The sequence below is a fragment of the Ornithorhynchus anatinus genome, chromosome 17 (assembly GCF_004115215.2).
Source record: "Ornithorhynchus anatinus isolate Pmale09 chromosome 17, mOrnAna1.pri.v4, whole genome shotgun sequence".
Classification (NCBI taxonomy): domain Eukaryota; kingdom Metazoa; phylum Chordata; class Mammalia; order Monotremata; family Ornithorhynchidae; genus Ornithorhynchus; species Ornithorhynchus anatinus.
Window position 1 is genome coordinate 19,617,701 of NC_041744.1, and position 70,991 is coordinate 19,688,691.

At 51.4% G+C, this 70,991-nt stretch overlaps 1 protein-coding gene and 1 long non-coding RNA gene across 4 annotated transcripts in view; both read left to right on the forward strand.

Annotated features, from left to right (window-relative positions):
• The first annotated feature begins 576 nt into the window (after positions 1–576).
• On the forward strand, positions 577–50,520 carry LOC114817964. Its single transcript, XR_003765793.2, has 2 exons — positions 577–723; positions 49,627–50,520. It is a non-coding gene; the product is annotated as an uncharacterized LOC114817964 (long non-coding RNA).
• Positions 50,521–61,966: 11,446 nt separating this feature from the next.
• C17H21orf91 (chromosome 17 C21orf91 homolog) overlaps positions 61,967–70,991 on the forward strand; it is a 21,736-nt gene continuing 12,711 nt past the window's right edge. Inside the window, exons 1-2 of one of the 3 annotated variants that reach the window (XM_029082578.2) lie at positions 61,967–62,111; positions 68,944–69,074. In XM_029082578.2, coding sequence (XP_028938411.1) covers positions 68,951–69,074 — 124 coding nt within the window. In that variant the 5' untranslated portion in view covers positions 61,967–62,111; positions 68,944–68,950. Of the gene's footprint in view, positions 62,112–63,917; positions 64,014–64,289; positions 64,392–68,943; positions 69,075–70,991 lie in introns of those variants that run through there. The other 2 variants (XM_029082579.2, XM_029082577.2) reach the window with 2 other exon arrangements.

Below are 70,991 nucleotides of genomic sequence, written 5' to 3' on the forward strand. Positions count from 1 at the left end.
GCAGCGAGGGGGGAGAGAGAAGGGCAGGAGCAGCAGCGAGGGGGGAGAGAGAAGGGCAGGAGCAGCAGCGAGGGGGGAGAGAGAAGGGCAGGAGCAGCAGCGAGGGGGGAGAGAGAAGGGCAGGAGCAGCAGCGAGGGGGGAGAGAGAAGGGCAGGAGCAGCAGCGAGGGGGGCGAGAGAAGGGCAGGAGCAGCAGCGAGGGGGGCGAGAGAAGGGCAGGAGCAGCAGCGAGGGGGGAGAGAGAAGGGCAGGAGCAGCAGCGAGGGGGGAGAGAGAAGGGCAGGAGCAGCAGCGAGGGGGGAGAGAGAAGGGCAGGAGCAGCAGCGAGGGAAGGGCGGGGTGGGGGAGAGAGAAGGGCAGAAGCAGCAGAGGGAGAATGGCTTGCCAGGCATGTGTCTAGAGGGTCCTCAGGTCTGCAGTTGTCAAAGGTGACCTGAGCCACACTGGGAATCTTTGAGGTCTCACTAGCACCAGTAGCCTCAGGGGGAGAGAATGGGGAGGGGGAAAAATCCCTATTCTTGCATGCAAGAATCCCTGCTCCCCTGCTGGACACGATCTCATAAACTTTTAGGCCTCGGGGAAGAATGAGGGGCTAGAAGCCCACTGTCCACTGACTTCATGCTCGAATCCTCGAGGCCAGCGATCAGATCCTCCGCGGTCTCCACGGACCCTCTGCCCGGCACCAGGCCGTGCCAGATATCGTGTTGCGACGACGAGAACCGGGTGAGTCTGTGGTACTGTTGGCGGTGCCCTGAATCTTCCTAAATGGTGGCCTTCTCTTTGCAGATGGGCTCACAGACTTCCATTTCACCCTGAAATGCGGGTTCGACTTGTTTCGCGGCAGACTCCCGAAGGTGTTTGAATGTCCTGGCACTAGTCTGTGCATGTGTATAGAAGAACATCACTCTCGGTTTTTACCAGTTTGCCGGATCTTTTTCTAAGGTCATTCTTCCCATCGGTGTGGTATTCGGGATGCCGACTTCCTCCCTGCGTTTCACCTTAAATCTCCGAAAGAAACCTTAAGCGCGTTCCAAGAAAAGAGATTTTTTTTGAAAAAAGATGGTGTCATTTAAAGCCCTCGGTTGTGGGCTGGATTGTTTTCTACCTGCCAGATTTTAGGAAGAAGCAGGGTAGTGGAATTCATCGAGTCTCGAGGGGGGAATGTTTTCTTAGAAGAAGTAATGGGATGTATCGAATGCCTACTGTGCGCAGAGCACTGTACCAGACGCTTGGGAGAGGAGAACATCAAAAGTCATCTGTGTTTCCACTCTTTGTAGTAGGGTGATTTTTTTTTTTTGTTTGTCTTCCGTTTAAATCTGGGCTTTCAAAGAGAGGAAAATAAGGTGTCGATATGATATACCCTCTTGAGTTTGCTTACCAAATGCCGTAGCTGCATGTTGTTGAAGAATGCGTACTGTAATAGGCGGGCAGGGAAGATGTTTTAATTTCACTTCAGCCGGTGTGTCGTTTGAAAATGAAACCGGGTCCATTTGAACGTTGTGGATGGGCTTATATAACTCGATTAAAATAACGCGATGCGCGGGAACAATCAGAGACCGGAGTTAAATTTTAATTGAAAGCTCCCTTCGGTGGAGTCTAATTTGAATATGCTTTAAGGGGAGAGATTTAGGATAGAACCGTTGGGGCAGATGACACTGTGTAATTCCTACCTCGGCGGATGTTTATCGGGACGACAGAAGGTGATCGTTTGAGTGGCTGCCGGACGGCCTTTCTGGGGGAGTTCTCCATCCTCGCTCGTGGTCATTTGGGTGGCGGGATTGGGCTGTTGGAGTCGGTGTGATATCGCCATCTGTTTCCTCACAGGCGGCGTGGCCTAGTTACGATTACCGTTAAACGCTCACTATGCGTCCAGTGCAGTAGCGGGTTAGAGTCAAGAAAATCAGGTTGGATACGGCCCCTGTCCCACACGGGGCTCAAGATTATAAGCGGAGTGACTCTAGACTGTAAACTCGTTGTGGGCGTGGAGTGTGGTACTGTCCTCAAGTGCTTAGCGCAGTGTTCTGCACAGGGGAAGAGCTCAAGTACGATCGATTCACTTTAGTGTACAAAAATGAAGGACGCCTGCTTCCATTTCGCCACCTCCTGAACCACTGAGTTGCTCATGCTTGAAAACGGGTAACTGAGTGTTCCATATTCGCATTTTTCCCGATGCCCTTCCCCCGTCAATGTTGGAAGAGAAGTGCTGACAGTGAGTGATGGGCTCTCTGTGGGGAAGGCAGACAGAGGGAATGTTTACTGCCTATTTGGAATGAGACAGGATATTATTCCTCCTGGGCGGAGATGGAGGCCTCCCCTTACCTCTTATTGAAGGCGAAACGATACCCAATTAAGATTCGCTTCTCCTGTTGGATGGAAGATATACTGCCTAATACCTTGGACGCACAAAAGAGGCCGTTAAGGTACGACTCCCCAGTCGGCTTAACTTATTTTGGGGGGCGGAGGGGGTTCCTCTGGAAATCACCGTTGCCCACCTCTCTGCTGGTTCGTGAAAGAGCCGTTGGCATCTCGCAAAACACCGGCACTGGAATGAATAAATTGTATGTATTGAGCTCTCACCGTGTATAACACGATACAAAGTTCTTGGAAGAATACAGCATAACAATGAGCTTGTGGTCTGGTGGGAGACCGACATTAATGTAAATAAATTATAGTGCCTGGCACAAGTATATTAAATAGCGTAATTATTAATATGGAGGGTTTTGATGTTGTCCAGGTTAGATCAGGTTTCTGGTTCTAGCTGTTACCCTGCTTTGGGAACAAGGGATCAGGAGCAGGGTCTTGATCCTAAAGATCTGGAACTTGAATTTCTCCATTAATGGTGCTTACTACGTGCAGACCACTGTACTGAACACTTGGGGAAAGTACCATACAAGAGAACTCGATTCTTGCCCACCGAGCGCATACGGTCCATAGCAGGAGAGAGACACTAAAGTGGATTTAGGGGTGGGGGAAATTCATTCTGCTCCTTGGAAAATTCCAATGCCCATTGAGAGAAGCTCATTTTTGTTTGTGTTAAGAACTTTCTACCTCTCTTGTAGGCCATTTTGATGGGGAAGTGATTCTTGTGACTAGTATTCAGCCTGTTTTCATCCTCTGGCTCAGAAAATTTCTATCCATCGAGAGAGTTCTGTGCAGAGCGTGATACTGCCGTCCTTGACCGCTGGGCAACTTTGGGTTAGTCGCTTAATGTCTCCGAACCTAGTTTCCTCATCTGTAAAATGGGGATTCAATACCTGTTCTCCCCCCTACATGAACTGTCGGTAGCCTACCTGATGTTGTATCTACTGAGGAGTTACATACAGTGCTTGGCTCCTAGTAAGCATACATTCGATTGTATTTATTGAGTGCTTACTCTGTGCAGAACAATGTATTAAGCACTTGGAAGAGTACAATGTGACAGACAAGCATTTAACAAGTACTATTATTATTATTATTATAGAATTAGTAGACATGGCTCTCTGCCCTCAAGGAGCTTGCGGTGGAACAGGGAAAGCAACAGTAAAATCAATTATAGGCGGGAGAAATAGAGTATACAAGCAGGTCCCTAAGTGCTTTCTCTGGTGGCAGAAACCCTTTGGTATAAAAGAAAAAGATTACTCGTGTTAAGGTTGAGTTAATAGCAACATGGAGCAGAGTTAATAGATTTTCTGCGGTTGAGTTAGTGTAATAATGCAGTTTTTTTTAAGCATCGCCACATTCTGAGGCCTGGGACTGGCTGCTCTAGAGCTCTGGGTGGGGAAATCATCCGGTCATTCAAGGTTTCTCATTTCATTATTTTAGAACACTTGAAATAAATTGGGGGCTAAGAGGTATTGGCCCAAATGGATTGGGATGGAGTTAATAACACTAATAATTGGGGTATTTGGTAAGTGCTTGCTGTACTAAGCACTGCGGGTGGGGGTGGGAGGACATACAAGCAAATTGGGTTGTTTTAATCCCCATTTTACTGATGAAGCAGCTGAAGCTCAGAGGTGAAGTGACTTGCCCAAGATCACACGGTAGACAAATGTCAGAGCTGGGATTAGAACCCATGACTTTCTGATTCCCAGGCCAGGGCTCTATCCTCTAGACCACGCAGCTTCTCTTGAGAGTCAAGGTGGTGGGTCTATCTCCCCCTCTCAAAGTCAAAGGTTTTATTTATTGCAGAAGCAGAGACGCTGGAGAAGCAGCGTGGGCCTGGGAGTCCGAAGGACCTGGGTTCTAATTCCGCCTCTGCCCCTTGTCTGCTGTGACCTTGAGGAAGTCACGTCACTTCTCTGGGCCTCAGTTCCCTCATCTGTCATGGATGAAGAGTGTGAGCCCCCCGTGGGACAACCCGATTACCTTGTATCTACTCTAGTGCTCAGAACAGTGCTTGGCACACAGTCAACACTTGAAGGACCATAGTTGGTACTAGAGCCTTGGTTCAAATCCTGAAATCCTCCATCCTCCCGCCATTTCTAAAGCCTCGGTGAGAAATAGAGGGGTCAGTTGAAGAGAATTCATGTATCTCAGGGTTCCTATTCAGGATCGGGGAATGAATGAGGTGAGGAAACTGAGACCCAGCGAGGTCTAGTGGAAAGAGCTCAGGCCCAGACTCAGAGGACCTGGGTTCTATTCTTGGCTCGGCCACCGGCCGGCTGTGTGACCTTGGGCGAATCACTTTAGGTCTCCAGACCTCATCTTCCTCATCTATAAAATGGGGATCCTCTACCTAGTCTCCCTCCCTTTTGGACTGCGAGCCCTATGTCAGGCAGTCATGTTTGTCGGGCACTTAATTCCAAGAGCACTGTACTGAGCACTTGGGAGTAGAATAACAGACACATTTCCTGCCCACATTGAGTTTCCATTTTAGAGGGGAAGACAGACATTAATAGGAATAAATGGCATATACAGACAAGTGCTGTGGGACTGGGAGGGGGATGAATAAAGGGAACAAGGCAGGGTGAAGCAGAGGGGAGTGGGAGAAGAGGAAAGGAGGGTTTAGGGAAGGCCTCTGGGAGGAGATGCCTTCAATAAGGGTGTGAAAGACTGAGAGAGTTTAATTGGCCTGGAATGCCTTTCTTCCTCCTGACAGGCAGAACGCGGGCGAGAGGTCGGCAGCGGGACAGACGAGATCAAGGTATAGCGAGGTTGGCGTTAGAGTGAAAGGTGCAACCCAAGTGTGGGACAGAGACTGTATCTGACCAGATGAGCTTGTAGCTACCCCAGGACTTAGTGCGTGGCACCTAAGCGCTTAAAAAAACACTATCATTGTCATGCGAGCGAGGAACGGCCTCGATATTGGCTGGGAGACCCTCTGAGCGAAAGCCAAACTGGGCCAGAGTCTCACTCAACTTCTTCTCGCTCTTTTGAACCCCAAGTGGCCCCAACGTTTAATTGCCCACCACTTTCGAAGCAGCCCGCTTAACCTAGTACATGCTGGGCGGTTAGAGCCGGACTCGAACGTTAAATGCGGAGCACTAAATCGAGGCCCCGACTCCAGAACTCAATCACGGCCCGTAAATGTATTAGCATTTTAGGTTTTCTCTCCACCAGGAAATGACTTAATCCATTTATTTTCATTGTCTTGCCTGCAGGCCGTCTCTCTCTCTCGGTCCGAAATGACTTCTGACAGCCCCTGGGATTCTCGTTTTAGTGACCAGGATTACATCTGTTTCCCTGTATCCATTAGGCCACTGTCCTACAAATTGTACAACACGCTCAACCCTCCTGCCTCCCCAAATCTGACAGACTTTGATTCGTTCGATCGTATTTATGGAGCACTTACTGTGTGCAAAGCACTGTACGGAGCTCTTGGGAGAGTATGATATAACACTAGACAAGTTACTGCCCACAGTGAGCTCAGTCTAGAGAGGGAGATGGACGTTAATATGAATAAATAGATTATAGATATGTGCTGTGGGGATGGAAGGATGAATGAAGGAGCAAGTTATTGGTGCAGAAGAGTGAGGGGAAGGCTTCTTAGAGGAGATGTGCCGTCAGCTCGGCTCTTCCCAAAATCCCATCTCCTACAAAACCTCCCAACTTAATTCCCATCTGCCGATTCCTGTTAGCCCAGAAGCTACCTTGTGTTGTCTCGTGCTGTCGGGTTGTGTCCGACCCACGGCGATGCCACGGACACGTCTCTCACAGAACACCCCACCTCCATCTGCAGTCGCTTCGGTAGTGGATCCGTAGAGTTTTCGCGGTAAAAGTACGGAAGAGGTTTACCATTACCTCCTTCCACGCGGTAAGCCTGCGTTTCCACCCTCGACTCTATCCCGTGCCGCTGCTGCCCAGTACGGGTGAGTTTTGACTCGTAGCAGACGGCCTTCGGCTCGCTAGCCACAGCCAAAGCTAGGAATGGAATGGATATGTCTCTGTTTGACTCTCCCTCCCATAGTCGAGTCTGCTAGAGGACTGGAAACTCTCCAGGTGCGACCCTGAGAGGAGAGAAGCTACCTTTAGCTCTTGCATGTTTTACTTTTGCTAATAATGATAATAGTGGATTTTGTTAAGCATTTACTACGCGCTAAGCAGATAAGAGCTCAAGCCCAGGGAAGTTTTACAGGTTCTCAGCTGACACTAGTTTTTTCAAGAGTGCCAAAAATGGAAGATCTAGAATGGAATCGGACTGATTTTTAGGAACCTTTGAGGGCAGGGATCCGATGTGCCAATTCTGTTAGTCTCTCCCAAGCGGGAGCTCGATATTCTTCCATAAAACCTGTGAGAGAAGTTGTCGTGAACTGCAGTAAACTCTTGAAGAGATCTAAAGAAGTCTAGAATTTCCAGACGCCTGAACCACAGAGAGCCCTAGGGGGAAATGTAATTAAATGTAACCCTAGCCCAAAAGACCTCTCACTTCCTTTTAATTGTCTGTTTCATTTGCTGACCTGAAGCTCCCATCCTTCATGCGGGTCTCAAATATATAATGAACTCTATTAATGACTAAAGGGTTTCATTAACTAGATGCCGCTCGAGTTTCCCCGCCGTCATCAGATCGGAGGGGCAAGTTCTGTCCCTTGGAAACGACCTGTGGGAGGAAAAAGCCGGACGGCCATAAAAAAAATCTCCGTCCAGTTGCTTTGAACGGAAGATATGCTGGGGCAATGGAGTGTTTTTTTTGAATCTCCTCCTCTGCAATATCGTTGCAGGATTAGATCAATCTTAAGCTTCATTAGCTAGCCCGAGGAGCCGCTATCGATCTGTTTTTGTTTTGTTGCCTGGTCTCCTATTCCAGGATTCTCTTGTTTTATGCCCCACCACTTAGCATAGTGCTTGGCACAGAGTAAGTGCTTAAAAGCATGATTATTTTTGTATTTTGGAGATGTGGTGGGCAGCTGACTGGCTATTCTAGGTTGACCCATTGGTATTAATGGATGGTCAGTGAATCCATCAATGGCATCTACTGAGCTCCTACTGTACGGAGAGCACCGGATTAAGCAGTTGGGAAGGGGTAGAAGAATGGACCCAATCCTTCCCCCTCAGGGTGCCTATAATCTAGGCCGGGAAACAGATGCTAAAACAAACTACAGACTGAAGGAAGGAATAGATTATATAAACGTGCTCAGGCATGTTGGGAGTTCTTAAATCCCATCATCATTATTATTATTATTAAGTGCTTACTATGTGCCAAGCATTGTTCTATTTGCTGGGGTAGATAGCAGTTAATCAGGTTGGAAACGGTCCCTGTCCCATATGGGGCTCAGTCTTAATCCCCATTTTACAGATGAGGTAACAGAGGCCCAGTGAAGTGACTTGCCCAAGGTCACAGCAGACAAGAGGTGGAAATGGAATTAAAAACCCCCTCTGACTCCCAGACTGCTTGATCCGCTAGGCCCCGCTGCTCCAACTTCCCCATCCGTAGACACACCCCTAGATGGAGGTGATCTGGATGACAGAGGAAGGAAAATACCATTTGGCTGTGAAACCTGGAGCCATTTCGTGCAAGCTGACTCGGCCGGGCAACGGTTCTAGGTGGAAGTAGAAAATTAGATTTCTGCATCCTGAGGAGTCTAGATGGGGTTGATATTTGTCTGAAAATATTCAGCCCAGGCAGCTGTCGTTATAGATGGAATAGATTTCTCGCTCCGTAAAATCAGGGTTTTGGCCTGGGTGACTTTTTTCCAGGAATATGAGGAGCCGCGAAAGAGAGAGGATGAGGACCCCGTGGACCGTAAGCTCGTTACGGGCGGGGAAGTTGCCTGCTGACTCGGGTATTATGTACTCTCCCGAGCACTTAGCGCAGTGCTCTGGCCCAAGTAAGCACTCGGTAAATACCTTTTTGAGGGATTGATCCCCAGATGTTGTCAGTGAGCCTCTGTCAACTCGGCTCTGGGATCTGATGAGAGATTGGTTTATCTTTTGGACCTAGTTGAAGAAGACGGGCATTCCGAGGTCAATCCATCTCGTGAAGGGAGGTCACTGGTCGGGAGGATGGGCTAGAGTAGATTGGGGTTCGTGATGTTGCTCCTGTCCCGGGTTGATGGGAGAGTCTCCAGGCTCGTGGTGCCCCCAAAATTCTTCTAGTTACCCTATTTTTCGGTGGTTTCTTTTAACCCGTGATCCACCAGATGCCTGAGTGACACTAAAGAGTCAGGGTGGGAGGGGAAGGAAGATGGGGAATATATTCCCTCAGATCAGCTCTCCTCTCTCTCTCTCTCTCTCAAACTCCCTTGCTGGTGAGAGGCTGTCACAGGCACTTGCAGTTATTTCCACATTTCCCTTGATGCCATAATGATACTTGAAAGCACAATAGGTTAGCCAAGACAATTTGGGGACTTGACCATCCTCTGTGTTTGTTAAAGCCATTACCCACCTGCTAGCCAATGGAGTCTCCTCAAAGGTCTTAAACCAAAAAGGAGTTCTGGGACCCATTTCCCTCAGGAAGAGGACTTGGACAGAAAGATTTAGCTTCACCCTCCATGATGCGTCGTTACCATGAAAACTGTACAAGATGTGTTTTGTGTTTTTGTGTGTGGTTTCTTCCCTTTCCATCTAGGCATTGGAAATCTGGTTGTAAAAGCCTGTTTTCCACCATTTTTCAAAAAGGTTATTAGAATCAATTATATTTACCTAATGATTATTGTGGGAATTAAGTGCTCGCTATGTGCCGGCCACTGTACTAAGGAAGGGATGGGATGGATACAAGAAAATCGGGTTGTTTAGGCTCTCTCCCTTATGGCGCTCTGTCTCAATCCCCGTTTTACAGATGAGGTAACTGAGGCACAGAGAAGTGAAGTGACTTCTCCAAGGTCTCATAACTGCAATTAGAACCCATGACCTTCTGATGCCCGGGCTCTATCCACTAGGCCACGGTGCTTTGAAAAGTCTGTGGCGTTCCTTCCTGCCCAAACCGAACCCAAGTCAAGTTTCACAGAGAAGAGAGGGAAAGATTGAACTGACGAGAGAACGTTTGTTTGATGATAACCTGCACGATCATGTTTTTTTTGTCCGCCTGGCCATTAAATGCAGATGTGCTGAAGTACGTTGCTTTTTCAATTTCAGTTTCACACGGTATTTTCAGCAAATGGCCCGAACGAAGGCAAAGATCCTGCCTCCTCTTCTAAATGGCTCCACTTTCCCCAAATGGATCCATATTGATTTTTTCTTTTCTTTTTTTTTTTTTTTTTTGTGAGCGCATCTCTCAAATAATGTGTTTCTGTCAGCCGAACTTGCCAATCACCACTTCCACTTAATTGCTACCCCAGACTGGGTTGCAGGAAAGTGAAAGGGAACTTGCCCAGTTGTAGAAGAAATAAGAAAAAGGAAAGCTCTAAATATTCTTCTTTGAGCTTGGCACACCGCTAAATTTTCAACAGATGAAACCAGTGTAAGAATCGAGGTTGACGTGACTGCTTTTCCTTGGTCCCGCTTGCTTCGGAGTTGCCAGTTTTGGGGGCGGTCACTGTGTTGGCTCACTAATTTTACTATGGTGCACTGTTTTTCTAAGCACTGGAGTAGATACGACTCAATCAGGTCGGACGCAGACTTGGGAGTCGCAGTCTAAGTAGGAGGGAGTCCACGTTAACCAGAAGCGGTGTGGCCGGCAGAAAGAGTCCGGGCCCGGGGGTCAGAGGGCATGGGTTCTAATCCCGGCTCCACCACTTGTCTGCTGTGTGACCTTGGTCAAGTCACTTGTCTGCCTCAGTTCCCTCAACTGTACAATAGGGATTCAACAACTGCTCGCCCTCGTCCACGGCCCGTGAGCCCGATGTGAGACGGGGATGGCGTCTGACCCGTTAGGCTCGCGTCTGTTGCAGGGCTCGGAACGTAATGGGCGCTTAGGAAATAGCCTAATAATCACAGTGCCATGAGGAGGGGGTGTTGAGGTCTTGTTGTTTTTTCCCTCCAGGATCAAGTCGGCACATCCCAGGATGTGAGGGAGTTGTTGTCCGAAGATGGGAAGGGGAAAGGAAGGGCAGGGCGACTATTGGCACGGGATTGGTCCCTTGCTGGAATTCAACCATCTTGATCCTACTCAGAATCCCCCGGAGGCAGTCCCGGAGGTGATTGCGAAAATAGCATCGTGGAAGGCCGCGGGTGGGGGAGATGGTATGTGTTGCCAGATCCTTCCATCTCTCCCTCACCATCCGCCCCCCAGCTAACCCGCTTAGAGAGGCAGTGAGTCCTAGCGGGTAGAGCACCGTCCTGGGAGTCAGAAAGGCGGGGCTTTAATGCCACCTCCACCACTTGATGGGGCGACCTCGGGCAAGTCCCTTAGCTTCTCTGGGCCTCGGTTACTCCTGGAATCTCTTTGAGAGCAGGGAGGGTTTCCGCTAATTAGATCGCACTCTTCCAAGAGCTTAGCACGGGGCTCTGCACCTAGTAGGTGCCTAATAAATACCATCGACTGGAGAGCATATTTTAAGCCGAACCAGAAAAGCAGGAAGGTCTAGTGGAAAGAGCCTGGGACCTGGGTTCTAGTTTCCCCGCTCCACTTGTTTGTGGCATGACCTCAGGCAAGTCCTCCATGCCTCCCTGACCTCACTTGTAAAATGGGGATTAAGACTGTGAGTCCCATGTGGGACGGGGACTGTGTCCAACCTGATTATTGAGTGCTGGTGTAAAAAATTCAAGTCCCTGGCACATCATAAATAGCGGGGGGGTTTGTGTGTGTGTGGTTTTTTTTAAAAAAAAAAAGCATTGGCGTAGTTAACTAAGCCAGATACTGTCACCTTTACTCCCCAGGATCCCAGTCTAAGCCGTAGGGAAAACAAGTATCGAAACCCCGGTGAACAAGTGGGGAAACTGAGGTGCAGAGAAGTTAAGTAACTTACCTGAGATCACCCAGCAGGAAAGTCTCTAGACTGTAGGTTCGTTATGGGCAGGAAATGTGACCGCTAACCTAGTTGTGTCAGAGAATGCGTGTGGTCATTGTTATACTGTCCTCTCCCAAGCGCTTAATACGGGGCTCTGCGCACAGTAAATGCTCAATAAATTGCGATGGACGGATTCGCTAATTCTGTTGCACTGTCCTCTCTCAAGTGCTTAGTACAGTGCTCTGCACAGCGTGGGTGCCCAATAAATATCACTGACGGATGGAAGGATGTCGGGGCTTCTCCCGAGCCGATGGCCTGTCTTCTCTGCCCCGAGATACACCTTGGTATGACTGACTGACTTAGAACACACAGATCAGGGAAGAAATGCCTGTTTTGGTCTTGTTAGTTCCCGAAACTTTGCCTTGGGATATTTTTGGTGTCTAAACAGTCTCTCAAATTTCCCAGTGCAGACATTCAAGAACTCCAACAGGACCTAAAATTGTCTTGGTTTTCCCTTTGCTCTGATGCTTTGGATTAGTTATCAAATTGGATTACTCTGAAGAAAATGTTTGGGCAGTCATCTGTCTCCTACTGAAACTTCCCCATGTGTGTTTCGACTCCTGTTCCATGACACCCTTGACCTTTTGCGGAAGGCACAGCCGGCCACAGTAAAGCGGAGGGGGAAAAGAGAAAATCAGGTTAGGTTAAGGAACTGTAAAAAGTTCTCGTGGCTATTATTGGACCGGGTAAACTAATTGAAAAGGCTCGAGTAATTAGCAGGCCTGAATCTGGTCTCGATTCCCGAGCGGTGACATAAACCGAAAGGAGAGGCTGATGGGCAAATTGAATATCCTAGGCGGAGGAGGAGAAAGATGGGGCGGGAAGGCCGGCTTTACGGGCTGAGCCGCGGAGGTTTCGGATGGGCGGGGTGGGAGACTCCACCTTCCGGAAGGATGGGTGAGCACGGCTCCCTGCCTCCCACCCTGTCCAGAACAAAAGCTCTTCGAATTAAGTTCCTCCACAGAGAAAAGCCAATATTGGTTAAGCCGATAACTCTTCCTGTCACTTCTCGGCCCGCTATCCGTCTCCCTGTGCCCTCCTCTCTCTCCCTCACTCCTCTGTCCCATCTTCTCCCTCTATTCCCTCCTCTCTCTTCCTATCTTTTGCATTCATTCAGTCCTATTTATTGAGCGCTTACTGTGTGCAGAGCACTGCCCTAAAGCGCTTGGAAACTACGATTCGGCAACAGATAGACATAACCCCTACCAACATCGGGTTTACAGTCTAGGAGACAGACAACAAAACAAGTAGACATCAGGAGCATCAAAATAGATATAGAATTATAGATATATCCACATCATTAATAAGAGTAATAAATATCTTTTTCCCTCCCTCCCTTCCTTCCCCTCACCCCATCCTTCTCTACTCAGTGGGAGTTATTGAGCACTTACCAAATGCAGAGCACTGTACTAAGCACTTGGGAGAATACAACAATAAAAACATTCCCTGCCCACAACAGCTTTCAGTCTAGAAGGGAAGATGGATGTTACTATATATAAATTACAGATGTACTCAAGTGCCCTTTTGGGCTCTTTCTTCCCCCTTTCTCCCTCCTTTGTTTTTGCCTCACCCTCTCTCCTTGCCCTGAGAACTGTGGGAATAAACCACAGACTCAAAGAGCATTAATCTCAGAGTTTGGGAGTTTTTAATCCCAGGCAAGGACAGAGCAAGGTTTCAGGGCCAGGAGAGGAACTTGATTAGAAAAAGGAGCCTCAGAAGACCGACACTGAATGATTGGACAACCATCAGCCTGGCATCTGGGACTCGAGCAACGCCTTGAATCTGTTCAGCGTTTTCATTTTTCCAAGGCCTTTTTCCATTGCCCATCTCGTCCTGTCTTCCCAGCATCACTCTGAGGTAGGGAGAGGCAGGTCTGGCCGTCCCCATTTTACAGCAGGGGAGACTGAGGCCCAGAGATAAATACTATATGGAAAAAAAACAACCCAGCGTTTCCTGACTCAGAAACATTACTCATCGGGGGCTGTTTTGGAGGGGTTTGGGCTGTGTTTTTGGGGGGGGGGGTTTGTGGGTTTTTTGCATTAGGTATTAGTTTTTCCCCATTACCACATCCTCAGAGAGAGATTGTCGGAACGGAGCCGAGCAAAGTTTTCCATTTCCTCTCCCAGGAACAGAGAGCGTGTATCCCTGTTAATAATTGGGGTATTTCTTAAACACTTAATATAGGCTAAGCACTGGGGTAGATAGAAGAACATCAGGTTGGACGCAGTCACATGGGGTGCCCGATGTTGGTTCCCCACTTCCAGAGGAGGTAACTGAGGCCCAGAGAAGTGAGGTGACTCGCCCCAGGGCACACGGCAGACAAGTGGCCGAGCTGGGATTAGAACCCAGGTCCTCTGACTCCGAGGCCCGGACTCTTCCCTCGCGGCGCCGAGTAACCGATCGTAGCAGCGGCCGGAATCCTGGCAACCTCGGAAGGAGCGAGGTTTTTATTTCATCCCGAGGTGATGGATGTCTGGTCTTAAAGCGCACCGCCCTTGCCAAGCGCTCCAAGTAAATGGTTTAAGAAACAGACGCAGCATTGGCCAAAAAGTTAACTGCGGCAGGGGAGGGAGTCTTGGTTGTTGGCTTGTAAAAGCTGGCACGGGGCTAATCCCCTCCGCATCGCTCTAAGGGAGCCAGAGCCCTGAAAACCCCAGCATGAATTCTAACCTGTGCTGACTTCACTTTTTTTTTTTAAAAGGGATTTTTTAGGCCCTTACTATGTGCCAGGCACTGTTCCGAGTGCTGGGATAGAGCCCGTCACTGGGCAGGGATTGTCTCTATCTGTTGCCGAATTGTCCACTCCAAGCGCTTAGTACCGTGCTCTGCACGTAGCGAGCAGTCAAATACTATTGAATAATGAATACGAGCTAATCAGGTTGGACACAGTCCCTGTCCCACCTGGAGCTCCTGGTTTTAATCCTCATTTTACAGATGAGGGAACTGAGGCACAGAGAAGTGACGGTAACAATTATGGTACTTAAGTGCTTACTATGTGGCAAGCACTGTTCTAAGCCCTGGGGGAGATAGGAGCTAAGCAGGTAGGACACAGGCCCTGCCCCACATGGGACTCAGTTTCTTCAGGCCTCAATTCCCCCATCTGTACAATGAAGATTAAGAAAGTAAGTGACTCACCCAAGGTCCCTCTGTAGACAAATGGCAGAGGCGGGATTAGAACCCAGGTCCTTCTGACTGCCAGGCCTGTGCTGTAGTCACCGGGCCACGCTGCTTCTCCCAAAAGGCTGTACTGAAAAGCTTCAGAAAGCTCTTGGTCTTAATACAGTTGGGCTTGGTCCTTGACAAAAACAGCACCGATGGTGGACTTCCGTGGCGGTCGGGGGATGATATATTGGTGGCAAAGTGGTAGACGCAAAAAAAACCGCCTCTAGTTACCGTGCTTGATGTTTACAGCGCCGGGTACTGGTTTAACTTCGGCCTCCTCGTCTCTCACTGATTATCATCACTGGTATTTCTTGAGCGCTTACTGTGGACAGAACACTGTACTAAGCCCCCGGGAATGTACAAAACAGCACTGAGCGACCGGCTCGCTTGCCATGACAAGCTTACGGTCTAGAGGGAGACTTAAATTTTGATGGCTCCCAAGAGAAGACTGCTTCTCCATCATCATTAGGTGTTTCCTAACCCTTCGCATTTAATGTGGGATACCCTCCCCTACAGATCCCCCAAAATACGGCCCAGCCCATCTTCAGGCGGCTTCGGAAACCCTGGAAGACCCACCTCTTCCTGAAGGACTTCCTCGGGAATTGCCGCGGTTGCCGATCGTGACATCCCGACTCTCAGACCCATACGGCTTTACGTACTGGATTTAGTGATTTATTTTTTTCTATATCCTTACACCTTCTACCTATATTTATTCTCTTTGATTTTGAGCGCTTACTATATGCAGAGCACTGTACTGAGCTCCTGGGAGAGTACAATATAGCAGACACGGCCACTGCCCACGGCAAACAGTGTTCATCACCGATGTCGGAAGGAGGGCAAGATGGGATTAGGAGTCTTGCCTCAGTCTCTCAGCTGCTGTGCGACCCTGGGTGAGTCACTTGACTTCTCTGTGCTTCCCTTTGGCTCATCCTTGAAATATTTGTTGTCTGGACGGTGACCCTCACGTGGACAGGATACCAAGACCGGCCTGATGGCCTCTAGCTATGGCTTCCCAGGTTGGGCGAGGACCTCCTAGTCGTGCCACATACCTGCCCTCTGCCCCCCTTGCTTGCTGGGTGGGCATGGAATCCGGGCACTTGCTTCTCGCCATCCCGCCTGCTAGGTATATTAGCACCCGCGAGTGGTAGCTAGCGATGACAATTATGGTTGTTAAGCGCTTACTATGCGCCAAGCACTGGGGTATATACAAAGTAATCAGGTTGTCCCACCTGGGGCTCAGTCTTAATCCCCCTGAGGTATCTGAGGCACAGAGAAATAAAGCGACTCACCCAAGGTCACACGGCAGACAAGTGGCGGAGCTGGGATTAGAACTCACTTCCTCTGACTCCCAAGCCCGAGCGCTTTCCGCTAAGCAGCTGTCGATCCGAAATACCCTGGGACCTCTGGAGAAATGCTCTGGCTCCGTGACCCCCAGCCGACGTTCTCCCCGTGAACCAAGCCGAATTCCCCCAGAGTGGCTTCGAACCCGGGCCGCCATCACGTGTGCCAACTCGGTTGTACCCTCTCAAGAACCCGGCACGGTGCTCTGAGCTCCGTGAAGCAGAGGTATTCGTCTGGTGCTCACCGTGGGCCGAGCACCGTAAGAAGGACTCGGGAGAGTACGATCCGACGGAGCGGGTACACCTGTTGACCCCCCGCAGCCAGCTGACCGAGTAGAGCGGGAGGCAGACATTAATATAAATAATTTATAGATACGTCCGTAAAGTGCTGCAGGGCGAATACTAAATGTCCAGAGGTCACGGATCCGAATGAATGGCAGGGAGAAAGGGGCTCCGAGGGGAAGCATCAGCGAGGGCTTTTCGAATACCACCGATCGATTCCGAACCAGAGGCCGGGTTGAGGCAGCGTGGCTTGGTGGCCGGAGCTGGGACCTGGGTTCTGATCCCGACTCTGCCGCTCTCCTGCCGTGTGACCGCGGGCAAGACGCTTCCCTTCTCCGTCAGTTCCCTCAACTGCGGAATAAGGGATCGATACTTGTTCTCCCTTCCACGTAGACTGTGGGACGGGGACTTGATCCAGCCCGATTAACTTGCAGTTACCCCAGCACGTCTAACAGTGCTTGACACACATTAGGTGCTCAACGGATACCCTGAAGTCCAAATACGCTAACCACGGCCTCCGATTCCTGCTTGGTTTTTTAACCATCTGAGAGCAGCGCCCCTGCTTGGATCCAAGGTGGTTCTCATCTTCGAGTGCGCGCAGTTATTTTAACGCCTCAAGGTTGTGTACACCGGTGCTGAAATTGGGCAGAAGCAGGTGGCTGGGAAAAGCACATACTCTAGTCAATTTGCATATGTCACAAAAATCCTTTTCGCTCAAACTCGAGGGCAGATACTTGTGTTAATTTGGCTTTCTTGAAGCCTTGTCGTTCTCCTCAATCGCACCAACTGGGGCACGTCGGGAAGATGAATGGAGAATTTAAATGAAAAAGCCCAGGTGCAGAGGAACATAAGACAATTAGTCTTCCAATTAACTCCTTGGAATATCTGTGGGCTTCCAACCCGAATCGAAGAAAACGGCTTTCCCCCGGCCCTGCAAAAACAGACACCTTCTGCCTCTGCCTTTTCAAGCTAAAAGACAGATGCTTCCACGGCTACCAGGTTCCCGAGCCCGTCGACGATGAGTGAAATGCAAAGGAAGGGTTGGAAGGCGGGGGGGAGGGCAGTGGAGAGATTTTTTTTTCCTCTTGGATACGATCGTTGGGCTTGCCGAGCAGTGGGTATGAAGACAGGTGGCTTTCTGTGCCATCCTTGCTTTTGTCACCCTAATAGTTGTGGAAATCGGACTTTTTTTTTCACGGTATTTACGCTCTCACTATGGGTGATGCACTATGTTCTAAGTGCCATTATCCTTTTTGTCGCCCTAAGGGTTGTGGAAGTCTGACTTTTTTTAATTTTAATTTTATTTTTTTTTGCAGAATTTAAGGACTTACTATGTCATGTGCCATTATCTTTTGTCCCTAATGGTTGTGGAAATCTGATTCTTTTTTTTTTTTTTTTTACAGTATTTGTAAAGCACTTACTATTTGTCAGGTACTGTTTTAAGCATTAAGGCGGGAGCCCCTTGTTGGGTAGGGATTGTCTCTATTTGTGGCTGAATTGCATTTTCCAAGTGCTTAGTACAGTGCTCTGCGCAGAGTAAGAGCCCAATAAATACGACTGAATGAATGCGAGTCAACTAGGTTGGACACGGTCTCTGTCCCGCGTGGAGCTCAGCGGACCTGGGATTCGCAACGCTCGGGTTTGAACGTGATCGAATCTCCGTGACGCCTCTCGTTGAATCCACTTAAAGTTTCATACTTTGCCCCTGGAGAACCGGTAGTGGTTTTGAGGAGAAGGAAGTGGACTGTGGTGATAAATGATGGTAGTTAAGTGCTCAGTAGGTGTCAAGCACTGTTCTAAGCTCTGGGGTAGATAATCAGGCTGTCCCACATGGGGCTCAGAGTCTTAATGCTCATTTTACAGATGAGGAAACTGAGGCAGGGAGAAGTTAAGTGGCTCAACTTTCACCTTCGCCCTTTACTCTTAGAGAACCAGCATAGCCAAGTGGATAGACCACAGGCCTGGCTGTCAGGAGGACCCGGATTCTAATTATGGCTCCGCCCTTTGTCTGCTGGGTGACCTTGGGCAGGTCATACACTTTTCTGTGCCTCAGTTCCCTCATCTATGAAATGGGGATGAAGATTGTGAAGCCCATGTGGGACAGGGACTGTGTCCAACTGGATTTCCTTGTATTACACCCTGGCACTTAGAGTGCCTGGTAATCACTAAGCATTTAACAAATACCACCGATATTATCATCGTTATTATTATGATGCACATTTTGGGGATGAGGAAACTGAGACACAGGGAAGCAGAGAGACCAACATCACACAGCGGGCAAGTGGCAGAGCTCAGGTCACCCCCAACTACTAGGCCTCGCATGTTTTCACTAGGCCACGCCCAGCACTTCCTCGATCCTGTGAGATGATTATTATTCCAGCCCCAATCCCGACTTCTCCCTGACCCTCTTGACGACGACGCAGGGTTTCCTCTTTAAGATTCCGCTCCCGTAGCAGGGGGTGCTGCCCCCGGCTTCTCCCCCGACGCCTGGCCGGCTCGTGAAGCCAGCCAGATGCTGACCCGAAATCCCTTTAGCCGCCCTCCTTCGTGTCCTCAAAGGGAAATGAGAAGCTCCTGTGTGGTAAAGTCACGTCACAGGAGAAGCAGCGTAGCTTAATGGATAGAGCAAGGGCCTGGGAATCAGAAGGACCTGGGTTCTAATCCTGGCTCCGCCGCGGATCTGTGTGACCTTGGGCAAGTGACTTCACTTCTCTGGGCCTCAGTTGCCTCATCTGTAAAATGGGGATGAGACTGAGCTCCCTGGGGAACGGGGACTGTGTCCAACCTGCTTATGTTGTATCTACCCCCGGTGCTTAGAATAGTAATGGACACGTAGTAAGCGCCCCTAACAAGCACCATTATTATTATAATATAAACCAAAGAGAGCTTCTCGGGTCAGCGAGTCACCACCTTAACCTTGGGCGAGCCACTCAATTTCTCTGCGCTTCAGTTACCTCAACAGTAAAATGAGGATTAAGACTGTGAGCCCCACGTGGGACAACCTGATTACCTTGTATCTGCCCCCGTGCTTAGAGTGCTTGGCACCTAGTAAGCGCTTAACCCAAACCATCATCATCACCACAGCCCACTTTCTTCTCCAGAGACCGCCCACCCTGAACCGTGAAGCGGGTGTGGGGTTAAGGCGAGATCTCTGGACCCGCCGGGGGAATTGGATCCGTTTGCCGTCGTCCGGGACCGGTTAAACCCCAGAGAACCAAACGGGGGGCCTGACATGGCTCAGAAAATTTGGCCTCGAGTTGCATCCCCAAGATCGGAGTAACGAACGTAGCTATTAGCCGGGAAGAGATGGGTTTCTGGGACGAATCGACCCTGCAACTGAAATTCGCATCTTTAGCTGTAAACTTGTGGCGGGCAGGGACTGTTCTATTTCGTTTGTCCTCTCCCGAGTGCTTAGTGCTTTGCACACAGTAAGCGTACAGTAAGTCTTCGTTTTGCTGGACTCAGCTAGGGTGACGGTGGACAGGTCCAATAGGAATTTTGTTAAAAGCTGGCTGAGATGGGCATCCCCCCCCCACACCCATTTCCTCTTCTTCCACTCCCTTCTGCATCCCCCTCACTCGTTCCCTTTATTCATCCCCCTTCCCAGCCCCTCAGCGCTTGTGTCCGTATCTGTCATTTATTTCCTTATATTAATGTCTGTGTCCCCCTTTAGACTGTAAGCTCAGTGTGGGCAGGGAGTGTGTCTGTCATTATATTGTCTGCTCCCAAGAGCTTAGAACAGTGCTCTGCGCACAGTAAGCGCTCAATAAGTACGATTGAATGAATGAATCCGTGAAGGCAGAAGTGACTACCTTAGGCATCACCTGTGCCGGTCTATGGCACGCTAGCCCAACGTTGGCATTTGGGCTGCCGATGCCTCCTGCACCTCCAAAACCTCTGCGGGCGCTTGGCGGGGTGCCGCACCCACTCATTCAACCATATTAAGCGCTTACTGAGTGCTGAGCACTGTACTGAGCACTTAAGAGAGGACAGTACAACAATAAAAAGACAGCTTCCCTGTCCACAAGGACCTCACAGACTAGAGGGGGAGACGGTCACTAATAGAAATCAAATTACAGGTATGGACTTGGGTTGGGAAAGGGTATGAATAAAGGGAGTAAGTCAGGCTGACACAGAAGGGAGGGGAAGAAGAGGAAAGGGGGGCTTAATCGGGGAAGGCCTCATGGAGGAGATAAGGCTTTGAAGAGAGGGAGGGTCACTGTCGGTTGGATTTGAGGAGAGAGGGTGTTCGAGGCCAGAGCTGGGATGTGGGCGAGAGGCCAGTGGCAAGATGAGATGGACCCTGCCCACCTCCTCACCTGTAATGTTCCGAGCCCCGATGGGAATCCGACAGGCAGGAAGGAGAGAGTGCTAGTGGATCCGTCCCAACCACCGATTAATAGAATCTCCTCCTCTGGACAGACGGTTGAGCACAGAGTCTCCACGCCCTATCCCTCCGTCCGTTTTCGACACGAGACTCCATCACCGACCAGTCGACCGGAATGTACTTGTCTGAAGGACATCCCCGTGAGGGCAGGTGGGTTAGCCCCTTCCAATCATTCCCCACTCACCCTCCTCCCTTGCCGCGTGTCCAGAATCGACAAGGCTGGCAAGGGAGGTCGTCCCCGGCCTGCGCGGTTGAAGGCGTTCCTCAGATCCCTTAGGCGGCTCCGATGACGGACGCGGGAGGCGGCGGGGGCGCGTCGGAGGGTCGGAGGTGGCCTGGGGGTCTCCGGAGAGACGGCGTCTATTCACTTAAGCGCTTACGGAATTGTTTTCTTCGGTCTAGACGGGAAAGGATTTCCAACCGCATGCCGGGTTGGGAGGGTCAAGGACCCAGCGGGGAGACGACTCCTGAGCCGCACGACAGTGGCTAGAGCACGGGCCTGGGAGTCGGACGTTACGTGGCTTCCCCGGCAGAAAAGTGGCGGAGCTGGGACTAGGACCCGGCTCCTTGTGACTCCCAGGCCCGTGCTTTAGCCGCTAGGCTGCCCTGCTTCTCGGCGGATCCCTGCGAGAAGGCAGGGATTCCCGGGACTCCAGGCGCTTGCCTTCGCTCCATCTTCCCGCGCAAGTTCGCTGAGAGAGGCCAGACCTGCCTAGTACTCGCTGACCAGAGGGGAAGATGGCGGAATCCTGAAGTCCCGGGGCTCGACGGGGCGGCCGTGTTGGATGTCGACTTGTGTTTATCTGGCTTACGTGTGCTATCGGTTCTTAACGGTCTCGCTAATCATTAGAAGTTGATAGATCTGCAGGATCCAGTAAAATGGAGAGAGAGAACAGACAAAGGGAAATCTCTGTTTTTCCGTTTCTTTTTTTATCAGCACACATCAGGTAGCCTGCAGGCCTGCTGAGGCAGGTGAAATTGGGAGCAGCTGATATAGTCTGGTCTGCCATCTGGAAAATTAAAAAAAGAGAATACAGCTCAGAATGTACCGGAGGGAAAGAGGATGGGGAAATGTAAGAGCAAGGCCTAGCGAAAAGAGCCCTGGGAATCGATAGGCAGAGCTAGAATTAGAACTCAGGTCCTCTGCTCGCTTGCTGCGTGATTTGGGGCAAGACATGTCATTTCTCTCTAGCTCCATTTCCTCAGCATGGTCTGAGAAGCAATGGGGCCTGGGAGTCGGAAGGACCTGAGTTCTGATCACGCCCCAGGCAAGCTTCGGAACTGTGATCTTGAGCGAGTCGCTTAGCTTCTGTGCCTCAGTTACCGCATCTGTAAAATGGGGATTAAAACTGTGAGTCGCGTGTGGGACGGGGACCGTATCCAACCTGATTAGCTCGTATCTACCCCGGCACCTAGTACACCAAGCCAAGCTGCTTCTCCAAGCTGGTGGCTATTGCCGGGAGAGCAGCTCAGGCCGGAATGCTGAGCTGGACATCTGGCCCTGGGCCGCTGAGATTCCCGCTGATTGATCTACCGGCGGAATGACTCCCTGCCCAACCGTGGAACCTTCCGAGTACCTTTTAGGAACTTGGAAAATCAATACAATTCTGTAAATAAAATGAGGCTCTATGAATAGGGCAATAAATCTGACGACCAAAAAAAATTGACAGGTTTGAACTGATTGTCGTTTAACCTCCCACAGAAAATTGGTAATCGGGTCCCTGTGGTCAGAGTTAGCCTTAGAAGAATAAGATGATAACGACTACATTGCTCCACTGGTGCCCTATTGATTATGGGTGACTAAGAGACCTCGGTTTTATCACACGATCGGGCCCTGAAAACGGTGTCTTAAATGGAAAGGTTATAGGTTGGACTCTGTTTCGTTTCGTGATCCGGGCTGTCGTTGGGGGCAGGGACCGTGTCTGTTGTTACATTTTACTCTGTTGTGTGTAGAACATTGTACTAAGCACTTGGGAATCACTCAATAAATATGACTGAGTGTAAATGGGAGATGGGGATTAAGACTGAGAGCCCCACTTGGGACAGCCTGATGACTTCACATCTCCCCCAGTGCTTAGAACAGTGCTTGACAGATAGTAAGCTCTTAACAAATACCAACATTACCTGATTATACGAGTCCATGTCCCACTTGGGGCTCACAGTTGTAATCCCCATTTTGCAGGGGAAGCACAGAGAAGATAAGTGACTTGCCCAAGGTCACACAGGCAGGTGGTGGAGCTGGAACTAGAACCCAGGTCCTGAGTCCCAGGCCCGCGCTCCATCCACTAGGACATATTTTTATTACCCTATTGGTAAATGAGGTGTCCATCCCCTTGATTCTATTTATCGTGATTATGTTGTCTTGTTTTTGTCTGTCTCCCCCGATTAGACCGTAAGCCCATCATTGGGCAGGGATCGTCTCTATCTGCTGCTGAGGTGTACATTCCAAGCGCTTAGTACAGTGCCCTGCACATAGCAAGCGCTCAATAGATACTATTGAATGAATGACAGACGAACATTTGGAAAAGTTGGCTATTCCACCTTGGAAGCATTCAGAGATGTTCCTTGTTGGTTGGGCCTATTTTCACTTAGACGTGAAATGGATCTGGCCTCTCTCGCTCCCTCCCCTTGTCATTTTGAAAGTTTTCCCCCCACTTTCTGCCCTCCGTTACAGATGTGGAGATCTTGTTCCCTGTTTCTCACATTCAGTTCCCCGCCCCCCCCCGCCAGATCTTCTGCCGAAAAGGGGCCTGTCACAGTGAAGTTGAAACCGAGGGGCGGCAGAACCGAAGGATTAGACTAGCCGTTTAAACGGATGAACGCCTCACGTCGAAGGCTGCCTGTGAGCTGCCTTCGCTTCCGTTTTTATCCCCCTCAACGTGATGGTGGGAAGAGCAGAGGCCCGAGAGATGACCCGGCCTGTAATCCCGGCTTCGCCAGCTGGTTACTATGTGACCCGGGGCGAGTCATTTCATACTTCTGGCCTCAGTTTCTCCATCCTATAAAATAGGGAATCGATACGTGTTCTCCCTCCTGCTTAGGTGGTGATCTCCATGTGGGACAGGAACTGTGGCCAACCCCATTAATTTGTATCTTTGCAGTGCTTAGAAGGGTGCTCGAGGCATAGGCCAGAATAAAGAAAACTACCAGGTCTAGCTTAAATTCAGGCAGGCGGGATGGCAGACCACTGAGAAGCAGTGTGGCGCAGTGGATAGAACACAGGCCTGAGTTCTAATCCCATCTCCGCCACTTGTCTGCTGTGTGACCTTGGGTGAGTGACTTGACTTCTCTGGGCCGCAGTTACTTCATCTGTAAAAATGGGGCTAAAGAGTGTGAGCCCCGTAGGGGACAGGGACTGTGTCCCACCTGATGAGCTTGTATCTATCCCAGCGCATAGAACGGTTCCTGGCACATAGTAAGCATTCGATAAGTATCGTTATTATTATTTTTTGGATGGTCCCTTACCTGGCAGTCCTTTCATACCGTCACGGTGCAACAATTGTTCCTTGAGAGAAAAAGATCCGAATGTTAAGCTGCCAGCTGGTAGAAGGATCTGTTGAAACAACAGTGCAGTTGTAGAAGCAACTGATGTGATATGGGAAAGGCGAACTTAAATGTCAGCCCGTCTTCAAGTTTCAACACAACTTCGTGTTTCTGGCTCAACCTTATTTTCCACCAAGCTTTTTTTGGTACTGAACGTTCTCCAAGAAGGAGAGACTGTTTGGGCTTAAAAACTGACTGGGGGAAAGAGAAAAATGTGAATTATCGTGCCCGCCAGCTCTGCGGCGCAGTTCTCTCCCAAGCGTTTAGTACGGTGCTTCTGCACGCAGCAAGAGCTCTAAATTTACCGTCGATTGGAATGCAATTCATTGTCCTTTCTAGCATCGGCTACCCCCTGACTTCTCCCTGGGGAACCTGTCACGGCGGCCAGGAAAATAACGTGATCTGTCCATCTGACCACCCTGGCGTAGCGGAAACCACACAGCCCTGGGAGTCGGAAGAACCTGGGTCCTGATCCGGACTCCACCAATTGCCTGCAGTGTGACCTTGGGCAAGTCACTTCACCTGTCTGGGCCTCGGTTACCTCTTCTGTAAAACGGGCATCAAGACTGTGAGCCCCGTGTAGGACAGGGACTGTGGACGACCCCGTTTGCTCGCATTCACTTCAGTGTTCAGTACGGTGCCTGGCATATAGTAAGCGCTTAACAAATATCACAATTAATGAAATAATTAAAAACCAGCTGAGGGCGTGGCTCTCCTTGAGCCCTAGCGACTAGAAGTTGCCTCTCTTTGAGACTGGCTGCTCCATTTGTTCTTCCTTGGTGGTTTTCCTAGTAGGAAGATTTACTGAGCACCTCCTGAGTGTGATGGCTTGAAAAAATACTTGGGAAAGTCTGAAAAACACAAGCCACGTTCCTGGCCCACAAGGAGCTTACTCCCTAATTCTTTTAATTCTTACACTCTAATTGTTCTCCTTCCAAATTAGACCAGGAGCCCCGTGTGGGACGGGGACTGTGACTGACCTGATGACCTTGCCTTTAACCCAGTGTTTAATACTGTGCTTAGCACATAGAAATCACTTAACAAATATCCTGCTTGTTGTTACTAGCATTTATTTTCTCATTTGTTATCGATCAGTGGTATTCATTGACCGCCTTCTGTCTGCCGAGCGCTTGGATGAATAAAACGCAATGGAGTTGGTAGACGTGTTCCCTGACCACGCGGAGATGACAATCTTGAGTTTATTCCTGCCCAAATCAACCCCGGCTTCAAAGACGTTGTTTATGAAGCCTGATGAGGATGGTGGTGGGTGGAGTAAGCGTCCCTGGGATAGTGTTTATTGAGCATCTCTTGTGCCCAGAGCCCTGAATGAAGGATTTGAGAGAGCAAAGTAGAGGAAGAAGACTGTATCCCTGCTTTTGAGGAGCTTTCAGTCTCCTCTGTGCTAAGCACTGGACTAAGCGTTTGGTGGAGAATGATAGATGTGGAAGACACGATCCCTGCCCCTGGGAATCTTAGAGTCTAGGAGTTGCAGTAGCCAACGGGCTACTATATGCCCCGGCTCAATACATTCAGAGACCGCTCTCTCTCTCTCTGCCTCTTCTCCCCGCGCCTCTTCTCCCCGCGCCTCTTCTCCCCGCGCCTCTTCTCCCCGCGCCTCTTCTCCCCGCGCCTCTTCTCCCCGCGCCTCTTCTCCCCGCGCCTCTCATTCGAGCTCAGACGTGCCTCCACTGAGGTGCGTGTCCACTGACCAAGATTGAATGAATGAAGAACGGTGAGATCCGCTGTGGGATTTGAGGCATATCACTTTAGGCCTCAGTTTCCTCCGTCTGTGAAAGGGGCACAAGGTACTTGCTCTCCCTCCCTCTTAGACTGTTAGCCCATCTGGGGCCAGGAACTGAATCCGGTCTAGCTGTTGCAGATCCACAGGTGTCAACTCTGCCTTCTGAGCTCAGGGGTGAAAATGGGATGGGAGGATGGGGATGGAGAGGAGGCTTGGGAGAGAGAGGCGCCTTTTTGGGTCATTCCAGACCAACAGGGAACTCCCAGGTGTTGTCAGAGCCCTGGGATTACCAATTTATTTTTTCACGGTATTTGTTAAACGCTTACTATGTGCCAGGCACCGTACTAAGCTGATCCGGATGGACGCAGTCCCTGTCCCACATGGGGTTCGCAGTCGTAATCGCCGTTTAACTGATGAGGGAACTGAGGCCCAGGGAAGTCAAGTCCCGGAAGCAGCGTGGTGTAATAGGCAGAGGGTTGTGGGTTCTAATCCCGGCTCTGCCACTTGTCTGCTGTGTGACCGTGAGTCACAAGTCGCTTCTCTGGGCCTCGGTTCCCTCATCTGTAGAATGGGGATCGAGACTGTGAGACTGTGAGCGACTTGCCGAAGGTTATACAAGGCAGAGGGGTGGCGGAGCCGAGATCAGAACCCAGGTCTTTGACACCCTGGGCCTATCCTCGAGGCCACGCCCCGGGGAGCTCCCCGGGGCGTGGCCGGCCGGGTGGCCACCCGCCAACGTTGGCCCCGGCGGCCCGAGGCGCGTCGTGTTTCCGTGACTCAGCCGCCATCCCCGGGTTCCCATCCTTACGGAGTCCGTCCGCGTGCCGGTGGGGGGCAACCCCCGGAGCTTCTCGGGAACTTCTTGGCCGCCTCCTCCGGAGCTCCTGGGCGCCGGTCCAGCCCGGCGTAATCACTTTTGAAAAGAACAAGAAGGATTGCCTCAGAAAGTGCCCACTCAGGGTTGCGAGAGCCGGGCAAGGGACCAAAGGCAATAGAAAGAGGGATGAGCCTCGTGACACTTTGCTTTTCTTTTAGAGAGCCAGACGGTCCATCAGATAAAGCACTTGGGCCGTGGCCCTCGAGGGAGGGGAAAACCGGTTTGGGGCGGGTGGGACGGGCTCTCTCGGCTTCATTTGCCCCCACAAGTAGGTAGGTGGGCAGCGGGGGGGGCAGATGAAGTGGAGAGAAGAGAAGAAGAGCTCGGACCTGCTCCGTCCGCCTTAGCCGGAATCCTCCCCCTCACACTGGGTCCGCGGCAAGGCCAAGCCGGTCGGAACACGGTGCCGTGATGGGTGTCGCCCAGCAGTGGCATTTATTGAGCGTTTAGCGTTTCTGGAGCACCGTTGTGAACATTTGGGAAGAGTACACTCTAGCAGAGTTGGTAGACATGCTCTCCCTACCCACGGGGAGCTTACAGTTTAGAAGGGGAGAGTTTGGACACGATGAGGCTGAGGTGGCTAAAAGAAAGCTCGTGTGGATGGGAAATGTCTGCTTATCGTTGCACTGTAGTCTTCCGAGTGCTTAGTGCAGTGCTTCGCACGCAGTGCTCGACAAATAGAATTGACTGGAAGGGTGGGCGGGGTATTCGAAGTGAGGGGCACGAGAACCTCGGGAAGGAGATGGATTAATAGCGAACAGGGACTTCGATACATATCCATGATTGATCTATATCCGGTTCGATCTCCCCCTCTACACCGTGAGCTCGATTTGGGCAGGGAGCGTGTCTACCGATGCTATCATAATGTCCTCTCCCAAGCGTTTAGTACAGTGCTTTGCAGTTAGCGCTCAATAGCTGTGACGGATTGAAACCAAGAGGGAGGACATTGAGAGAGGGGAGATGAGGAGTGGAAATTGTGAGGAAGAGTCTTCCCCTACTCCAAACTGCACACGCTCAATCAGTGATATTTGCTGCGTGCAAAACACCGGACTGAGCGCTGCGCACACCCCGCAGGATTTCAGAAAGGATCTCCCAACGGTTGCATTCAAGGGAGGAAGTTTCCGTCCAGAGAGGACAAGAAAGAGATACGTCGAGTGGCTTCACTATCCATTCGCCAAGCCGGTGCCTGCAGAAGTATTTCATTCCACCCTTTCTGCTTGCGGGCCATTAAGTCTTTTTCCGATTCCCTTCTGCCCTGAGTATCTCCAATAAATGAGATTTTTTTCCAACGCTTTTTCACTTCATTAGGAGAAGTAGAGTTAAATCATCATTCACCCAGAGAGGGTGGTTTGTGACCAGTCTGTGGCAGGCTCAATCTCAATCTCCAGCCAGGAAGATGCTCTTTATTCTCGGTGGCTTTTTTTTGGTTGGCGTGTGCGCGGCGGGGGGCTGCAGGCAAAGGATTTGCAGTACATTGGCCCTGCGTTTTCATTAGGGAGTCAGAAGGGCCTGGGTTCTAATCCCGGCTCTGCCACTTAGCTGCTGTGTGACCTTGGGCAAGTCGCTTCATTCACTCCTTTGGGCCTCGGTCACCTCATCTGTAAAATGGGGATTGAGACCGTGAGCCCACTGTGGGACGTGGACGGTGTCCGATCTGATTAACTTACATCTACCCCAGCGTTTAGCGCGACCTTGGTGTGTCCATAGTCCAGATGAGTTTATCTCCCTGTGGGTGGAAGGTTTCCATGGAAACACTGAGAAGCGGCACTGCCTAGTGGATAGAGCTCAGACCTGGGTTCTAATCCCAGCTCTGCCACTTGTCTGCTGTGTGACCTTAGGCAAGTCACTTCTCTGTGCCTCCGTTACCTCATCTGGAAAATGGGGATAAAGACCGAGCCCCATGTGGGACAACCTGATGACCTTGTAACTCGCCCAGTGCTTAGAGAACAGTGCTTGGCGCAGAGTAAGCGCTTAACAAATACCATCGTATTTATTACCCTAGCTCATATCTTTTAGCACTCATTACAGTGCCCGGCACATAGGAAATGCTTAACAAATTCCATTTAAAAAAAAAGAAACCAACACTGACCCCAGTGTTCAGGTCTTGTGTCTAAAGGGTATCTAACCTTCATCCCATACAGCACGTACTCGGAATTACAGCCGAGAACACATTCCCGCTCCTAAATGTATTTCGTTTTGGGTGCGGTGGTTTCGAATGGAAAGGCAGAGGGCTTCGTTGATGAGAGCTGCGGAACCGAGAGACGCGGGTTCTAATCCCTGCTCTGCTCCTGGCCTGCTGTGGCCCTCAGTTTCCCCATCTAGGAAATGGGAATAAGATCCCCGCTCACCCTCCCCGTTAGGTTGTGAGTCACTTGGCGGGACAGGGACCGTGTCCCGTCTACCAACCCCAGCACTTGGGTGCTTGGCTTCTATTAAATGCTTAATAGATGCCACAGGTGTTTATAGGAAAAATGGAAACATCTGGAGGAAAAACTCAGCCCCTCAGTTCTGCTTCCGGAAGTTTCAAATAATATTCATCATGGAAAGTGGTCCCAGCAGAAGCTCCTCTTAGAGCAGACCTCCCCTCTTCATTAGCTTCACTTCACCCCGGTGAAATCAACCGTGAAGGATTACTTTCTCTTGTCCCTAAGGGAATCTGAAGCTAGCTGAATGGTGGCGTCCCCCAAAATCCAGACCGACCGAGAGACGGAGCCGCGGGAGGCCCAACGCCCTCGTGGGAGCGTGGGGGATTTACCCCAGACCCGGATTTGAGTCGGTAGGAGGCGGGTAGGGGGAGAGAGTCGAAGGTTTCCGAAAGAGGACGGAGAAGAGCGGATTACGGGGGAGATAGAACTGATGGACCAGGATAAATCCAGCCGCTTGGGATCAGCAGAAGCAGTTTAGGGGGTGGAGCGGGGACCCGGGAGTCGGAAGGACGTGGGTTCTAGTCCCGGCCCCTCCCCTTGTGAGCCGAGTGACGTTGAGCAAGTCGCTTCGCTTTGCTGGGCCTCAGTTACCCCATCTGTAAAACGGGGAATAAGACCGTGAGCCCCTTGTGGGACGGGCTGCGTCCAACCCGATAAGCTTTGTATGCACCCCAGTGCTTAGTTCAGTGCCTCGCACATAGTAAGTGCCTAACGAATACCATTTATAAAAACAAAACAACGAAGGGTGAAGACAGGCCTTGAGTTAGCTCAGTTGCAACCTCTGTGGGGAAGAAAGGCGTGGGGCTTGGGAGAGTCCAACCTGATTAGCTTAAATCTACCCCGGCGTTCAGTACAGTGTCTGGCAAGTACCGCAAAGAGCACGGGCTCGGGAGTCAGGACGTGGGTTCTAATCCCAGTCCTGCCACTCGTCTTGTGTGACCTTGGGCAAGCCACATCTCTGTGCCTGTTATCTCATCTGTAAAATAGGGATTAAGAGTGTGAGCCCCATGTGGGACAACCTGATTGCCTTGTATCTACCCCCAGGGCTTAGACCAGTGTTCGGCACATAGTAAGCGCTTGACAAATACCATGATTATTATTACTGTTAACAGATACCTTGGAAAGGAGAGTAAATGAAAAATAGAGATACAGTCTACTCCTTTACAGACCCTTAGTTCCTCCGAGGCTGCGTTCAGAGAGGAGTAGAAGCTCTGTCCTCCCTGCCTTGGGCTATCATCCTTCGATCAAGCAATCAGTGGTATTTATAATAATAATAATAATTGTATTTAAGATCTTACTGTGTGCCAGGCACCGTGTGAAGGAGGAGTTACAAGCGAATCGGGTTGGACCCAGTCCCTATCCCAAATGGAGCTCACAATCTTAATCCCCGCTTTACAGATATGGGTAATGGAGGCCCAGAGAAGTGAAGGGATTTTTCCTAGGGTCACACAGCAGAGAAAGGGCCGGGCTGAGATGAGAGCCCAAGTCCTTCTGACTCCCGGGTCCGTGCTCTATCCGCTAGGCCGTGCTGCTTTTCTTGAGCGCTTACTGTGTGCAGAGCATTGTACTGAGCCCTCGGGAGAGTGCCGCACAGCAGTAGTGGGTCATTAATGATGGTATTTAAGCGCTTACTATGTGCCAGGCACCGTACTAAGCGCTGGAGTGGACCCAAGCAAATCGGGTCGGACACGCTCCTGGTCTCACGTGGGACTCGCCGTCTCAATCCCCATTTTACAGACGAGGCAACTGAGGCCCAGTGAAGCGACTTGCCTAAGATGGTCCAGCGGGCGAGTGGAAGGGCCGGGATTAGAACTCACGACCGGCTGGTGGACACGATCCCTGGCCCGGGGATGCGGGCTTAACGCGCCTTGGCGTCTTGGAAAGGAACCACGGAAGGCTTCCGGGTTGAGGTGGCATTTCCCCCTTCCTGTGGCTGCTCTCCCCCAGTCTCTTCACTTGCCTCCATTAAGCGTCTATATTAATTTTTTATAAACATTTTGGCCCACGACCGGGCCCATAGAGATTTCATTAGCCAGAGCGAATGTGGATCGTGGCTCCTTTTTTTTTTTTTTTTTTTAATTATTTATTTTTTTTATTGCGGGAAGAGTTCCATCCAGCAATCTCTCTAATGTCCCTCTCCTGGAGCTCGACAGTCCCGTGTGTCCAAGAAGAGACCTCAGCGAAAACCATTTGGAGCTGGGCCCGGATCCCACCCGTGACTAAGGGACACGCTCTCTTGGGAATTGGGTGCAGTGCCTCTTAATAACAATGATGATTGTGGTATTTAAGCGCTTACTATGTGCCAGGCACCGTCCTAGCCACTGGTGGGGGATACAAGCTAAAAAATGATAACGGTATTTAAGCACTTACTATGTTCTAAGCACCGGGGCGGATACACGCGAATCAGGTTGGATGCAGTTCCTGTCCTCTCTGAGGCTCGCGATTTTAATCCCCATTTTACAGATGAGGTAACCGAGGCACAGGGAAGTGAAGTGACCTGCCCCAAACCACACAGCAGACAAGCGGTGGAGCCGGGATTAGAACCCATGACCGAGTGACTCCCAGTTCTAACCGCCGCACCGTGCCGCTGGAATTTATAGTTACGGTATTCGTTAAGCACTCACTATATTCCGAGCACCGTTCTAAGCGCCGGGGTAGATACAGATCAGGTTGGACACAGTCCCTGTCCCACACGGGGCTTACACTCTTAATCCCTATTTTACAGACGAAGTAACTGAGGCCCAGAGAAGTGAAGTGTCCAAGATCACACAGCAGACCCGTGGCCGAGCCGGGATCAGAACCCACGACCTCCTGATTTCCAGGCCCGGGCTGCCTCCACTAAGCCAGGCTCTCTACAGTCCCTGTCCCTTACGGGACCCGCCGTCTTAACCTCCATTTTACAGGTGAAGAAACGGTGGCTCAGAGAAGGGAAGTGACTCGCCCAAGGTCAAACAAGTGGCAGAGGTGGGATTAAAACCTGGATTGCTGTAGCCACGCTGCTTCTCTCGAGGGCGGGGGTCGTGCTTCCCAACGTGCTTGCCCGCTGTGTGTCCTTGGGCGAGGCCCCTGATTTCTCTGAGCCTCAGTTCCCCCGGCTATAGAATGGGGATTAAGACAGTGGGACGGGGACTGTATCCAATTGAATTACCTTGTATCTACCCCAGCGTTTAGTACGGTGCCTGGCACATAGTAAGTGCTTAACAAATGGCATTATTATGATGATCAGCCTGTGAGGAACAAGATACGGATGATCTCGTTGCAACTCCAGCGCGTAGCATACTAAGAACTGAAGTGCCATCTTGATCCTCGTCGCTAAAGCTATCGTTTGGATTCCGATCAGAGAAGCAGCGTGGCTCAGTGGAAGGAGCCCGGGCTTGGGAGTCAGAGGTCATGGGTTCGAATCCCGGCTCTGCCACTTGTCAGCTGGGTGACTGTGGGCGAGTCACTTCACTGTGCCTCGGTCACCTCATCTGGAAAATGGGGATGAACTGGGAGCCTCCCGTGGGACGACCCGATGACCCTGTATCTCCCCCAGCGCTTAGAACGGTGCTCTGCACATAGTGAGCGCTTGACAAATACCAACATCATCATCCTCATCTTTCTTATATAGAAACTCCTGCTTGTCATCTCGACAGGAAGGGAAAATGTTACCTCAGAATTTGGCCCAGAGATCTTGTCTTGACCGAAGACCGGGTGTTGCGTTCAATTTTGTATTCGTCTACCCGGCGATGTGCGCGTTGAAAGAAGGTCGGGACTGGGGAGGGCTGAGAGGACCGGTGTGTAATGGACACCGTCTCTTCTCTGTCGCGGACAGAAAGGATGGCTTTCTCCTCGGCGGCAGCCATTCGCAGGGCCTCTCGCTGGCTGAGCCTTGCGTTGGGCCCAGCGTCTTGGCAGTTGTCAGTGAGCGTTAATACTCTAATGATCACCACGTGGCCACGGCTCTACTAAGGTGCGGCGAAACGACTGAGCGCTCGGTACAGTGCTTTGCACTCACTGAATACTACGGATGAGCGAGAAGCAACATTTCCTGGCGGAAGAAGCACGGGCGTGGGAGGCGGAGGGCCTGGATTCTAATCCCGACTCGGTCACCGGCCCGCTTTATGGCCTCAGGAGAGTCCTAAGCGTCTGTCGTCCTTCCGCCTTTGACCGTGAGCCCCGGGTGAGGCAGGGTCTGTCTTGGATCTGGTTGTCTAGTATGCGTCCCGGCGCTTGGTACGTAGGAGATGCTTAACGAGTCCCACAGTTATCATCGTTATTACTATTATGAGACTTAATCATTGTGGTATTTTAGGACCTAGTTTTTCGGTCAAGATCTAAGGTAGATACTATACTAGTATACCTATCATTCCCGGTGAGCCCCGTGATCTGTGCCCGGCACTGTTCTAAGCACTGGGGTAGATGATGATAGTGGTATTTGTTGAGCACTTATTATGTGCAGAGCTCTGTTCTAAGCGCTGGGGTTGATACAGGGTAATCAGGTTGTCCCCCGTGAGGCTCACAGACTGAATCCCCATTCTACAGATGAGGTAACTGAGGCAAAGAGAAGTGAAGCGACTTGCCCAGAGTCGAACAGCTAAGTGGCAGAGCCGGGATTCGAACCCACGACCTCTGACTCCCAAGCCCGTAGTCCATCCACTGAGCCACGCTGCTTTCTAGGTAATCGGGTTGGACACGGTCCATGGCCTACGTGAGGCTTGCGGCCTCAGTCCCCGTCTTACAGATGAGGAAACTGAGGCTCAGAGAAGCGATCTGCCTAAAGGTCACCCGGCAGTCACGAGGCAGAGCCGGGATTAGAACCCGTGACCTTCTGACTCCCAGGCCCTTGCTCCGTCCACGGAGCCGTGCCGCTTCTCATCCGGGGAGGAGAAAGGTTCATCAGGGAAGGTCCCCCGGGAGGAGACGTGTGAAGCTGGGGAGAGCCACGGGGTGGGGGACGCGTGAATCTGATGAGGCCCCGGGACGGCGGTCCGTGTGACGAGAAGACAGTCGGCGAGGCGGAGCGTCGATGAGAAACGGAGCCGGGGTGAAGGCGACAGGCCGCTTTTCGAGGAGAGCCACGGTAATCTAATTCTATTAACATCAGGGCCATTCTCCGAAATAATTCCCCGACCCAAAAGACCCCTCAAGGAGTCCCTCTGGGCCAAGGACTTTGCTCTAGCAAGTTCCCTCGGGGACAGGCAGAAGTGAAGGCAGAATCAGCCACCAAGTTCCCGTTGCTTATTTATTCAGTCGTATTTTTTGAGCTCTTACCGTGTGCAGAGCACCGGGAGAGTACGATACAACAGTGAACGGGCACGTTCCCCGCACACGACGAGCTCACAGTCTGGACGGGGGTAGGAAGGCTGATATGAAGTAAATTACAGATGCGTACCTAAGTGCCGTAGGATTTGGGGGGGTGGAGAGACAAATGGAGCGAGGCAGGGCGAGGGAAGCGTGAGGTTTAATGGGGAGGTTGGAAGGCAGCGGTCACGGTCACTGGTATCTATTGAGCGCTTACCGTGTGCAAGAGCACTCTCCTGACGGTTTGGGAGTATACTAGACAGAGAGTTGGAAGACATGACTCCTGCCCTCAAGAAGCCTAACAGTTGTCCCTTTAGATGAATGAATTGTGGCATTTAAGGAGTATGTGCCAGACACTGTACTGAGCGCTGGGGTGGGTACGAGCAAATCAGGTGGGACACAGTCCCCGTCCCACGGGGGGCTCACGGTCTCAATCCCCATTTTACAGACGAGGGAACTGAGGCCCATAGAAGTGACTTGCCCAAGATCACACAGCAGACCAGTGGCGGAAGGGGAATTAGAACCCAGGACCTTCTCGCTCCCAGGCCCGTGCTCTATCCCTGATTCCTGGGGTGTGGAGTGAGTTTTGTAGGTACGAGAAGCAAATAATACTAATAAAAGTGATGCTGTGTGCCAAGCACTGGGCCTCGGTTCCCTCCCGTGTAAAATGGGCAATAAGACTGTGAGCCCCATGGGGGGACGGGGACTGTGTCCAACCTGATTAATTTGTATCTACTCCAGTATTTAATACAGTGCCTGGCACATAGTAAGCTCTTAACAAGTACCATTTTTGGGAAAAAAAGCGTTTGGAGAGGAGCACTTGTCTTATTAGAAGTGCAATTCTCGTTACAAAATGGAAGCGCTCACCCGCCTGAAACCCTTGGGGGAAAGAAAGCAATAATCAGTGCCCTTATGAGAAATTATTTAAGATACCTGTCCCATCTCCAAAGGCCTTTTGATCAGAAGCTCTGAAGTGGCGATACAGTCCTGCTATCAGCAGATCTGCCATTTGAATGCAGTTATTCATGGCCCACTGCAAGCTGAAGGAAAATTAATTAGCATTTCCCCCCCCGCCATAAATCTCCGCCGTCTTAGCGGTGATGCCAATTCTGTAATCACTTTTCGTTAAAGCCAAAACTACTAATCGAGATTGATTCTGGCCTCCTCTTCGGTAAGCCTCTGCCAAGCTGAAAGACTTGAGAGGTCTTCTGAAGCAGACGTATCGATCGGTCGTCGGCATCTACTGAGCGCTCACCGTGTGCAGAGCGTGGTTCTGAGGGTTTGGGAGCGTAGCAGACGGCGGACTGGGAAGACGGGAACCTCAAGAGGTTTACAGTGGTGTAGCTGTCTCCTCTAGATAAGATCTGAGAGGAGAAGGGTCCAGGGGCTGAGAGATGCCAGTAGGTAGCCCAGGGTCCAGACTGGCACATAGTAAGCGCTTAAACAGCACCGTCATTATGTTCCTCAAGCAGGATGGATGCGAGATTAGCAGCCTTGGTCTAGCGGAGACAGCGTAGATCCAGGCTGTGGTTCCAGTTGGGCCACGTGCCCGCTCTGTGACCCTGGGTGAGTCCCGTAACCTCTCTGGGCCTCAGCTTCCCCACTGGCAAAATGGGAGATCGAAACCTGTCATCCCTCCCCCTTAGATGGTGAACCCCATGTGTATACAAGAAGCGGAAGAGAAGCAGGGTGGCTTAGTGGGTAGGAGGGACCTGAGTTCCAATCCCGGCTTTGCCACCTGTTTGCCGTGTGACCGTGGGCAAGTCCCTTTACTTCTCTGGGCCTCAGTTTCCTCATCTGGAAAAGGGGGAATAGGACCGGGAGGCCCCGTGTGGGACCATGACTGTGTCCTATCGGATTAACTTTAATCTGCCCCAGTGCTTAAGTATTATTATTACTAAAGGGAAGGCCTCTGGGACTGTATCGTATCTACCCCAGTGTTTGGCATATACTAAGGACTTCAAAATATTAATAGTATTAGTATTAAAAATGATGATAAACTCCATCCCCTCCTTTACTGGCATTTCATCATTCTCATGCCGCTTAAACCCAGAGTACTCATGGAGGTACTTATTTACATATTTTTATACTCTGTTACTTCTTCCAATATTGCTGGTATTTCAGCATCCGTCTCCCCAGCTACACCGTGAGTCCCCTGAAGGCAGAACCCTGAGAAAATGGGCACCAGATGCGAGCGAGGGAGGGAAACAAAATAAAAAATACTGGACCCAGTGCTGTTTCAGTACTAAAAATCAGACTGTTTTTCCCTAATAATAGGGTATTTGAGCGCTTACTATGTGCCAGGCGCTGTACTAAAATGCACGGTGGATGCAAGCAAATGGGGTTGGACACGGGCCCCGTTCCCAGTGACCCCATCCTATTCCCCAATTCCAGAGCCCCCAGATAAAACGCTGTTCAGCTCAGACCTTCTGAGGTGCTTTGCCCAGCGTTCCCAAAGATCTGGGAGATCCAAAACGGCAGGCACCTTCTCCGCCTAATGACTTTTCGTCGCTTGCCTGTATCCCAAATCCCATATCTGCCATCTTTTCTAGGATGGATCGTTGACTGGATTCCCTCTGGGCCTCTGCCATTTATTTCCCCCCACTGGGAGAAGTCTCTAGTGCCCAGGGAAACCGGAACAGAGCGTTCTTCTAACCCGGGGTCCTGGGGGAAATTCAGCGCCCTTAATGGCGCTAAGGCCCGTTGGCTATAGCCATGCCACGGAGCACCGCTCTAATCCCGTCATTCCCTCCTTTCCATCTTTCGTCGGTTCTTTGGATGAAAGCAAGGGAAGTGTTGGAGTAGTGATTAGCAGGAAAGATTAAATTCCCTTCAGCTTTAATTATACATCTTGTCCCTGAGAGTTTTATTGGATTTTAGGCTCTTGTGCTCATTGTGTGCTCTCTCGTTCTTTTTGTGTTGACTATTGCATTTTGAAGCTTTTTTTGTTTGCTTTTCGGCAATTTCTTTCTGATCAGTCCAGGGCTAGATTAAGGCCAAAGAAGGGCAAGCTTGGTCAATACAGACACCTTCCTCGCCGCCAGAGCTCCCCCAGACTTGGCTCAAAATTCACTCCACCCACAAAAATCACACAGCTTCTGCCTCTGCTTGCATTTCCCCTCCCCACAAAGTGCCCAGGTGATTTTCGACAACAGGACGAAGGTAGGGTCGCATGAGGGAGAGGGCAGGGAGGCGGCAGAGGCCGTTTGGCTGTCGCACGACCTTGGGCAAATCACTTCGTGTCTCTGAAGCACAGTTACCTCGTCTGTAAAATGGGGCTGAAGACGGTGAGCCCCGTGAGGGACGGCGACGGCGTCCAACCTGATTACCTTGTGTCGACCACTTAGGGCTTAGTGGTACATAGTAAACACTTAAGAAATGCCAAAAATAAAGAAGTAAATGTGATGGGTTGGTTGGTTTTATCGTTTTCCAATTTCCGGCAGTTTCCGTCACCTCTTGGCGACATGGTTTCCTTTATTTTTAGTTTCTTGCCCACCCACTGCACCAACAATCCCCTCGGCTGGGCCGCCCTAGGGACCCCGAAACCTGCCTCTTGGGGGGCATACGGAGGTTTGGTTGGGGAAAAAACGTCTGGGAGGAGATGGGACTTCAGGATGGCTTTCAAGGTAAGGAGAGAAAAGTAGGCAACGCTTGACTTCTTTTCACATTAGGAGAAGAAGAACTGTGGTGTGTGTTAAGGAATTAAATACGTGCCGAGCACTGCATTAAGCACTGAGGTAGATACAAGCAAACCAGGTCAGACACAGTCCCTGTCCTACGTGGGGCTCTGTCTAAGAGGAGCGGGGAAAATGCCCTGTAGATCCAGTTCCAGCACCGCAAAGGCCATAAATTCTAAAGTCGGCTCCTAGGTTCCAATCTGAAATAGAAAAGCCCACTTGTCTTACGCTGTCGAGCCATCTCCGCCCCATAGCAACGCCACGGGCACGTCTCTCCCAGAGCGCCCCACCTCCTTCTGCAGTCGTTCTAGTAACGGATCCGTGGAGTTTTCTTGGTCAAAGTCTGGAAGTGGTTTACCACCGCCTATTTCCACGCAGTCGATTTGAGTCTCCGCCTTCGCCTCTCTCCCGGGCCGCTGCTGCCCGGCACGGGTGAGTTTTGACTTGTAGGAGGTGGCCTTCTACTCGCTAGCCACCGCCCCAGTTAGGAATGGAATGGCTAGCCCCTGCTTGACCCTCTCTTTCTTTAGATGAGACCGGTAGGGTGCTGGAAACTCTCCAGGTAAAACACTGAAACTCGTTCCGTTAATAATCCATCTCTTTGGAGGGCTTCCTCTGTAGAATCAGCGTGGCCAAGTGGATAGAGCTCAGGCCCGGGTGTCAAAGTCGTGGGTCCTAATCCTGGCTCCCTAACTTGTCTGCTGGATGACCTCAGGCAAGTATATGTATGTATGTTGGTATTTAAGAGCTTCATTCATTCATTCAGTAGTATTTATTGAGCGCTTACTATGTGCAGAGCACTGTACTAAGCGCTTGGAATGGACAAATCGGTAACAGTCCCTGGCCTCTGAAGGGCTTACGGTCTAATCGGGGGAGACGGACAGACAAGAACAGTAGCGATAAATAGCATCAAGGGGATGAATATCTCATTAAAACAATAGCAAATAAATAGAATCAAGATTTAATGAATTGAATTATTAATTAGTAGAATCAAGAATTAATATGTGCCAAGCACTGTTCTAAATACTGGGGTAGATGCAGGGTGATCAAATTGTCCCACCTGGGCTCACGGTTTTAATCCCACATTTTACAGATGTGGTGACTGAGGCACAGAGAAGTGAAGCGACCCGCCCACGGTCACCCAGCTGACAAGAGGCAGAGGTGGGATTCGAACCCATGACCTCCGACTCCCAAGCCCGGGCTCTTTCCACCGAGCCATGCTGCTTCTCAAAGTCTCTTGACTTCTTTGGGCCTCAGCTACCTCATCTGTAAAATGGGGATTGAGACCCTGAGCCCCACATGGGACAGGGAGTGGGTCCAACTCGATTTATTCGTATCCAATAAAGTGCTTGGCATAGAGTAAGTGCTTAAATACCAGCGTTATTATACAAGACTTTTCCCCTGGCCATCGTGCACAGAGCTATCCAGAGAAACAAAGGAGTTCTGGATGTCAAAGTCCAGAAAACGGCCCCCCAAAAAATTGGCCGAAAAACTGGTCTGCTTTAAAAAAAATCTTTCCTTCTTATTATTATGATCTCTTCGAGGCACTTACCGTGTGTCAAGCACTGTTCTAAGTGCTGGGATAGATACCAATTTAATCAGGTCGGACCCAGTCCCAGCCAAAAGAGGAGAGAGAGTGGGCACTGAATCCCCATTCTATAGATGAGCGTACCGAGGTCCAGAGAAGTTCGTTCCATCGTATTGAGCGTTTACTGTGTGCGGAGCACTGTACTAAGCAGAGAATCCGTTATCACGATATAACGGATGGATTCCCGGCCCGCGGTGAGCTTACGGTCAAGAGGGGGAGGCAGACTTTGATATCGAACGATAAATGACGGACGTGGGACGAGTGCTGTGGGGCTGGGAAGCGGGGTGGGGGGGGGGGTGAATCAAGGGAGCAAGTCAGGGCGACGCAGGAGGGAGTGGAAGAACAGGAAGACAGGGCTTAGTCGGGGAAGGCTTCCTGGAGGAGGTGTGCCTTCCTTTAGGCTTTGAAGGGACGGGGAGAGGCACGGAGAGCTGATTTAAGTTTTAGGAGAACGTTAATAACGATTGTGGTATTTGTTTAGCGCTTACTGTGAGCCGGGCACTGTACTAAGCACTGGGATAGGTACAGGCTAATCAGGTTGGACACGGTCCCTGTCCCACGTGGGGCTCGTAGTTTTAATCCCCATTTTACAGATGGGGGAACTGAGGCACAGAGCAGGGAAGTGACTTCCCCAGGGTCACGCAGTGACCCGGTCCCATTTCTCAAACGCCCGGTCAGAGCGACTGGCTCGACAGACTGCTTTCCTCAGCCTTATCTGGTCGTGACACAGCAATCCCCAACTAATCCGATAGAGTTGGAACGGTGATGTGATTGTTTTGGCGTGGAACACCGTTGGCTTCCCCCCTATTAAGGCGTAAATTGTTTTTAACAACCTCTTATCGCGTACACGATATTAGACGAGGCGTGGATTTGCGGCAGATGAAGCTATCTCGATCCACTGGGATTCGCGGAGCTTGAAATTTGATAATTCCCCTGGGCGCGTTCATGCTGGGTAGATTTTAATCACTCCGGGTTCTTTCATTTCCCGCGCCGGGCTCTCGGACACCAGGGGTTTCGTGGCCTTCCTGGGGACTTTCTGAAATCCAGTCGGATCCGTTGGCCAGATGGAGGAGGGAGGAATGAAGGAGGTTCATCCTAGTGACTCGGCACCTACATTTCACCCCTCTACAAAAAAAGTCTGAGAGATTCTTGAGCCGTGTCCTCTCGCACTCCATCAGTGGTATTTATGGAACATCTGTGAACCAAGCATTATACTTGGCCCTTTTTTCTTTAAATGCTATTTGTTAAACGCTTCATCGTGGGCAGGGAACGTGTCTGTTATCGCACTCCCGCAAGCCTTTAGTCCAGTGCTCTGCAAATGCCAGATGCTGAGGTAAAGTCATTCAATTCAAACGTATTTACTGAGCGCTTACCGTGTGCAAAGCACTGGATTAAGAGCTTGGGAGAGTACGATGTAACAGACGCGTTCCCTGCCCAAAGTGAGCTTACAGTCTGGAGAGAAGCTAATCAGATTGGACACAGTCCCTGTCCCACGTGCTCACAGTCTTCATCCCCATTTTACAGATGAGGTAACGGGAGGCCCAGAGAAGTGAGGTGACTTATCCGAGGTCGCACAGCAGACGAATGGCAGAGCCAGAATTAGAAACCAGGTCCTTCTGACTCCCAACTGGGAGAATATATTATAAATCGTCAGGGTCCGTCCCGTCGAGGGTCTTCCAATCTACTGGCAGAGACAGGCAGACGCGATAAAAGGAAAAGGGAAAAGAATAACGCCGAAACCGTCGACGGTAGGAATATGGAAGGGAGAAATAGAAAAATAAGGTTCAGCTTGTCGAGATGGACGTGGGCGCCTTGGGGAGGTGGCTAATGCCATAAGCAGATATTGTCAAAGTGCTCTGTTCTGGGAAGACTAACCTAGGAATGCTTCCCAGAGGAGGTGGGAATTTAAGAGGGCTTTGAAGATGGAATCGGGAGGGAGGAGGGAATTCCAGGAGGGGTCGGCGGCGAGAGAGACAAAAGCCATTCCGGTCAGCCGGTCGAAGGTATTTATTGAGCGCTTACTGTGTGCGGAGCGCTGTACTAAATGCCCGGGAGAGGAAGGTAGAGCAATATAAAAGACAAATTCCCTGCCCACAGTGAGCCTGTGGACTAGAGGCTCTGCAAACAGGTTACTAATAATAATAATGTTGGTATTTGTTAAGCGCTTACTATGTGTAGAGCACTGTTCTAAGCGCTGTGGTAGCTATAGGGTAATCAGGTTGTCCCATATGAGGCTCACAGTTAATGCCCATTTTACAGATGAGGTAACTGAGGCACAGAGCAGTGAAGTGACTCGCCCACAGTCACACAGCCGACAAGTGGCAGATCTGGGATTCGAACTCATGAGCTCTGACTCCCAAGCCCGGGCTCTTTCCACTGAGCCACGCTGCTTCTGGTTGATACCGAAGGAGTGAGGGCCAGTTTTTAGGGAGAAATTGCCCGGAGGACGTTACCCGCTTCATTTCACACTCGTGAGGAGATTTAGAATGGACTGCGAGTTCTGCGATAAACTAGAGTGCTCCGGAGAAGACGTTTTCCCCGTCTGCCCTCTGGCCCCGTGTTCTTTTATCTGTCTCCAGAGCTCCATCTGACTAACAAACAGCGTATCAATTTAAGGAGATCCCTCGGTTCCCTGAGGAAACTCTGACAAGGCTCAGACTCCACATCAGATAAAAAGCCACTGAAATTCCCCACCCCGTCGTCGTGCAGTATTTAATAAGCAGACCCGAGTCTTCACGGACGGTGCCTTCTGAAGGAGTAGCATATATCGAGCTTCCCCTCATTCATTCAGTAGTATTTTTTGAACACTTAATATGTGCAGAGCACTGTACTAAGCGCTTGGAATGTAGAATTGGGCAACAGATAGAGACAATCCCTGCCCATCGACGGGCTTACGGTCTAATCGGGGGACACAGAGGGACGAAAACAAGACAACCTAATCGCAATAAATAGAATCAAGGGGATGCACACCTCACGTACTGGCCCCTTGGGAAGACTGGACACGTTCTCTGCCCGCGAGGAGCTTACATTCGTCACTTTTTGAGTGGTGACTGTGTGTCGTCGTCCTCCATCTTGCTGTCTCCTGCTGGATGAGTCATTAACTTCTGGGAGCCTCGGTTTAGTCCTTTGAAAAGTGGGTAGGACTAAGTAACACCGAGTCCCTAGCCCAGGGGAATGTTGAGAGGACGACGCAGATTGCTCGGGGTGCAAAACGCTCTGGAAAACGCAGAGCGCTGTCCACGTTGAAGGGACTCCTCGAAGAAGTGGGAACGAGAGCCAGAACTGACCTTTTAATAAACAAACGGCCGCTGGCCGTTCTCGACGGGCGTTTCGCAGGGGGCCCGGGTGGAAAAAGAGCGGCCAGATTTGAAGCGCTCTCTGGAGATCTCTGCCGAGCACTGGTCCTCGGCCAACAGTTTAGCATTCCTTAGAGTCGCTTTTGAGATGGCGGAACGCACCTTGGCCGGGATCCTGGCAAGGCCGGCCCCGCCTGATGTCTCCATCTGTCTTCTTTCTGGCCATTTGCAAGGGTTGGTTTTCGCCGCCGAGGTGAAGCCCATTTAGAATCTCACCCAGCTGACCCGGGGGGGGGGGTGGGGCGGAGGTCCGTAATGCAGAAGAGTCGCTGGCCGAAATGGCGATCCACAATCCCGCCGTCTCGATCGGGAGGACCGCCCCCCTCGCCCGCTTCAAGACCTTCTGACAAAAAAATGGAGCTTGAGTCTCCATTTGCCCCTCTCTGGGCGATCCTCCCCGAGACTCGCTCAGTTCCCTGCCCCGACCCGGGACCCGGCGGTCATCAGCGTCCTTGTCCGTACCCTTGTCGGAAACCTTAAGTCCCTTTAATCACCTTTGGGGTTTCCAACTGTTCTCGAGAACCGCTGGGAACTAGAACGGAAGATGGGCCGTCGTTCTCATCATCCAGTGGGTCAACTAAGCGACAGAGCAGCGTGGCCTAATGGATAGAGCACGGGCCTGGGAGTCGGACCCTTTTTTTTTTTTGAGGTATTTCTTAGGCACTTAGTATGTTCCAGGCACTGTTTTAAGCACTGGTGTAGCTACAGGGTGATCAAGTTGGACACAGTCTGTCCCCCATAAGGCTCAAAGGCTTTATTCCCAGTTTACAGATGAGGGACCCGAAGCACAGAGAGGTGAAGCGACTTGCCCGAGATCACGCGGCCGACGAGTGGCGGAGCGGGGATTAGAACTCGCGTCCTTCAGACTCCCAGGCCCGTGCTCTATCCACTAGGCCACGCTGCTTTCCTGGGTTCCAATCCAGGCTGGATCGGGTGTCGGCTGTGTGATGTTGGGCAAGTCATTTCACTTGTGTGCACTTCTGTTGCCTCGTCTGTAAAATGGGGAATAAGACTGTCAGCCCCCTGTGAGACGGATCGTGTCCAACTCTGTTTTTCTTATATCTACCCCAGTGTTCAGTACACAGCGGCGCTTAATAAATACTACAGTTTATTATTATTCCAAACTCTGAATGTGGATATTGCTCCATCCAACCCCACCTGAACAGTCGAGACCAATCGTTCACCCGGAGTCCCTGAGGGTCGTTTGCAGCGGTAATAACGGAAGATGGGAAACCGTATCGACAGAGACCTTTGACCTCCCTTCTCGGTTTAAGCCTTTACCTTGTCGTTTCCCTTAACGCTGATTTACGCAGGGGTCGGGACGAGGACTGGGCCGCAAAATCTACCGGAGCAGCCGGTGATAAAATGGCATGGATTCGTGACCGATTCTGATCGGAGAGGAGAACCGGGCCTCGGGCCAAAGAGAGCTGGAGGGTGGAATCTGGGAGGGAGCGATGACGCGGTTGAAAGTGTCATCTTCTCTTCCCCTGCCCCACCTGAGAGGAGAAATCACGGCCTGAATTGGATACGGGCAGAGATGCAATTCATCCATCGACCACTCTCTCTCCCCGTACTATGCTCTGCATCCTCCTCGATCGTAGTCTTCTTGACGGCGGCTGTTTCGGTCAATTACATCGTACTCCTCCAAGCACTTAGAACAAGGCTGTGCACGCTAAGGAATACCAACGATTGATCGAGCACGTAGTGTACAGCAGAAAGGGACGAGCAGGGTGGTCTAGTGGAAAGAGCCCGGCCTTGGGAGTCAGAGGATCTGGGTTCTAATCTCTGCTCCGCCACTCGTCCGCTGCGAGATCTTGGGCGAATCACTTCGCTTCTCTGGGCCTGTTACCGCATCTGTAAAATGGGGATTGAGACTGAGCCCCACGTGCGACAGGGACTGTGTCCGATCCGATTTGTTTGTTTCCACGCCGGTGCTTAGTACGGTGCGTGGCACATAGTAAGCGCTTAAATGCCATAATGATAAGAGCCCGGGTGGACAAGGCCCACGCAAGTCAGCTCCACAGTTGCCAGAGCCGGGCTCTCCCCACCGAACCAATAGTGGGGCTCAGAAATATCAAATCTGCACAGGCACGAGAGCTGGAGGCGCATTTGCTTCTGCCGAAACTCGCCCGTTTGCGTTCAGAAGACATCCGTCGTCCAGAACGCGGCTCTCCGGAGCCGCGTCCCTCATCTTCCGCATTGCACGGCGACGCGGAACGCGCTGAACCGCGGGTCTGTTTACGGACGGGAATTATTAAATGCCCGAGATGGAAGTACTTAGCGTGATGGGTCGGGATCGCATTTTGCCTCGCAACAGCCCTCTGGCTGCCGGAGGCAGATCGGTCATTGTCTCCGCAGCGCGGAGGGGACCTGGGAAGGGAGTTGGAAACGAGCCCAGCAGGCTCTGTCGGAGCCAGCTCCCGGCTCAGAAAGGGGATCGGATTCCGGGAAATGCGTCGGAGAGCTGGCGTTGGGTTTATGTTCCGTCTCCCCCGTCTGGATCCAGAGGCTCCCCGCCGGGGCTCGGTCGGCCACTGCGGATTTGACCCTCGACAAAACCCGACTGCTCTCTGGGCTTCCCGTCACCTCTGGTCCGGGGCGGGCCGCTAGGCCGTGAGCTCCGAGCGCTCAGTACAGTGCTCTGGACGCGCTAGACTGTAAGTTCCTTGAAGGCTGGGATGACGTCCACGACGTCTGTTGTCTTCTCCCTAATGCTTAGTAGAGCGCTCTTGACGTGGCAGACTTTAAGCTCCTTGAAGAAAAGGATGGTGTCTCCCGACTCTCTCGTCGTCTTCCAAGCGCTCAGTACAGTGCTCTTCATGTCTTCGCCCAAGTGCTCAGGACGGTGCTGTTTGCGTGGTAGACTATAAGTTCCGCACTAATAATTGTGGTATTTACTATGCGCCAGACACTGTACTAAGCCTTGAGACGGATACAAGCAAATCAGCCTGGACACAATCCCCGTCTCACTTGGGGCTCACGGTCTTCATCCCCATTTTATAGATGAGGTAACCGAGACCCCGAGAAGTGACTCATCCAGGGTCACTCAGCGGACAGGTGGCGGAGCCGGGATTAGAACCCATGTCCTTCTGACTTCCGGGCCCGGGCTCCAGCCACTAGGCCGTGCTGTTTCTCTGAGCCCCAGGATCGTGTCTACCAACTCGGTCGTCCTCTCCCAAGCTGTCAGTACAGTGCTCTACCCCCTGGAAGCCTTAAATAAATAATAATAATAGTGGTATTTGTTAAGCGCTTACTATATGCAAAGCACTGTTCTAAGCGCTGGGGTAGATACAGGGTCATCAGGTTGTCCCACGTGAGGCTCACAGTCAATCCCCATTTTACAGATGAGGTAACTGAGGCACAGAGAAGTTAAATGATTTGCCCATAGTCACACAGCTGACCAGTGGCAGAGCTGGGATTCGAACCCATACCACCGATTGATCGACTGGAGGGCGGGTGGGCGGGCAACTCCTCTGGGGTTTGAGCGCCTCGCTGCCAGTCACAGAATCCCACCGAAATCAACCCTCGGAGAAGGGGGGAACTGGAGGTCGCTTTGATCCCGATAGTTTTGGGGTTTGTGTTACTCCGGGCCGTGATGAACTCTTCCCGTCAGATATCCCCCCCCGCCCCCCGACCCAAAGCCGGCAAGTGTCGAGGGAGGGAGTTTTCGTGACTCTCTGCCTCTCCCTGATCCGTCCTGTGATGATCAAAGTAATTAAAACTCCCATTATAGCCTTTTCTCTTTTTCAGCGTGCATGGGGAGGCATTTGTTGGCAAAAAAGACTCGCATCCGTTTAAGCCTAATGATTTAGCCACTCGTCAAATGACTCTTCCCCTTTTGTGCTTCTCTCCCAGAGCAACCCAGGGTAGATTAAATCCTCGGATAGTATCCCTCCCCCACCGCCACGGTGTCTGAGTTATTTCAGCGATTGGCAGCGGGCTGTGTGCTATTTGCATTAAACGCATAATGGACATAGCAGGTGGCAGGACATTTATTCCCAACAGGTCACCAGAGAACGGAAGGAGGCCGCCTTTATCCCCCTCCCTCCCTCCCGAATCGCATCCGGGCCGCGGCGTGTTTTCCGAGACGGAGCGTTTGCGGCGTCGGAGAACGCAAAGGGGCCTGTGCTTTTTTGGGGGTTTCTCTCCCTGGCAAGCGGTCCGGGTGGCTCCCTAGGAAACGGGAAGAGGTTGAGAGTGGACGGACTGTCAGCAGAGAAAAAACCCAGGGGAAAGAGCCCAGGCCTGGGAGCCAGAGGACCTGGGTTCTAATCCTGACTCCGCCACCTGTCGGCTTGGTGGCCCATCCAAGTCTCATCGGCGCTCTGAGCCTTGGTTCCCTCATCTGGAAAACGGGGATTCAATCCCCCTCCTTCCTACCTAGACCTAGGTGGGATGGGGGGGGGGACTGTGTCCAACCTGAAAGCCCGGTATCTACCTCCGTACTTAGAAGGGTGGTTGGCACAGAGTACGTGCTTAACAAATACTATCTTTTTTTCTAAAAAAAAAGGTGGGTTTGGGGGCAGAGATTCGAGTGATACTGGGTGATGTCCGGCAGGGCACTGGTGGTCAGAGTTTTGGGTGCAGGGGTTGGGGGCAAAGAAATGGGACTCCATGAGGAAAACAAACAGCTTAAAAGTTTACAAGGGAAAGCTCTCTGTAGCGTTAATAGTTCTCAAGGGCAGAGCTCACAAATGATGCTTTGTTTATTTTTTGGTACTGAAGTGCTTCCAATGAGCCAGGCACTGTACTAAGCACTGGGGTGGATACAAGGAAATCGGGTTGGCCACGGTCCCTGTCCCATGTGGGGCTCGCGGTCTTAATCTCCGTTTTACAGATGAGGGAACTGAGGCTCAAAGGAGTGAAGTGACTTGCCCAAGGTCACGCAGCAGATGAGTGGCAGAGCCAGAGTTAGAACCCAGATCCTTCTGACTCCCAGACCCAGGCTCTTCCAACTCCCTCAGAGAAGTTAAATGACTTTTATCCTTCCCTGACCCCGGGTCTCTCTCTTTTTTTTTTTAAATGGTATTTAACCACTCACTTTGTGCCAGGCACTGTACTAAGTGCTGGATTGGATACAAACTAATCAGCTTGGACCCAGTCCCTGTCCCTCGTGGGGCTCACGGTCTTAAGCCCCCTTTACAGATGAGGTAACTGAGGCCCAGAGAAGTGAAGTGATTTGCTCAACGTCACCCAGCAGACAAGCAGCGCTGCTGGGCTTAGAGCCCAGGTCCTTCTACCTCCCAGGCTCGTGCTCTCCTCATTGGGCCACACTGCTTCTTATGTAACATCAGCCAGTGCTCTGCACAGTGCAGGTGCGTGATTAAAGCCGATGAGAACAGCAATGTCACTGAGGGTAACCTTCCTGCCGCCCCTCTGGGGGACTATAACATCTCTTTCCTCCCCTCCCCACCCCAGTTTCCTAAATGGAGTTTTACCTCAGACCTCCCAAGTGGTCCCAAATTAATCCACCCAACGCAACGGGCCTCAATTTGCTAGGCCCTCGACGCTCGCCCTCGTTTCCTCTTGAAGGGTCTCAGATCCGACGCCGCTAGAAAACAGGGAACCTTTTGTCCGTCCACAAATCCAAAGGGCGTGAGCCATGAGGTTTTATTTTCATCTCGAATCCAACCCGTCAAAGATTTAAATAACACCCTCCCGCCCCGCTCCTGCCAGAGCCCCGTTGTCCACGTTTGCCCGAAATTCGATCGCCCGAGGTTCGGAAACATCTGTCCGCTACGTCGTTTCTGCTGTTGACATGTGGATGGGGAAAAAAAAAAAGCAATGTAACAGATTTGTCTCCTGGGGCAAAATAAATGGAATGGACGGTTTTAATAGTGTGGGCAGGAAGAAAGGGAGAGAAATTTCCCCTAGAGAAGTACTCAGTCGTCATCTTACATTTATTTCAATATTTTTCTATTGACCGGGGAGAAGAAACCACAGGTTTGTGGAGAGCTCGGATGGTTACTGCATGCAGTAACCGCTCTCTGAAAATGATTTCTAGACTGAAAGCCCATTCTGGGCAGGGAATGCGTCTGTTAATTGTTGTATTGTGCTCAGTACAGTGCTCTGCACGCAGTAAGTACTCAATGAATACAGTTAAATAGCACATGCAGCAAACCAAAAGGAAACCGTCTTCTCCAGTGGAATCCTCAGTCGGTCTGTTGGAAGAGACACATGGACACTCATCTGTTGAGTGACCGAGTGGCCTTGGGCAAGTCACGTCACTTCTCTGGGCCTCAGTTACCTCATCTGGAAAGTGAGGATTAAGACACTGAGCCCTATGTGGGACAGGGGCAAAGTCCAACCCGATTTGCTAATAATAATAATAATATTTGTTAACCGCTTACTATGTGCCAAGCATTGTTCTAAGCACTGGGAGAAATACAAGGTTACTAGGTTGTCCAAGGTGGGGCTCACGGTCTTAATCCCCATTTTACAGATGAGATAACTGAGGCTCTGAGAAGTGAAGTGACTTGCCCAAAGTCAAACAGCTGCCAAGTGGTGGAGTGGGGATTAGAACCCATGACTTCTGACTCCTAAACCCGGGCTCTTTCCACTAAGCCGTGCTTCTTCTTCGCTAGGTCAGGGCTTAGTACAGTGCCTGGTACATAGTGAGCGCTTAACAAATAACCAGAATTATTATTATTATTTCGGGCAGAGGCTCCACTTTCAACCCCCTGAGGCTCCTCCTCCGTCTGCAGTTGGAGGCGTCCTAAGCAAACTCACGATCGATCGGCTGCTCTCGGCCCCGAGGGCCCTTTCCCGTCAACGCCGACACCGAACAACAGATTCAACACCGGAGAGGGTTGACAGTGAATGATGAAAGACTATTCTGATGAGAGAAGCTATTTTTCTGTCCTCGGGTGCTGATGGGGGAAAAAAAAAAATAAGCAAAAATCCCCACTGCCCGATATTTCATTTTGTCGATTAATACGTTTCAGTGCGTGAAATCTTCCTCGAGTCTTGGTTGGGGATGTCTTTTAAAAAGAAACAGACAAATAGTAGTGCTTGTATTTATTGAGCACCTGTTGGTGTGAAACAGTGCGCTAAACGCTTGGGAGAGTGTGGCTGAGGAAAGCAACGCTTTCCCTGCCTTTGAGAAGCTTCCACTCCAAATTGACGCTCAAGTCGTCCACCTGATTTTAAGCTCCCTAGTGCCGCCGCCTTGAGTAGATGGAAGAAAGAGACAGAAAAAAAATGCACCTCACTCCCTTAGTTATCATGTAAAGTCAATTACCGCAGCATAACTTCAATCTTTCGGAAAAATAAAATAAAGGAATTGCTGTATAATACCAGGGACGGAATGCCAAGTCCGAAGATCCGTCTTGCTTTTTAAATGAGTCGATACCGTTTCCCTGTGTTACCAAACTTCTGCCCTGCCCGCCTCAATAAGTGTTTACTGTATCCTCTCCATAAACTCTTTTGTCATTTTATTTCTTTAGTGTTTGGCAAACCTTCCCCTCTTCTTTCTTGATGTAATTCTCCTCACTCTTGTATAGATTCATTAGGAAGCCTTTCATGGGTGATTAAGGGTGTTGTTGTTGGGCAGTAAGGGAAAAAAAAAACCTTCTTATCTTTCTTTTCCCAAAATACAGTAATTCTTAAAAGCCTATTATGTGGTTTAAAGCCAATAAATCACATTTTAAGATTATATCATTATCTTTCTGGACCGGTTTCACACACGCTGACCGACACAGCCTTTATGTCCACCTCTTTCTATTAAGTTGCTGAGAAATTAATTTTAGTGTCTCCCCCCACTGTCAGTCACTGTGATATTTATTGAGTGCTCACTGTGTGCTGGAGCACTGTACTAGGTGCGGTCAATGCTATCATTATAATCTTTCATGAGTCGATCGGTGGTATTTATTGAGCACTGTACTAAGCATTTGGGAGAGTCCAAAATAGAGACCCTAGAGACGTCGCCAGGCCACGGCTTACGGTCCAGAGGGAGAGACGGACGTTGATGTAATCCGATCAATTACAGATGGAACCGTTTCCGAACGAGGACAGACTGAAAAGGTCAGGATGCATCGGTCTGGGAGGACAGGATGAGCACCCAGTTGCCGTTTCCTGAATCGTACAAAGTCATAAACGAGCAAGAGGACGCATCTCCCCGCCCCCCGCCTCGGGGAGACCGCGTAGGACATGCCTCCCCACAAAAGTCGTGCTGGTTAAAATAGCCGTAGGCGCCGGAGAATTGATTCACGGCCAAGATGGAAGCAGCCCGCTATGGGCCCGTGAGAGGCTATTTGGTCAGTCGGTCAGACGATCGTATTTATTGTGCATACCAAGTGCTTGGGAGAGCACGATCGCACAATAGAACAGACACATTCCCTGCCCGCAGCGAGCTTACAGTGTAGAGGGGGAGGCAGGCATGAATAGAAATAAATGACAGATAGGGATGTGAATAAAATGGGGCTGGGAGTCGGGGGGTGATAGAGTCAGGGTGTTAAAGACCACCTTGATGGTCTCTTCCTCTTTTAATCGTAATGGTCTTTATCAAGTATTTATTGGGGCCAGAGAGGGCTATTTTGAACACTGGGAGAGAATTAAACACGGTCCCTGTCCGAGAGGGAGATTGTAAACTCCTGGAAGGCAGGGATGGTGCCTAGTGGACTCTAGTGGACTCTCATACCCCGTCTGCCCGCGGTAAGTCCTCAGTAAATACCATTCAATAGTATTTATTGAGCGCTTCAGAAAACAAAGATCATGACAACTGGAAGTTTTAACACATTTGTAGCGGCTAGAGAGAAGATTGAAACGCTTCTTGACAACTTTTCTCTCCTGCGATCGAAATCAAGAATAAAGCAACTGGCAGCCAAGAAATACGCCGAAGATTAATGTTAAGAAGACTTGCTATGAAGAGCCTGGGAAAAGTCGAGAAATGTGCCGATGTAACAATTGCCCCCCAAATACAAGTCGTCGACTCTGCGATGTTTCCAGTGACAACGTATGGATCCGACAGCTGGACGGTGAAAAGACAGGATAGAAAGAACATCTATTCTTTTGAAATGTGGGGTTGGAGAAGGTTTTTGCGGATACCATGGACAACCCGAACAACAAAGGTGGATTTTGGAGCATATTAAACCAAAGTGGTCTTTGGAAGGCCAAATGACTTAGCATATTTTGGACACATCGTCAGGAGGACTGATTCTCCGGGGAAGACACCAATGCTGGGAAGAGTATAGAGAAAAGGTGGAAGAGGCAGACCAGAAGTTAAGTGGATCGAGACTATAACGATAACAGACGAACCTTTAGGCTGTGGATTATGGCAGAGGACAAGACCTTCTGGAGAAAATATATCCGTGGAGTTGCTGTGAAGCGGAATTGATTCGATGGCGCTTAATAATTCCTGAGTGCAGAACACTGTACGAAGCACTTGGGAGAGTATATTACAAGAATAAAAACACTTTCCCTGCCCACAGTGAGCTTACAGTCTAGAGGGGAAGACAGACATTAATAAAAACTTCAAAATTACAGATATGTACAAAAGTGCTGTGGGGCTATCGGGGAGAGGGTGAATAAAATGAACAACTCAGGGAAAAGCAAAAGGGATTGATACGGGAGTGGTTTGATCAAGGGTATTTATTGAGTGCTGACCGTGTGCAGAACGTTGTACTAAGCACATGGGAGAGAACAGTACAACAGACTTGGTAGATGTGTTCCCTTCCCAGGGGAAGCTTATTTAGAAGAGGAGACAGACATTTATATAAATGAAAAATTAGATTATAAATAAAAATCTAACAAAATGCAAATAAATTACAGATGTGTAAGTGCTTTGAGACTGAAGGTTCAGTGAATATCAAGTGTAGATTGAAGTCAGAAGCGGCACGGCGTAGGGGATAGAACCCGGGCCTGGGAGTCAGAAGGTCATGGGTTCTAATCTTGCCTCTGCCTCTTGCCTGTGGGGTGTCCTTGGGTAAGTCACTTCACCTCTCTGGGTCTTGGTTACCACATCTGTAAAATGGGGATTGAGATTGTCCCCATGTGGGACAGGGACTGTGTCCAACCCAAATTGCTTGTAGCCATCCCAGTGCTTAGTACACTTCCCGGCACATAGTAAGTGCTTAACAAATACCGTAATGATTATTATTATTATTAAGCATAAAAGCAGTGCAAAAACAGAGAGCGATTAGGGGAAATGAGAGCTTAGTAGGGGAAAGCGTCTTGGAGAGGTGATTTTAATAAGGTTTTGAAGGTGGGCAGGATGGCGGTCTGTCGGATGTGAAGAGGAGGGAGGTCTAGGCCGGAGGAAGTACTCACGGTCAAGGGGTTAAAGCAAGAATGTTTACCCCATAGCGGTCTTCATTAAATATTGAACACGGCCTCCTCCCAAAGATATATATGATCAATGTACGAGATGTCCCGGATCGATAGGAATTTTCTAACGGGAAATGCAGTTCAGCAGGTAGGATGTGGAGCCAGGATTCTGTTTCCTGAGGTCAAGATTGCTTGGGGCAGCATTTTGGCATTGGCATCTGTTTGCCAACCCAGACCCGTCCCTTTTTCTGTGGTATTTGTTAAGGGCTTAATATGTGCCAGGCACTGTCCTATGCTCTGGGATAGATACAAGATAATTGTGGGGGGGGGGCGGGGGGGGGACAGTCTCAGTCCCACACGGGGCTTGCGGTCTTAATCCCCGTTCTACAGGTGAGGAAACCCAAGCCCAGAGAAGTGAAGTGACTCGCCCGAGGTCACCCAGCTGAGAGGTGGTGAAGCTGGGATTCGAAGCCAGGTCCTCCTGACTTCCAGACCTGGGCTGTATCCACTGGGCCACGATGCTTCCCATGGCCTTTCCTGTTTCTCCCATTCCAAACCCTCTCCCTCATTCCCTTCCATCCACCATCCTTATCTGGGGGCCTACCCAAATTGAGAGCCTTCACTCGGACGTCAACAGTAACCGGATGGATTGTGCACTCGTGATTTGTTTTATGATCTCTGAAGCACTCACTCTGTGCCAAGCGCTATTCTCACCCCTGGGGTAGATACGCAATAGCAAGAACTTTCAGTGAGGAGGAAAAGAGGAGCTTTCAGTTAATCAGTCGATCGTATCGAGCGCTTACTCTGTCCAGAGCACTGTAATAATAATAATGTTGGTATTTGAGGGCTTACTATGTGCGGAACACTGTTGTAAGCACTGGGGTAGATACAGGGTCGTCGGGTTGTCCCACGTGAGGCTCACTGTATTAAGCACCTGGGAAAGTGCAGTATAACAGAGTGGGTAGACACGTTCCCTTGCCCACAGAGAGCTCACGGTCTAGAGGGAGAGGCGGACATGAAAATAAATAAATTACGGATACGTACGCAAGTGCGGGCTGAGGGTAGGGTGGAAATCAAGTGTTCAGAGGGCGCGGGTTGAAGTGCAAGAGTGATGTCTTTTTTGGGGAAGGCCTCTTGAAGGGGATGTGATTTTAATAAGGTTCGGAACGTGGCAGAGTGGGGGTCTGTCGGATACGAAGGGGGAGGGCGTTCCAGGCCAGAGGTAGGACGTGGGCGAGGGGTCGGCGGCGAGATAGATGAGATCGCGGTACGGTGAGTAAGTTGGTGTCGGAGGAGCAAAGTGCACAGGCTGGACCGTAGGAGGAAATCAGCGAGATAAGATAGGAGGCGAGCCGATTGAGAGCCTTAGAGAAGATGTGAAGGAGGTGGACGGGAAACCACCGGAGGTTCCCGAGCAGTGGGGAAAGACAGAACTTTCTGTAGAAAAATTGCAGCCAACATACTTCAGAAATCTCTGAGGGAAAAACAAGCACCGTGGCGCAAAATTGACTCATCTTTAGCACTTTGAAGCACGTTATTTATGGGAGACTGGAGGAAACGGTGGACTTGAGGTGGCGGGGAGAAATAATGGATCCGTTTTATCTTGCTGAGCCAGAGAAGAAACCGACTCCATTAAAAAGGAACATCTCAAGCAGATTTCCCAGGTATCGGCATTCCTAGAATATATCAATCCCTGGACAGCTCTGAGAAAGCAGTTTCTAGACCTTGGCAGGCTCCCACTTCTGGGCTTTCCATGAAGAAACCATTTGAATTTTAAAAGTCGTTTGATTTTGAATTTTTTTTTATTTAAATTGAAAGACATATGGCAACACGGTCCCTGAGGTCGGAGTGGGACCGGCTTCCAGACGGAGATGGGATGGGATTTTTGGACAGGATTAACTCTTCCGGCCAGGAGACTCAAGTTGGGTGGCGGGAGGGGGGCGTTCAGGGCCCCCCAACACACACACAACCAGGGCGAGTCGTTTTGGAGCGATGAACAGCTAAAACCTTTATTTTCTACCATCTATTTCTCCACAATCTCCTGCCAGGTCCAGATCTGGCTTCTCAGTGAGGTGAGGGAATAATTTTCCTTGACTCGTTTAGTCCTTAAGGACGGATTGGAGATGAGACTGCGATTAGGTGGCCACTGACAGCCACTGTGGACGCCAGATTGAAGGGGAGACACGATGCCAAGTGGGCTACACCGGACACACAGCTGCCACGTGTCTGCTGTGTAACCTTGGGCGAGTCGCTTCACTTTTCTGGGCCTCAGTTCCCTCATTTGTAAAAATGGGGATTAAAACTGAGAAGCCCCACGTGGGACAGGGACCGAGTCTGACCCGATTACATTGTATCTCGCCAAAGCTTAGAAAAGTGCGGGGCAAATAATAAGCACTTGTTATTATTAATGAAACCATAGCCAATGCACTATTTTGCCAGGGTCAGTCGGGATAATAATAATGACTCTGGTATCTGTTTAGCGCTTATCATGTCACCGTATTAAGCGCCGGGGTGGATGGAAGAAAATGGGGTCGGACACAGTCCCTGACCCACGTGAAGCCCACGCTCTGAGCCTGAGGGAGAACAGATTGGGTCCAGACAGACTTGCTTGTATCCACCCCAGCGCTTAGTACAGTGCCAGGCACGGAGTAGGTGCTCAACAAATGCCACTGTTGTTGTTATCACAAATTAAGGGCTTAACCGATGCCGTTAAAAAAAAAGGTCTCAGACTGAGCTATCGGAGAGACTCCAGCGTTAGCCAGGAGGCTGCCAGAGGCCGGAAAGGTGAGGGATCAGAGCGTTCGAAACCCTGGCCGTTTCCCGGCCGTTCTCCCAGCACCACTGTCGGTCACCAGAGGTTGGGCAACCCCCGGCGGCTGAATAGTGACAAAGTCGCCTTGTCTTGCTCAAGTGAAATCCTGGAACCAAACCTCACACTTGTCGCCTCACACGGAGGCAGCTTTCCGGATGAGCCAGGCCCAGAAAAGACATTTTCTTCCAAATTTTTCACCCTGAGGTGAAAATTCAGTTTTTCCCTGCAACGATATCTATGGTGATTGCCAAAGCCTTCGTACGTGCCATCAGATGAGAAGTGGTCTCTGTCCTCCCCGGGGCTCACAGACGACTCCCAAGCCAGTGCTCTTTCCCTTCGCTCGTTCAGTCGTATTTATTGAGCGCTTACTATGCGCAGAGCACTGTACTAAGCGCTTGGAATATACAATTCGGCAACAGATAGAGACGATCACTGCCCAATAACGGGCTCACAGTCTGCTCCTCAACCCCACTGATGATACAACCCTACCAGCAGAAAGCGAAGAAGATTTGAAGGGCTTATTATTAAAAGTTAAGGAGCAGAGCAAAAAGATAGGCCTACGTTTGAACTGTCACGAAAACCAACCGGAAGTTTTAACACATTTGTGCTGGGTGAAGAGATTTGAAATAGATGACGGTTTTTCTCTTCTGGAATAGATAATAATAAAGGAACTGATAGCCAAGAAATACACCGAAGATTGTTAGGAAGACTTGCTCTGAAGAGCCTGGGAAAAGTCAAGAAATGTCCTGATGTAACAATTACCACAGAAATACCAATTGTTAACTCTACGATGTTTCCAGTGACAGTGTATGGATCCGAAAGCTGAACGGTGAAAAAACAGGATAGAAAGAACAGCGATTGTTTTGAAATGAGGTTTTGGAGAGGGCTTTTGCAAATGGCATGGACCCGCCCGAAAAACGAATGTATTTGGAAGCAAATGGAATCAAGTTGGTCTTTGGAAGGCCAAATTACTCGACTCAGATTAGCATACTTTGGACACACCGTCAGGAGGCCTAATTCTCTGGAGAAGACATTGATACTAGGAAAAGGCCAGGGAAAGTGTGGACGAGGCAGACGGGCAGCTAGATGGATAGAGACCATAACGATAACAGAAGAACCGTTGGAAAGGTTGCGGATTGTGGCAGAGGCCAGGACGTTCTAGAGAAAGTATCTCCGTAGAGTTGCTATGAATCGGAAACAACTTGACGGCACTTAATAATAATAATAGACTGCAAGCTCGTCACGGACAGTGGAGACATCTGCTGATTCTGTTGGATTGTACTCTCCCAAGCGCTCCGTACAGTGCTCTGAACATAGTAAACGCTCAATAAATACCGTTGATCGATCCCACCGTTTCTTCAGGGCTCGTCCTTGGGTAGAACAGAACTTCCTTTGGTTGGGAGACACTGGATGACTTTGTTTTTCACTCCAAGCAACAGCGGAATGAAAACTCCCACATCTGTTTAGACTTCTTGGCTCGTTCACGCGAGTAACCTGGCGAGAAACAACTGATCTTATTTTAAGACACTACCTCAGTTTTCTAATGTTTCCCACCGGCTCGGGAAAGAGAACGTTCTTCCTTTCAAGAACGTGTCGGGGACAAATGAATGTCTGGATTGGTTTTTGGTTTTTTTTTTCCTTCTCAATGGATTTGCAAGCTGGTTTGACAGGCACTTTAGATATACCTTGAATGGTCCCTGGAAAAATAATACTAATAATTGTGGTATTTGTCAAGCGTTTACTATGTATCAAGCACTTTTATAAGAGCTGGGGTAGATACAAGGTGATCCTGTCAGTCATAGTCCCTGCCCTACAGGGGGTTGACAGTCTAGGAGGGAGAACAGGGAGAATCCCCGTTTTACAGAGGAAGTGAAGTGACTTGCCCAAGGTCACACGCCAGGCATCCGGAGCCCCGAAGACCGTAAGCACGTGGGCAGGAAACGTGTCTACCAAAGTGTACTCTCCCAAGCACTCAGTGTGATGCTCTGCACATAGTAAGCGCTCAGTAAACACCACTCATAATTATGACGCTCGGCACGCGGTAAGTGCTCAATAAGTACCTCTGATGGGTTGGTGCCACTGAAAAACAACCGCGATACGTGAGTTTAGTGATTCCGGGTGACACGCGAGACGGAGAAAGCAGTGTTTCGTTCTCTGTCCCCGGTCGTTTCCGCGTGCGTTCGTTCAGTGGCGTTTATTGAGCACTCACTGCCCGCAGAGCTCGGTTCTGAGCGCTTGGGAGAGTACAACACAACAATAAAGAGATACATTCCCGGCCCACAGCGGGCTGACGTGAACGAGATGGGGGGGGACAGTGAAAAGGATGGCATTAGGGGAGTGAAGTGTGTAGGCTGGATTGTAGTAGGAGAGTAGTGAAGCGAGGGAGGGAACGGCCATCGAGGACTTTAAAGCCAAAAGGAAGGAGTTGTGTTTGATGCGGAGGTGGACGGGCAACCCCTGGAGGAGTGGGGGAACGTGGACTGAACGTTTCCATAGAGAAACGATCCCGGCAACAGAGTGAAGAATGGATTGGGGTGGAGGGAGACGGGAGGCGAGGGAAGTCAGCCGGGAGGCAGCTGCGAAATTCAAGGCGGGGCGCAGAGTCGGTTGAAGCTGAAATGATCGTGGAGCGACACCAGAACTCTGATTCCTCCTCCTTGCGTGGCATCCACTGTTAGTGAATCCAGCTACCGCGATTGTTCCTCAGTAGCATCCATCAGTGGTCTTTACTGAGTGTTTACGGCGCGCAGGGCACTGTATAAAACGCTCAGGAGACTCGATGCGACGGCGTCGATAGACGCGGGAGCAGAGAAGCCATTCGAAGAATGAAACGAGACCTCGGAGCTAAGTCTAGAGGGAGAGTGGGGTGAATTATGAACTCTGCTATTCGTAGCGTAAGCTCGCGGAGAGGAAACCTGGGAAAGGCGGAACGTAGCCGTCGGGAAACATCCCGCCCCGGTTCCCACGATGAGCGGTCGCCGCTGAGGGCTCCGCTTCCGTGGATTGAGCGGGTCGGTTTAACGTCGCGAGACAGCCTACTTTCGACATCCTCTGCCCTCTCCGGTCGAGGGTGTGGAGGTGAAAAGGGGCCTTGCGGGAGGTACTGTAACGAAGCTTTCCCCGTCAAGCACCAAATGAAGTCAAATGAGGGACGGAGGTCGGGGTCGAACCTTCAGTCGTTCGTTCAGTCGTATTTATCGACCCTTATTGTGTGCGGAACACTGTACTGAGCGTTTGGGAGAGGACAGTGGAACAATAGACACGTTCCCTGCCCACAACGAGTTTACAGTCCACACGGGGAGACAGACATAATAATAATATTGGTATTTAAGCGCTTACTCTGTGCAGAGCACCGTTCTAAGCGCTGGGGTAGATACAGGGTCATCAGGTGGTCCCACGTGGGGCTCACAGTCTGAATCCCCATTTTCCAGATGAGGTCACTGAGGCCCAGAGAAGTGAAGCGACTCGCCCACAGTCACACGGCTGCCAAGTGGCAGAGCCGGGAGTCGAACCCATGACCTTGGACTCCCAAGCCCGGGCTCTTTCCACTGAGCCACGAGATGACACAACAATGCAAACGTAGGCCTGCCCCAACTCTCCCTCCAGTCTAACCTTAGGCATGTAACTTGTCCTTACAATCTAGAGGAGTTAAACGATTAAAGGCCTGGATTTAACCCTCAGTTCCGTGAGCCTTTATGTCTTTTCTCCGACCTTATTGGCTAGCGCAGTGTTTCTGCCGTGCTACTGTGGCCGGGGCAAATCTCCCACCAGCGGTTTTTAGTTTCTGAAGGCCGAGCCGTGCTCTTTTGCTTCCCTCTGGTGGGGGACGTGGAAAATCTTCGATCTGATCGGATAACGCTTTCGATGAATGGGGTTTATCAGGGCCTCCTAATACGTCCGTGGATTTGGAAATGAATCGGTAGATGATGATGGCGGGGTTCGTTTGCGTCTCCCTCTTCCAAGAAACTCTCCCGGCGATAAAGTCACAGGGCTCTACACTCTCCTCGGCCCCAGCCTGAAGCGAACGGGTTTCCCCACACCCAATCAGAGGGATAGAACCAGGCCCTCGTCCTCATAAATAAAATGGTCACTGTCGTATCCGTTCGGAGCTTACCCCGTGCCAAGCGACGTGCTAAGCCCTGGGGTAGATATAATAGTATCGGACCCGATCCCTGTCCCACACAGGGCTCGCGGTCTTAATCCCCATTTGACGGATGAGGTAACTGACGCACAGAGAGGGGTTTGGGGGGGGGGGGTTTTAATGATATTTAAGCCCTTACTAGGTGCCGAGTCTGGGGTCGATAAAACTCCGAACGCTGCAGAAGCAGCACGGTGTGGTGGACGGAGCACGGGCCTGGGAGTCGGAAGATGGCGGGTTCTAATCCTGACTCTGCCACTTGTCTGCTGTGTGACCTGGAGCAAGTCACTTCACTTCTCTGGGCTTCGTTTACCTCATCTGGAAAACGGGGATTGAGAGCGTGAGCCCCGTGTGGGACAGGGGCTAAGTCCGACCCGACTGCCTTGTATCGACCCCAGAGCTTAGAACAGTGACGGCACATAGTAAGCGCTTAACCAATGTCGCCACTATTATTATTATTATTATTATTATTAGCTGTGTTTAGCTCTCCCCAGGAGTAACAGGGCTCAGAGATTTCCCTGTCTAGACTGGGAGCTCGCTGGGGGCAGAGATTCACTCCTTATTGCTTTATTGTACTTGCCCAAGCGCATAGTACGGTGCTCTGCACACGGTAAGCGCTTAATAAATACGATTGAATAAATGAATGAGACACACCCAGCCCCACGGAGGTGGTTTCAATGGTTAAAAAAAAAAACTAATATACTCTCCCGAGCGCATAGTACAGCGCTCGGCACCCAGAAGGCGCTCAGCAGGTACTACTGGTGGATTAATAGATAGTAAACTTTAATATATTCTCCTTTAGGTTGAGAGACGGGGAGTTCTTTCAGGGCGGGGACTGGGGTCTTCTACGTCCTCCGTCGTCTCCCACGCGCTTGATAACGGGCCTTGCTGAATGCTAGAGATTGCTCCATCGACTGGGGCGGGACCTCGGTGTCGACCGGAGGATTTCTAAACGTAATAATAATAATAATGTTGCTATTCGTTAAGCGCTTACTACGTGTAGAGCGCCGATCTAAGCGCTGGGGGAGATACGGGGTCATCGGGTCGTCCCCCGTGAGGCTCACAGTCATCTCCATTTTACAGATGAGGGAACTGAGGCACAGAGAAGGGAAGTGACTTGCCCAAAGTCACCCAGGGGACAGGTGGCGGAGCCGGGAGTCGAACCCATGACCTCCGACTCCCAAGCCCGGGCTCTTTCCACTGAGCCGCGCTGTTTCTCTAGAGGGTAGCTCGATGTTTAATGCCTACCCTTTGGAGGGGTCAGAGCGACCACTCTGAGTTAGGAAAGGCAAAGACAGACTGCAGAGAGGCGAGGTGTTGGAGCGTGAGAAGCAGGGGAAAGAGCACTGGCTTGGGGGTTTGATGGTATTTGTAATTATTAATAAAAATAATAATAATAATAATGATGGCAAGTGTTAGGTGCTTACAGTGTGCCGGACCCTGTTCTAAAGGCTGGGGTCGATACAAGCCGGTCAGGTCGGACCCAGTCCCCGTCCCCCACGGGGCTCGCGGTTTTAATCCCCATTTGACAGATGAGTTCACTGAGGCCCAGAGAAGCCAAGCGACCCGCCCAAGGCCACACAGCGGACACGAGTCCACGCGTTTCCGTCGGCCGCCTTCATTTTTTCGGATCTGTTTTGAGGGCGTCGCAGGCCTGCGAACCGGAGTTGGGTGGCCACGGCTCCAAGTTCCGGGTTGGGCCAGAGGGCCGAGGTTGCCTACGTCACCCTGCTCTGTGACCTCGGGCGAGTCGCTTAACCTCTCTGGGCCCCGGCTTTCCTCGTGGGTCACGGGGAGCTGCCGTGGACCGGGAGCCCGGGATCCACGGCCCATCGGATGACGCGGCGGGATCGACGTCGGGGCTCAGCGAGGAATCAGAGCTTCCGAAATATCATAATCATTGCGGGGGAGTTGGGGTGGAGCAGGGATCGAGGTGAGGAGAAAAGCAGCACAGAGTAGCGGCTGGAGCCCGGGCCCGGGACTCGGGAGGACCTGGGTTCTAATCCCGCCTCCGCCACTCGTCTGCTGTGTGACCCGGGGCAAGTCCCCCGACTTCTCTGGGCCTCGGTTCCCTCATCCGTGTAATGGGGATGGAGACTGTGAGCAACCCGATTGGCTTGTATCCACCCTGGCGCTTAGTATAGTGGCTGGCACATGGTAAGCGCGTAAGAAACGCCACACTTATCATTACTGTCTGCTGTGTGACCTTGGGCGAGTCACTTCACTTGTCTGGGCCTCAGTTCTCTCATCTGTAAAAGGGGGATGGAGACTGTGAGCCCCACGTGGGACGGGGACCGGGTCCATCCACACCGGCGCTCGGTACGGTGCCGGGAACGTAGGAAGTGCTTAAATACCACAGTTGTTATTAAGCAGCGCGGCTCAGTGGAAAGAGCCCGGGCTTGGGAGTCGGGGGTCATGGGTTCGAATCCAGGCTCCGCCACTCGTCAGCTGTGTGGCCGTGGGCGGGTCACTTCACTTCTCTGGGCCTCAGTGACCTCAGCTGTAAAATGGGGATTAACTGTGAGCCTCAAGTGGGACCACCCGATGACCCTGTATCTACCCCAGCGCTTAGAACGGTGCTCTGCACATAGTAAGCGCTTAACAGATACCAACTTTTTTTATTATTATCATCATCATCATTATGGGCAGGGATTGTCACTCTTTACTGCTGTAGTGCACTATCCCAAGTGCTTAGCACAGTGCTCTGCACACGGAAAAGGTTTAATACGATTGAATTGATGGATGATGATGATGATGATGATGATTCACCGTGGCTCAGTGGAAAGAGCCCGGGCTTGGGAGTCAGAGGCCATGGGTTCGAATTCCGCCTCCGCCACTCGTCAGCTGTGTGACTGTGGGCAAGTCACTTAACTTCTCTGGGCCTCGGTTACCTCATCTGGAAAATGGGGATTAACTGTGAGCCTCACGTGGGACGACCTGATTACCCTGTATCTCCCCCAGCGCTCAGACCAGTGCTCGGCACATAGTAAGCGCTTAACAAATACCACCATCATCATTAACAAATACCAACTTTTTTTATTATTATCATTGTGGCCAGGGATTGTCACTCTTTATTGCTGCAGTGTACTATCCCAAGCGCTTAGCACAGTGCTCTGCACAAGGAAGGGTTTAATACAGCGTGGCTCAGTGGAAAGAGCCCGGGCTTGGGAGTCAGAGGTCATGGGTTCGAATTCCAGCTCTGCCACGTGTCAGCTGTGTGACTGTGGGTGAGTCACTTCACTTCTCTGGGCCTCAGTTCCCTCATCTGTAAAATGGGGATTAAGACTGTGAGCCCCACGTGGGACAACCTGATCACCTTGCATCTCCCCCAGCGCTTAGAACAGGGCTCTGCACCTAGGAAGCGCTTAACAAATACAACATTTTATGATGATTCTTATTGTGGGCAGGGATTGTCACTCTTTATTGCTGTAGTGTGCTATCCCAAGCGCTTAGCACAGTGCTCTGCACACAGAAAGGGTTTAATACGATTGAATTGATTGATGAGGAGGATGATTACAGCTGAAAATCAGGGCTTCCTCCTCTCCGCAGAGCCGCCCGTCAATAGGAGGCGTGGCCAGCAGGGGGCGTAACCCGGGGCGGGGCCTGTGACGTCATTGCCCGGATTCTGGCCGGGCTCCGGGCTGAACGGGAGGGGGGACACGGAACGTACCATCTCCCAAAGGGGGCGACTCCCCTTCTCCCTCCCCCTGACGGGAGATGATCCTCCGACTCAACCCCCGAATTAAATATATGAAACGCCGGTGCTCCTCCCATCCCGACGTTCCTCCCGTCTCCGCCGACCGCGAGGGCAAACGACCACCGAGGCCCCAAGTTGGTCCGTTCACCTCCCCCCCCCTTTCCCGGTGGTTGCTTCCTCCGGCTCGGTGGGCCGAGGCAGGCCCGGACTAGTCCACGAAGACGTTGTGTGTGTGGGGGGGAAAGGGTTGCCCAGTTGTCCATCGAAACGTAGCTGGTCCACGCCGGAAAGGCCGCGGAAGGACAATTGGGAGACGGAGATTTTGAGGGGAATTTAGGAGGGGGTCGGGAGGGCGGATGGGAGAGGGAGGAGGGGCGGCCTCTGTGGACGTTTCCCCCCCGTCCGGGGAATGGGCCCGTCCGGGGTGGGCTGGCCTGGCCAAACTACGCCCCCTGGCGGCGGCGGCCGGAAACAATAGCGCGCAGTGGGAGCAGCGCGGCCGGAGGAGCGGCCCAGGTAGGAGGACTGTGCTAAACGTTGGGGCCAGTCCAGTTCCCCCCCCTCCTTCGTTCAGCCCTATCGGTCGAGCGCTTACTCTGTGCTGAGCGCTTGGAGCAATAATGATGATGGCATTTGTTGAGCGCTTACTAGGTGCCAAGCGCCGGAGCCCTGGGCTAAACGTTGGGGCCAGTCCGGTCCTCCCACTCATTCGTTCGGCCCTATCTATTGAGCGCTTACTCTGCGCTGAGCACTGTGCTGAGCGCCTGGAACAATAATGATGGCATCTGTGGAGCGCTTACTAGGTGCCAAGCGCTGGACTAAACGCTGGGGCCAGTCCGGTCCCCCCATTCATTCGTTCGGCCCTTTGGATTGAGCGCTTACTCTGTGCTGAGCACTGTGCTGAGCGCTTGGAGCAATAATGATGATGGCATTTGGTGAGCGCTTACTAGGTGCCAAGCGCCGGAGCCCTGGGCTAAACGTTGGGGCCAGTCCGGTCCTCCCACTCATTCGTTCGGCCCTAGCGGTTGAGCGCTTACTCTGCGCTGAGCACTGTGCTGAGCGCCTGGAACAATAATGATGATGGCATCTGTGGAGCCCTTACTAGGTGCCAAGCGCTGGACTAAACGCTGGGGCCAGTCCAGGCCTCCCACTCATTCGTTCAGCTCTATGAATTGAGCGCTTACTGTGTGCAGAGCACTGTGCTGAGCGCCTGGAACAATAATGATGATGGCATTTGTGGAGCGCTTACTAGGTGCCAAGCGCCGGAGCCCTGGGCTAAACGCTGGGGATAGTCCGGTCCTCCCACTCATTCGTTCGGCCCTAGCGGTTGAGCGCCTACTCTGTGCCGAGCACTGTACCGAGCACTTGGAGTTATAATCATCATTTACCGATCCACCAATAATAGCAATAACAATGATGGTGTTTGTTAAGCGCTTACTATGTGCCGAGCGCTGTTCTCAGCGCTGGGGGAGAGACAGGGTGATCGGGTTGTCCCACGTGGGGCTCCCGGTCCTCATCCCCATTTGCCAGATGAGGAAACTGAGGCACCGAGAAGTGAAGCGACTTGGCCGAAGTCACACAGCCGACAGGTGGTGGAGCCGGGATTCGAACCCATGACCCCGGACTCCCAAGCCCGGGCTCTTTCCTCTGAGCCGCGCTGCTTCTCTTGGGCAGAGCACCGTACTGAGCGCTTGGAATGGACCCTTGGGCAACAGACAGAGACGATCCCCGCCCAACCACAGGCTCACAGTCTAAAAGCGGCAAAACAGAACAGGACAAGTTGTAACGACGGGTTGTTGTTTTTTAAGTGCTTACTATGTGCCAAGGGCTGTGCCGAGCGCTGGGATGGATACGGGGTCCCGAGGTTGGCCCGCGTGGGGCTCACCGACTTCCTCCCCATTTTACAGAGGAGGCAACTGAGGCCCGGGGAAGTGAAGTGACTTGCACAGCTGATGAGTGGCGGAGGCGGGATTAGAACCCACGACCTTCTGACTCCCGGGCTCCATCGGCCGCGCCAGCGGCCAGTCGCTCGGGGCGCGCTGTGTGCCGAGCGCCGAGCTAAGCGCTTGGGTTCGCGCAGCAGGTCGAGGCTCAGACGGTCCGGCCTGGGGAAGGGAGGAATGGGTCCCCCCGACTTGGTTGTATTGGACCCTCCCGGGCGCTCAGTACGGCGCTCGGCACGGAGCAGGCACTCGCTGAATAGCACCGAGCCACCGTGAGCGCCGCCCCCGCTGACCGGAGGACCCGCGGACTGAGGTCGGTCCGGGCGGATGTGCCCAAACGGGGGCGGCCGGGGGCGGGAGAGGTGGATCGTATTTACTGAGCGCTTACGGCGTTCGGGGCGCCGTACTGGGCGCTCGGGAGAGCACGGTCTAACAGAGACATTCCCCACGGGGTTAACCCGTAAGGCCGGACCCGCACCGAACTCAGACCGTGAGCCCCACGCGACGATGATGACCGGGTTCTCCGGTGAGCGCTTACTACGTGCCAGGCGCCGTACTGAGCGCCGCGGTGGTTACGAGCAGGGTCGGAGCCGGCCCCGCTCCCGCGCGGGGCTCCCGGATGGAGTCGGTGAGGCGACCGGCCCGAGGTCACCCCCGGGACGAGGAGCGCGTCCCCGCCGGGCCGACCCGTGTCCCCCCGGCGCGACGACCGGACGCGGAAAGCCGTCGGCGAACGCCGTCGCGATCGCGATGGGCGTCGGGGGCGTCCTCCAGGGTCCCCGATTCCCTTTTCCTTGCCCGTCCCGACGGCCTGGACTCGGTCCCGGCGACGTTCCCCGCCCTCGTCCTCCCGCCCTCGTCCTCCCGCCCTCCTCCCCTTATCTCTGCGGCCGCGCCTTCCCCGTCCCTTTCCCCGTTCCTCCTCCGCCTCCCGCTCCCCGACCGGGGGAGTCCCTCAAGGTCCGGTTCTGGGTTCTCTTCTCCGTCCCCACCCGCCGGGTTGGGGGACGACCCCCGCCCCGTCGCGGGTGAGTCCCGGGCGGCCGCCTCCGGCCCCGACCTCTCTCCTCCCCCGCGGTCTCGCCTCTCCTCCCGCCCTTCGACACCTCAGTCGTGTCCCGAACCCGACCCTTCGTCGTCCCACCTAAACCCTGCCCGCCCCGTGACTTTCCCGCCGCCGAAGAGGACGCCGCCATCCTCCCTGCCTCCCCGGCTTGACGTTCAACCCGCGGATTCGGTCCTGTCGTCGAATCCCGTCGGTTCTCCCTTCACGACGTGTCTCAGACTCCCCCGCGCCCTCCTCTCTCTCCCTCCTCCAGTCCGGGCCTCTCGTCCGGGCTTCTCCCTGCAGCTCGGATTATTTATTTTATTTTGGGGGCATTTGTTAAAGCGCTTACGGTGTTCTAAGCACTGGGTTGATTACTAGTTTTACCGGATTGGCCCCGGTACCCGTCTCACACCGGGCTCACGGGTCTCGCAGCGTGGCTCGGTGGAAAGAGCCCGGGCTTGGGAGTCGGAGGTCGTGGGTTCTAATCCCAGACCCGCCTCTCGTTCAGCTGTGTGACTCTGGACGGGTCACTTCACTTCTCTGGGCCTCAGTTCCCTCATCTGGAAAACGGGGGTGAAGCCGGTGAGCCCCACGTGGGACGACCTCATCACCTGGTATCCCCCCCCAGCGCTTGGAACAGTGCTGTGTCGATCGTGATTAAGTCGTCTCGTTCTCGTCCGTCCGTCTCCCCCGATGAGACCGTGAGCCCGTCACCGGGCGGGGATGATCTCTATCTGTTGCCGAATCGTACACTCCAAGCGCTTAGTCCAGTGCTGTGCCCATAGTAAGCGCTCGATAAATACTGTTGAATGAACGAATGCCGTCATCATTATTATTAAGTGGGAGGAAGTAGGATTTAATCCCCGTATTGCAGTTGAGGAAACCGAGGGCCAGAGAACAGAGAAGTGAAGCAACTCACCCAAGGTCACGCGACAGACAGCTGGCAGAAGGCGGGGTTTAGAACCCAGGTCCTGTGGCTGCCGGGCCCCACGAGGCCGGGCTAAAAGGCCTTCCCGGGGCATCTCCTCCCGTTCCTCGAGAACTCCCGGGACGGCCCATCGTCCTCCACCTCAAAGCGGAATTCCTTCTCCCTGACTAAAGCGCTCACCGAGCCTGTCCCCTCCTGTCTCTCCCGGCCGATCTACTCTAGCCCGCACGCTCCGCTCCTCACCGGCCCCCCGTCTCCTCTCCCTCGCCTCCTCCCTCGGGCCCGGGGCACCTCCCTTTCTCAAAACACCGGAGAAGCCGCGTGGCGTCACGGTTGGAGCCCGGGCCTGGGAGTCCGAAGGTCGTTCATCCGGGCGTATTTCCGTGCGGAGCACTGTGCTAAGCGCTTGGGAAGCGCAGTTCGGCAACAGATGGGTTTCTAATCCCAGCTCGGGCCGCTTGTCTGCCGGGTGACCCGGGGCCGGTCACTTCACTTCTCTGGGCCACGGCTACCTCATCTGTAAAATGGGGTTTGAGACCGAGGGCCTTCGAGTGTGGCGACTCGACGGGAATAATATCGCCCTGATTCCATTCCTAGGGGTGACCTTATGGGAAAAAACCAACGTTCTGCGTTCCCTTGGACGCTCTGAGGTTCAGGGCGGCCGACGTCACCGGGAGCCGCTTGCTTCGGATGATGAGTGTTGGATTTGGTCAAGTGGTCACCCTGTGCTAAGCGCGTTCTGAGGGCTGGGGTAGGAACAAGATAATCAGGGCGGACGTCGTCCCTGTCCGACACGGGGCTCCCCGTCCAAAGCGGAGGGAGGACAGGGACCGAATCCCCACTTTACAGCTGAGGAAACGGAGGCCCGGAGAAGCGAAGTGACTTGCCCCGGGGTCCCGCGGCGGAGTTCCGAGTTCCCGGCCTGTGCTCTCCCGAGCCACGCTGTTTCAGTCTTATCCCTCGGGGATTCCTTGTGTGGGGAGAAGGTATTCGGAGCGTACGGGACTTGGGGAGATAAGCTCGTTGTGGGCATTGAACGTGTCCGCTCTATTGTGTCGTACTCGCCAAAGCGCTCGGTAAAGTGCTCTGCACGCGGCGCTCAATAAATAGGATTGATTCATCGCTGCTTTTTTTTATTTTCCTTAATAGGGGCACTATGAATGAAGAGCAGTTTGTGAACATTGACTTGAACGATGACAACGTTTGCAGTATTTGTAAACTGGGGACGGACAAAGAAACTCTCTCGTTTTGCCACGTCTGTTTTGAGCTCAACATCGAGGGTGAGACGCGATTTGATTTCATTCTTACAACCTACTGTCCCTACTGTCAAGTAAGGTCAGGGTTTGCCACCAGAGAGAAGATATGTCGATGTGAAATCAACTGGATGGAATGTTTTCCTTCGTGTGCGTATGGGATGGGTGAGATCCTTGACTTAACCCAAAAAAAAAAAAAAGGCAAAGTCAAGTTAGAATAATTAAGAAATCGCTCGAATCGATGCCCGTCACTTTTTGCTCGTACAAAAGTCTTTGCGGCGTCGATGGTTACGAGGATTAAGATGAGTTGATTTCCGTGACGATATTTATCGTTTAGGTAATCCTAGCCGAGTCGAAATGCCTCTTTTCGTCGAGTTTGGGAAATACCGGCGTTTATGGAAGTATTCGTCCTTGGTCATCTGTTCAGCGACGAAGCAATTTTTCAGTCCTAAAGTGGGATTCGGATTTGGTTTTATGGGCCTGAACACTGAGGTGGTTGCTCTTCTTTCAGCATCACGAATCTGTAAAATCCCCAGATTTTTCGTAAAGTAGTCCCAAGCCTCTGGCGGCGGCCTGAGCGTCTGTCCACGGATTTCGAACACTTAGCGTCGCTTTGGTTTTCACGTTGGCGGCCTTAAACTCTCATTTTTCCACACACTTTAAAGCAGCCCGTCTCCTCGAAGCAGCGCGGCTAATGAAGGAACCGTCCGCCTGTCGTTTGAATTTAGCTGGGGAGGACGGGGCCGTGAGTTGGAATTGGGACCTGGAAAGCTGAGAGTAGTTATTTCGACCTCCTTCCCCTTTTTATTAAAAATGGGTCATCGGGTCCGGGACGGAGCGCAAACACAGGCTATCGGTGGGAATTCCTCGACACCTCGTAAATCTGACATCTGGCGGTATCCCGTGTCTTGTCCCGCGGAAGTCCGTCCCCGTCCCTGTGCTAATGAACGTATCTGTCCCAGAAGGCAAGTTGAGATTGATTTTGTGGAGCCGGTCGGATTCCACGCCGTCTCTGTTTTACCGTGACATCGTATTCTCCCGAGCGCTGGTCCACACACAGCGCCCAGTACGTAGGATTGAACGAGTGAACTGAAAAACGACGGTCTCTCCGGGCCGGAGTATACGAAGTCACCGCTCTAGCCGACGCGTTGACGTTCCCTTTTTTATTAAATTCGGAAAGAGCAGTTACTGTCGGGAGTCAGCAGCCGACAACCTCCTGATTTTCGGTATTCCTTAAGGTGTCTGGAGTTTGGCATTTCGTAAATCATAATAATTGTCACTGATATTTAGATTTGTTGGCGGGGGCCGGGGGGATGTCTTCCTTACTGAGGAAATAATTGGCAGGAAAACATTGGCCTTTTTGCTAAGTAAGCTCACGTAGAAAATTCAGATTTGCATATCCTTAAAGGTGTTAAGTGTAGTTAGTGGCCAAAAGCATTTTTTGAGTCCCTCTCTATTAAATAAACATGTAAAGAAGCGGTCGTTCCGTGCCCCTCTTCACGAGAATGGAAAGAGCCCTAGTAATTTACTTTGCCTCTCGCCATTATTTTGGCTCTCTCATTTTATTTTTTTTCTTTTTCAGTTCTTTCAAAGAAAGTAGTCCAGAGATAGCCCTCAAACGCAGCAGCTCGATAAATAAATGCTTCAATCAAACACACCCATCTGGTTTTTAGTGTAGAATGTAGTTCTTCGCACTGATGAAACTTGATGGTTGTTTTCCATTTCAAGGGACGCAATTAGTTCCCTTTAATAAGTGGGTTTCCCAAACCTCATTATGGACTGGAGATTGAAAATGAGATATTTTTATTTAAAACTAGGTCTTCGGGATTCCGAAATCCAACTGCGTGTGTTGAAATCTGTCTCGTTAAACCGATCTTAGTGGGGAAGAGAGTCCCAGTTTCATTAAACTTTCAGAATGCAGTTTGATCTGCCACCGGTGACAGG